At 54.7% G+C, this 68,750-nt stretch overlaps 2 protein-coding genes across 2 annotated transcripts; both read left to right on the top strand.

Annotated features, from left to right (window-relative positions):
• The first annotated feature begins 8,330 nt into the window (after window positions 1-8,330).
• LOC139314018 (uncharacterized) lies at window positions 8,331-40,811 on the top strand. Its single transcript, XM_070939528.1, has 20 exons — window positions 8,331-8,700; window positions 12,868-13,014; window positions 13,585-13,731; window positions 18,036-18,178; window positions 21,639-22,547; window positions 22,943-23,347; window positions 30,293-30,358; window positions 30,768-30,819; window positions 31,428-31,495; window positions 31,676-31,830; window positions 32,507-32,647; window positions 33,803-33,932; window positions 34,589-34,677; window positions 34,765-34,877; window positions 36,448-36,518; window positions 37,054-37,140; window positions 37,568-37,773; window positions 38,829-38,932; window positions 39,549-39,619; window positions 40,617-40,811. The coding sequence occupies exons 1-20, from the start codon at window positions 8,331-8,333 to the stop codon at window positions 40,809-40,811; spliced, it is 3,669 nt and encodes a 1,222-aa protein (XP_070795629.1).
• Window positions 40,812-43,528: 2,717 nt separating this feature from the next.
• On the top strand, window positions 43,529-54,384 carry CCDC124 (coiled-coil domain containing 124). The gene is made up of 5 exons (XM_070944797.1): window positions 43,529-43,567; window positions 47,029-47,205; window positions 51,738-51,927; window positions 52,142-52,253; window positions 52,768-54,384. The coding sequence occupies exons 2-5, from the start codon at window positions 47,047-47,049 to the stop codon at window positions 52,970-52,972; spliced, it is 666 nt and encodes a 221-aa protein (XP_070800898.1). The 5' UTR covers window positions 43,529-43,567; window positions 47,029-47,046; the 3' UTR covers window positions 52,973-54,384.
• The last annotated feature ends 14,366 nt before the right edge of the window (window positions 54,385-68,750 follow it).

Below are 68,750 nucleotides of genomic sequence, written 5' to 3'. Positions count from 1 at the left end.
TTCTGGAGCATCCCAGGAACTGCCAGAGGACTAGAAAAGAACTGATGTAGTTCCTGTCTTCAAAAAAGGAAAAAAACAGACCCAGAAAACTACAGTCCTCAGCCTGACCTCAATACTTGGGAAGATTCTGGAAAAGATGATGAAGCAACGAATCAGTTAACACCTAGAAGTAAACAAAGTCATAACCAGAAGCTAACAAGGGTTTGTCAAAACAGATCATGCCAGACAAATCTTATTGCATTATTTGACAAAGTGACAAAATTAGTGGACCAGCCAAATGCTGTGGACATAATTTACTTCGATTTCAGTAAGGCATTTGATTAAGTAGACCACATTCAACAACTTGCTAAGATAGAAAAATGTGGGTTAAACAGCATCACCACCGGATGGATTAGTAACTGGACAAGAAGCAGCAGATGGAAACTAATCAAGGGGAGAAGCAACCTGCAACGAAGGAGAAATTTCCTGACAGTGAGAACAATTAATCAGTGGAACAGAAGTTGCCTCCGGAAGTTGTAAATGCTCCAACACTGGAAGTTTTTAAGAAGAGGTTGGATAACCATTTGTCTGTAATGGTACAGGGCCATGATGGCGAACCTATGGCACACGTGCCGGAAGTGGCACGCAGAACCATGTTGCCCGGCACGTGTGGTGTTGCCCATTCTGCTTCCGGGTTTCCAGGGCATGCATGTGCACCAGCCAGCTAATCTGCTGGTTACTGGTGCACATGCGCGCACAATGAACAGTTAGCCTTAATGTCTTAGCGTGTGTGCGCATCGCCCATGCCATCATCACCCGCATGCTGCCCCAGGACATCCACCCCTTGCCAGCCAGGAGCGTTGTCGCCAGTTGCTCCCCTGCGCCCGGCTGCCTGCCTGCCTCGTCACCTCCACTGCCACTGTAAGGAAAGGCCCCAAAGCTGCGCTGCCTGGGATCCACGTGGGCTGCCACAGAGGAAGGCCAGGTATGGTTGGCTGGACACTGCCCGGAGCACGAGCCTGGCAGGAGGAGGAGCCGCCGCTGACTCTTAGCCGGCGCGAACGGCCTGCTGTCACAGCCTGCCACTGCCCTCTCTCCTGCACCAACTGCTCCTGCCACTGCCAGGGAAGTGGCTGTGCAAGAACTGCTGCCACCCACCAGGGGCGACGGGTGGTGTTGGCAAGGATGGGCGGACCGGGGCTTCCCTGTTTCCCCTCCAGAACGTGTTTCTGGCGTGGCTTCAGGCCTCCAGGAGGGAGGGATTGAAGCCCCAGCCTGCTGCTCCTGGCGCCATCCCCCCTCGCCCCGGCAACAGCGGTTCTCGCGCTTCCGCTTCCCCGGCAACAGCAGAAGCAGGACTTCCTGCGTTTTGATCACCTGAATGAAAACCTTGAATGCATTGTCCTCTGTTGAGTTGGGCAATTGAGGAGGCAGAAGCAAGGTAGTGACAACAGCTCTTTAATATGAGTGAGACTTCAGCAAAAGTTACAGGCAAACAGCCCTCCTTATATACCCAGCCAGCCAGGCAGTTGACCAATCACAAGTGACCTATTGTTTAAATCTCCCGCCAAAACTATATACATAACACCCTTCCCCTCCCAGAAGGCACTTAGTCTATACATTTGCATACAAAATCACGCAGGTGACCAGGGCGTGTCCGGGCCCTAGTTGACCTGTGCAGTTCAGTCTGAGGCATGGCGTTGAGCTGAGTGGAGGGACCTTTTGTTTCTCCCGGCTTCGCCAATGGAACCTCTTGGATTTAGTCGGGGGCATTGGAGTTTTCGGCTGGGAGTGGCGTCTCGCTGGGGCGGTGCTGGATCCCGGAGTCCGCAGCTAAGTCTTCCGACCTTCTCGGGCTTGAGTTAGCTGTTGTAGGAAAACTTTGGTAGTCAGGGCCTGGTATTTCTGAGTACATTTCTGGCTGTCCGGCCAACCTCTTCCTAAGTTGATCTATGTGCCTACACCAGATCCTTCCATCCCCCACATCCAGTGTGTATGATTTGGGCCCCTTTATGTCAGAGATCACTCCGGCCACCCACAGGGAACCCTCTGACTAATTCCTAGCGAACACCGGTATTCCTATCTGAAAACCACGTAACTTCTGGTCTGCCCCTCTAAACCCGTCCGGGGAATAGTTGGGGTGCAATCAGTCCAAGGTACATCTGAGCTTTCTACCCATGAGGAGTTTGGCTGGACTGTGCCCCATGGCCGTACACGGGGTTTCGTGTTGGATTGCTAAGAATTTGTCTACTTGGGCTTGCCAGTCTCCCACGTCCAGCTGTGCCAGTGCCTCTTTGGCCATTCTTACAAATCTCTCAGCCAATCCATTACTAGCCGGATGAAACCGGGCTGAGAGTGCGTGCCAGATACCTAATTCTGCCAAGTACCCCTCGAACTGGGTGGCGGTGAATTGGGGCCCATTATCTGACACTAGGGTGTCGGGCACTAGAGTGGCGAAGAGTTTACGGAGTGCCTTTATGACTGCTTCAGCAGTCATGGATGGCATGAGAATGATCTCGAGCCACTTTGAAAAGGCGTTGACGATCACCATAAAAGTTTGGCCATGGAAAGGCCCTGAAAAATCTATGTGAATCCTCGACCAGGGTCCCTGGGGACACTCCCATTCCCTGACCGGTGCTGTGGGGGGATCTGTCCTGGACTCTTGACAGGGGTTACACTTCCCCAACCACTTGGTGATGTTGTTATCCATTTGAGGCCACCATACATAGCTCCTAGCTAGACTCTTCATCCGTACGATTCCCAGATGCCCTTCATGTAACATTTTAAAAACTTTTTCCCTTAAGCATAAGGGTACAATGACGCGGTCACCCCATAGCAAACAACCCCCTTGCATAGACAGTTCATTTTTTTAGTAGCGAATGCTTTGCATTCCCCGCCCTCAGTCTTTGCTGGCCACCCCCTCGTGACCCAACTCATGACAGTTCTCAGCGCATGGTCTTTAGCCGAGGCTCTCGCTACTTCCCTTGAAGTAAGAGGCCCCGAGTCCAAAACATCAATAAGGAGAACTGGTGCCTCTGGGGTTGGGTCTTCTAAGATGTCCGGTAGTGGGCAGCGGCTGAGGGCATCAGCATGTCCCAAACTCAGTCCCGGTCGGTGGACAAGCTGGTAGGAGTAAGCTGCCAGGAATATGGTCCACCGTGTCATGCGTGGAGACAAGGCAGCGGGGGTGGGCTGATCCCCAGCCAGGAGGCCCAGAAGTGGACGATGGTCCGTGACCAGTTCGAAATGTCAACCGAATAGGTATTCGTGAAATTTCTTGACCCCTGACACTGCTGCGAGGGCTTCCCTGTCCAGCTGGCTGTAGTTCCGCTCCGCGCTGGACAGGGTTCACGAGTAGTAGGCGATGGGTGCCTCTAGCCCGTTCGGTAGTCTATGGCTCAAGACGGCTCCCACGCCAAAAGGGGACGCATCGCAGACTAGAACAAGCGGTAGCGTCGCATTATACTGAATTAGAAAACTGTCCGCAGATAGGAGTTTTTTCATTGCGTTGAGTGCGGCAGCTTCAGCCTTCCCCCAGACCTAAGGTGCATTTTTGACCAGTAACTGGTGTAGCGGCTCAGTGACCGTTGCCTTGTCTCTTAGGAATATGGCATAAAAGTTGAGGAGACCCAAGAAAGCCTGTAGCTCCGATTTGTTTTTTGGTGTGGGCGCATTCTGGATGGCCCTTATTTTGCTCTCGGTGGGGTGTATTCCCGATCCGTCCACCTGGTACCCCAAGAATTCCACAGAGGGGACTGCAATCATGCACTTAGTCCATTTTACACGCAGTCCAGCCTCCCTGAATTTGGCCAACACCCACCTTAGCCTGTCCCTTTGTTGTTTCTTGTCTGTTGCACATCATCAAAGTAGGGCACGACCCCTGGCAGTCCTTGCAACAGGCGCTCCATGGTACTTTGGAAAAGTCTGAGGGCTATGCTGACTCCGAATTGCAGTCTGGTGCATTTGAATGCACCTCTATGGGGGACTATAGTCTGTGCTTCTGCAGTAGCGCCATCTACCGGTAGCTGCTGGTATGCCTGCGCAAGATCGAGTTTTGCGAAGATCCTGCCAGGGCCCAACGAATGGAGCAAATGATGCACAACTGGGACAGGATATGCGCTCTGCTGAAGAGCCTTGTTTAATGTGCATTTGTAGTCTGGCAGATGCACACAGACCCATCTGATTTGACTGGGGTCACTATTGGGGTCTCCCACTTGGCATGATCTACTGGGACTAACACCCCTTGCTTGATTAACTTATCCAGTTCCAAGTCAATTTTGGGCTTGAGTGCAAACGCACTCGTCTAGCCTTCAGTCTGATCGGAGCTATGTTAGGGTCTAAGTTAAAAGAGATAGGGGTCCCCACGTACTTGCCCAGCCGGTCGTCGAAGATGTCCTGGAACTCCTTCATGAGGTCCTCCTTCAGGGTGCTGCCGCTGGCGCTGAATCCCATTCCTAGGGCCTTGAACCAGTCCAGCCCTAGGAGGCTCAGAAGTGTCTCGCTGACCACGGTGAGGGGTAGCTCCTTCCGGTACTCGCCATAGGTGACCTGGAATGTGCCGACTCCTGCCATAGGGATGTTTTTCCCCTGGTAGTCTTGCAGCTGGATTTGTTGGATCTGGAGCCGTCTCTTCTTGATGTTGGGAAAGGCGGCCTTCAGAGTAGCCCAGAACATTATGGACAGGGATGACCCGGTGTCGATCTCCATCTCTCAGGGTTGGCCTTCAATCTCAACCATTGTGTGGACCTTTTTCTCGATGGTGGCGCTGGCCTGTCCGATCAAGGTCTCGTGGCTGCAGGTCTCGTGGCTTTGAAATTTGCGCTGTTTCCTCTGGTCGCCATCTTTACTGGCCCATTTGTGCCGCGCTGGCTCTGATTGGTTGAAGTTGTTCTGGGGCTTGTGGTGGACTGGTAGGCTTGCCCTGCAGACTCTCGCTAGATGCCCTTTCTTCTTGCAATGCCTGCAGATGGCACCCCTGAACTTACAGATTTGCCTCTGGTGTGCTCCTCCGCAGCTCAAGCAGCTTCCTCGTCGCTCTGCCTACTCCCGTGTCTGTCTCTCTGTTTGGAAGACGTCCTCCTCTGACTCTTCCTCACTGCTGGTCTGGGTGGATTCTCGGTGCACTGGTGCCGACCTCGGGGTTTCCTTCGGGTTAGCTGGTCGTTGCAGCATCTCCGCAGCCTTGGTCGATGACTTATGCGCCCTGGCCTCATCGAGAGCGATGGGTAGAGTCAGATTTTGTCTCGTGAGCAACCTTCTCTGTAAGCGTATATCTCGCACTCCACAGATTAGTTGCTCTAGGAGAGCGTCATCAAGATCTCGGTATTCACAGTGCATCGCAGCCTTACTCAGGGCAGCCATGTACACGCTGATTGGCTCTCCTTCATGCTGTACTCGTTGCCGGAGCTCGTAGCGTTGCACAAACTTTGATGGGACAGGGGCGTAGTGTGCCTTGAGCGTGGCTTGTAGCACTTCCCATGAGACGGTCTGGACCGGTGTCGGCTCCAAGAGTGACTCTGCCATGTCAAAAACCTCTGGCCTGCAGTGGCTCAGGAACAGGGCCCTCTTTTGGTTTCCAGGGAGGCCCTGCATGTCGCTGGCTTCCAGGGCGCACTCGAACCAGATCATGTACAACCCCCACTTCTCTCTGGCGGGTCGAAAGGCTTTGGCAGTACGAATGCAGACATCGTAGTCCTGTTGTGTACGGCTCATCAGCCTGGCTGAATCTGCTGTAGGTAGCTCTTTTTTGGCTTGCTTCTCAATGCCTCAATCCCACCTTCGTCACCAATGTTGAGTTGGGCGATTGAGGAGGCAGAAGCAAGGTAGTGACAACAGCTCTTTAATATAGAGTGAGACTTCAGCAAAAGTTACAGGCAAACAGCCCTCCTTATATACCCGGCCAGCCGGGCAGTTGACCAATCACAAGTGACCTATCGTTGTTTAAATCTCCCGCCAAAACTATATACATAACATCCTCATTCTCTCTCCTTGCAAAATGCCTCGACAAACAATATTTTTAATGATATCCAGCCTCCAAAAGAGCACAAGGTGGCCAAGAAGGCTTCCCAACCTGTGTCACCTAAGATGGTGCTGGCCGAAAGAAAACTCTCACTTTACTTGCTGCTGCGGTTGCAACTACACTGCCAGCCTCGTCCCACCCCACATCCTCATCATCTGCCTACGCAGCAAAGTTGCAGCTGTCTTTTGCTTCTCTACCCCTCGGTCACCTAGTTGCCCACCTGCTCACGGCATGCCAGGCTGCAGCAGGTTTTTTTCCCCTTCGCCCCACGATGCATGGAGAATGGGGGCAGTGGGAGCAACACGCTTAGCCCTTTTCTGGAGGAGGTGGAAAGACCCCAGGCAGTGGCGGTGGCATTGTCGTCGTTATTGTGAGGCAGGGCTGTTTGGCCCAACTGATTCTTGCTGTGTCTGTATGCGGTGGGCTTTCTGGTGAGCTGGCGAGGCTGCACGGTTACCGCAGCAGCTTGTAAAGCTGGAGCTGAGCCTGTGGGCCGCCAGGTCTGGAGCCGGCAGCAGCTTCTTCCTGTCATTCAGTCCTTGCCTTGGGGTGACTTTTTCCACATTCAGCCCTGAAGTGTAGCGGACTCTTCACACTGAGCATGGGCTCAGGCAGTCTGCAGTCCTCTGGACCCAAGTCTTGGCATTGGAAGAAAAGCAAATTTCCGAAAGGAGCAGACTGATCGGTTGCGAGGGGGCAGTGGCGGCAAGGATGGGCGGGCCAGGGCTTCCCTGTCTCCCCACCTGAGCGGGCTTCTGGCATAGCCCCAGGCCTCCGGGGGAGGGAGGGAGGGAAGTCCCAGCCTGTTGCTCCTGCCGCAGCCGCTGCCTAGCCCCGGCAACAGCGGTTCTCATGCTGCCATTTCCCCAGCAGCACCAGGAGAAGCTGGCGGGGCAGAGAGGGCGGTGGAAGACTGTGGCAGCAGGCCATTCACACCAGCTAAGAGGCAGAGGCTGCTCCTGGACCAGCCAGGAAAAGGAGAAGACCCTGGCAGGGAGGCCCAGTAGGACCAGAGGCTGGCATGGCCGGACTTTGGCCGGAGCACGAGGTGGGCAGGCTGTTCATAATAGCAAAGGTTGGTGCAACCCACTCCCACCAGGGAGCATGACCGCTTCCTGGTCCTCCGGTCTCCTACGAAGAGACAGAGACAGAGGAGAAGGAGAAGCTGCTGGCGGGGAGGCGAGTGCCCTGGTAGGACCGGGGCCATTCATGCCAGCAAAGGTTGGTGCAACCCTCTCCTCCTGGGGCAGCTCGCTTCCCCACCAGCCGCTTCTCCTTCTCCTGGCTGCTCCAAGAGCAGCCTCTGTCTCATTGCAGGAGACTGGAGGATGGAGGACCGGAGGAGAGTGCAGCTCCTCACTCATGGAGATCCACCAGCGGGAGAATGGTTGCAGTAAGCGGTAAGAGGCGCACCGGCCAGGAAGTGGTCATGCTCCCCGGTGGGCAGGAGTGAAATCAGGGGTGAAATGCTCCCGGTTTGGACCGGATCACTTGATCCGGTAGCAATGGCAGCGGGTGGTTTGGAGAACCGATAGCAAAAATCCCTGCGCCGCCCCGGCCCCCCCCCATACCCAGCTGAGCTGCACAATCATCAGAGGCTTTTTTTTTTACTTTTAAAAGCATTTTTTTCTACAACTTCTTCTGCTGAAAAAATGCTTTTAAAAGTAAAAAAAAAGCCTCTCATGATCGTGCGGCTCAGCTGGGATCGTCAGAGGCTTTTCAAAGCAATTTTTTCTGCAACCTCTTCACCAAAAGAGGTTGTTAAAAAAAATGCTTTGAAAAGGCTCTGCCGATCAGGCAACACAGCTGGGATCGTCAGAGAGACTTTTAAAGCATTTTTTTCTGCAACCTCTTGGGGGAAGAGGTGGATAAAAAATGCTTTGAAGAGCTCTGACGATCCCAGCTGTGTTGTCTGATCGGCAGAGCCTTTTCAAAGCATTTTTTTGCATTTGCAGAAAAAATGTTTTGAAAAGTTAAAAAAAAAAAAAAGTTGGCCACACCCACCCAGTCAAATTACCCCCCCCCCCCAAGCCACGTCCACTGAACCGGTAGTAACAAATTTTACATTTCACCCCCGGGTGAAATGCTCCTGGTTCAGATCGGATCAGGCAATCCGGTAGCGGTTATGGCAGGTGGTTCGGAGAACTGGTAGCGATGGTGGAGCGAGGCTCCACCCACCCACCCAGGTGTCATTACTTCCTGGTTTTAACCAGGAAGTAATGTGTTTTTTACCCTCTGCACATGCGCAGAAGGCTTTGCATGCAGAGCATACACTTCCGAACCAGTAAAGGAGGTTTCACCCCTGCTGGTGGGAGCACCAACCTTTGCTGGCATGAACGGCCTGCCCGCCTCGCGCTCCAGCCAGTGTACAGCCATGCCAGCCGCCGGTCCTACTGGGGCAGGTCGCTTCCCCGCTAGCGGCTTCTCCTCCTGGCTGCTCCAGGAGCAGCCTCTGCCTCTTAGCTGGCATGAACGGCCTGCCGCCACAGCCTTCCATGCCCTCCCTGCCCTGCCAGCTGCTCCTGGTGCTGCCAGGGAAACGGCAGCACGAGAACCACTGTTGCCGGGGGCGAGGCAAGGTTGCTCCCTCTGCCCCCATTCTCCATGCACCGTGGGGCAAGGGCTGAGTGACAGGACGAAGCTGCTGCTGGATCTGGACCCGGCGGCCCACAGGCTCAGCTCCAGCTTCACAAGCCGCTGCGGTAACCGCGCAGCCTCTCCAGCTCACCAGAAAGCCCACCGCATACAGACACAGCAAGAATCAATTGGGCCAAACAGCCCTGCCTCGCAATAACGACGTTCCAGGCCCAAAACGGGGCAGAGGGGGGTGGGAAGTGCAGGTGCTGGGCACGCATGCGCAATGCGGGGCGCATGCATGAGGAGGAGTGGGGGGGTCATGTGAGCATGCACATGGCGGGGGTCGCGTTGCATTATGGGTGCTTGCACGCGCGCACGCTGTCACGCAAGCACACACACACTTCCGGCATGCAACAAGAAAAAGGTTTGCCGTCACTGGTATAAAGTCTCCTGCTTGAGCGAGGGGTTGGACTAGAAGACCTCCAAGGTCCCTTCCATGTCTTTTATTCTGTTATTCTGACTTATTATCCAAAACACCAAAAGGCAGGAGAAGAAGTAACGGATGGAGGAGCATTAAAGAGAGATCCAGCTTAAAAATAAGAAGGGATTTCCTGAGAGAGAGCAATTCCTCAGTGGCCTAGCTTGCCTCCAGGAATTGTGGGTTTCCACCAGAGGAGGTTTTCAAAAAATAGACTGGACGACCATTTGACCTTGGACAGGCGGTTGGACTAGAAGACCTCCGAGGTCCCTTCCAGCCCTAGGATTCTGTATTCTAAAATGGGTCATATTGGAGTTAAATAATATTATTTATTATGCAAGCTGCAGAGAACCGTTTGGTGTTGTAAAGGCCCTGGATTAGAAATCCAGAGGTGGGGAGTTCCAGTTCTGTCTTGGGCACGAAGCCAGCTGGCCCTTCTCAGAAGAAGGAAATGGCAAACCGCTTCTGAAAAGATTGTTGAGAAAACCTTGAAGGAATTCTCCAGAAAGACTCCAGGAATATGCAAATGAACCTCAGGTTGGGAAATAAAAGGTAAGAACCCAGCAGGGGGCTCTGAAACAATGACAGTCCTGCACCTCCCTTGGCTTTTTGATAGGAAAGACAAAGATCCTGGGATAGGAGTAATCCATTAAGGCAGGAAGACAGGATGCTGGGCAATGGCTTCAATCAAAGGTACACATCAAAAACCCATCAAACTGTAGGAGCTTCAAAGGAAAATCAAGTATAGGAAGGGATGAGTTTGCAAGCCAGGAATGCCCAAGCTGTGGCACCACTTTTCCCGCCTCCCTTAATTAAAGAAATTCCACTTTCCTGCAGCTGGCTTCCACGTCAATTCCTCCTCAGTGCCAGTGATGGCTTCCCAGCTGGGGAACGAACTCAGGAAATTTTGTTCCAAAAGAAGTCTACCCCACAGCAAAAGCCACAGAGAGCCTTCCCAGCTGGCAGATGGCTTCCCAGCTCTCTGGGGTTGCAAGGAAAGGCTGAGAAGGGGGCAAAACTATGGTCTGCAAATAGTTCTCCCATGTTCAGGAGCAGTCTACCTCTGAACTGCTTGGAGATAATTGGCGGGACAGGAGAGAGGGTGGCTTTCCTGGAGAGAGTCCCATGGCTTCAGGGAGGGTGGTATATTTAAATACGTCTGACTAGTATTTCTCAACCTGGCTTAACTTGAAGATGGGTGGACTTCAACTCCCAGAATTCCCCAGACAGCAACACTGGCTGGGGAATTCTGGGAATTGAAGTCCACTCATCTTTTTTAAAGTTAAGCCAGGTTGCAAAACTGGCTCAAGGAAAACCACCAGGTAGACAGCACTCTCTCCCATAGACAGGAGCCCACCTGCCCTCTCTCCCCTTCCTTGAGAGAGATTCTCAGGGACCCAGGCACCGCTTCTCTGCAGGAAAAGCCTTGGGGCTCCAGATCAGAACTCCACACTGAAGACTTCAGGAATCCTGTGTGTGTACGCGCACACACACACACACACAGAGCTTACAATCAGAGTTGGAGACCCAGAAATAGGGCAGAGACCAGGCCTGCCACTTCCTTGGAGTGCAATCCATCTGGTCCTGGTGATTTGAATCTGTCTAGAGCAGATAAGCGTTCTCTTACTATTTTCTTGATTACATTGACTTGTATTCCTAATCTGCATTTTATGGAATTATTTTTTTGATAGGTTGGACCAGTTGTTTTTTTCCTTTTGTGTGAAGACAGATGAAAGAAATGAGTTAAGCAGTTTCACCTTCTCTCTAACTGTCAACTGCCACCTAATGCTTGTTTGTGGTTTCGCTACCTTGTGATGACTGTCTGCACTGAACTCCGGGGAGGGTGGATGGGAGGGGGGAATGCTTGGGGGAAAGCGAAAGTCACCTCTGTATCTCCCTGAGACGCTGCTTCAAGGCTAGCCCGGCTGTGAGAAGAAGGCAGCTGCATACCAGCCTATGCTTGAAGGGACCATTCTGAAAACATCTTGCTTCAACCTGATTTGACACGGGTGGGGGTAACAGCTAACAGATAACAGATTAGTAGAGTTGGAAGGGACCTAGTAGGTCATTTAGTCCAACCCACTGCCCAAGCAGGAGACCCTACACCGTATCTGACAAATGGCAGTCTAATCTCTTCTTGAAAGCCTCCAGGGATGAAGCTCCCACAAGTTCTGAAGGCAACTTCTGTTCCATCAGTTGATTGGTCTCCCTGTCAGGAAATTTCTCCTTATTTCTAGGTTGAATCTCTCCTTGATCAGTTTTCCATCCATTCTTCCTTGTCTGGCCTTCAGGTGCTTTGGAAAACAGCTTGGCCCCCTTCCTCCTCTCTGTGGCAGCCCCTCAAGTCTTGGAAGACTGCTCTCCTGTCTCCCCTGGTCCTTCTCTTCACTAGACCAGCCAGGCCCAGTTCCTGCAACTGTTCATTTTATGTTTTAGTCTCCGGTCCCCTAATCATCCTGGTTGCTCTTCTCTGCACTTTTTCTATTGTCTCAACATTTTTTTTACAGTGTGGTGACCAAAACTGGATGCAGTACTCTAGGTGTGGCCTTACTAAGGCTTTGTAGAGTGGTATTAGTCCCTCCCTTGATCTTGATTGTATCCCTCTGTTAATGCAATTTAGGATTGCCTTGGCTTTTCTGGCTGCCGCCACACACGGCTGGCTCATATTTATGTCAAGGTTCCAAATAACACCCCCAACGAAGGCTAGAAGTTCCCCAAAATTCCATTTTATTAGAGATGTCATATTGACACCTCTGGGAAAACCCAAATCCAAAAACTTCCAGGTTTTCCCCACCCAAAAGAAAGTCCAAATCCCTTCCCTCTGCACCCACATGTCCATCACGTGGTCCAATCAATGCCCCGTCCCAACTGGAGATGCCTCCCAGTCACACCACGCCAGGTGCAGGGCAGAATGTCCTTGACTCCCAGAGAAAACAATATTATGGCTAGATATCTCTATAACTCCATGCAATCCCCCCTCCCAGTTTCCCACAGCTCTAAATGTGGCAGCCCTGAAGATCCAAAGAAAAAGATGGCTGACAATTTAGCTGGTTGTCCACTAAGACTCCAAGATCCCTCTGACAGTCACTGCTATTGAGCCTGGTTTCCCCCAGTCAGTAGGTGCACTTTCGGTATTTCTGGCCAAAGGGCAAGACTTCGGGTGTGTCTCGCCTAAGGGTGTCAGCGATGGGAGGAAATAAGGGTGGGGGGAAAGTAGAATTTAGGGATTTTGGCAGGCAAATCTCAGTTCTGGCTCTGCATCCCTGCAAGACACTTGATCTCTAATAAAACTATAACTTTCTCCAGCAACGGAGCCAAGGACAGCTTCTCTTTGGAGGTTTAAGTGCTGGCAGGTCTGACCCTTCTTCCCATTTCCTCCCATTAATGGGCCAAGAGTTTCCTTGGTTTTTCCCCTTGTTTTTTATATGTTTCTGCTGTCCCAAAGGTGCTTTTTTTTTTTTCTTTTCAAGAGGCAACTGGACTTTCTGGATTTTCTTTGAAGATGTTTCACTTCTCATCCAAGAAGCTTCTTCGGCTCTTGGATGAGAAAAGAAACATCTTTAAAAGAAAACCAGAAAGTCCAGTTGCCTCTTGGGAAAAAAAGCACCTTTGGGACAACCGGAGAATCTCCAGAGACCTTTGATTTCTGCGGTTATTTCTGACGTTTGTTGCAAGCCTTAGTTGGGTGTGTACCTGTGTGCCTACCCGGAAGGTGCCCCTGGTGAAACGCCCCCTGGCTGGGACCACCGGAGACTCTCCCTCTCCCTCTCCCTCTCCCTCTCCCTCTCCCTCTCTCTCTCTCCCCCCCCCCCAGGACTGCAACCCACTGCCCTGCAGCTCTGGCCTGGCCTGGTGGGCACGGGCTCACTCAGTGCCCGGGTGGCCTTCTTCAAGGAAGGCTTTGATGTAGGCAGGAAGGCTTTCTGCTCGGCTGGCCGGTGTGCAGCACACAAGGACCGCAGTGTGTTGTTTCTTTATCCTCAGGTGCTTCCCGCAGGGTTTTCACCCTTGGGTCACGGATTTCCACAGAGACGTCGACACTGTGTACGTGCAACACAAGCCTCCCCTCTTGCTTTTTTTGGGAACAAACCACAACCTTCCAGGATTTTCTTCCAATTGCCAGTTTGGTCCCAGAGGCTTCCAGGAGCGCCAGCCACGTCCTGCCATCCCCTGTGCCCTGGGAGGCAGGCATGGGACAGCCCCCCCCAATTCTGCCTGCTGCCTCTCCTGCTTCTTCCAGGGCAGCCCTTCCTGTTCAAAAACCCTCCCGAGACTTATTGCCCGGTGAAGGTGCTCCTAGTCGGTCCTTCCTCCCCCTCCTCTGAACCAAGATGCCTTAAGGAAACCAGTCTTGGGGCAGTCAGCCCCTCTCCCCAGAGGCCCTTCCCATGGCTAGCCCAGACCACAAAGTCCCCAGCTTTCCCCCAAGGTGCCCTCTCTCCAGCCAGCAGCTGACCCCTGGATCCTTCCCCTTTGCCCCCCTGCCTGGAGTTCTGCAGCCCCCTCCTCTGGCACTCCCGTTTCTTCCAAGGGGTGGCAGTCAGTGGCCTCACCCTCTCCACTCCTCCCTGGAACCTGACCATCACGGGCACCCTTGGCATCATGTCCCATCTGCAGGTGGCCAGTTTTATTCCTCTCAGCAGGGAGTCAGCCTTCAGACCTCCCTTCCACACCAGTGGTGGGTTTCAAAATTTTTTACTACCGGGTCTGTGGGTGTGGCTTGATGGGCGTGGTATGGCTTGGTGGGTGTGGCTTTGTGGGCATGGCAGGGAAAGGATGCTGTAAAATCTCCATTCCCCCCCCACTCCAGGAAAAGGTTACTGCAAAATCCCCATTCCCTCCTGATCAGCTAGGACTCAGGAGGCAGAGAATAGATGTGGGCGGGGGCGGTCAGATGTGGTATTTACCGGTTCTCCGAACTGCTCAAAATTCTGCTACTGGTTCTCCAGAACTGGTCAGAACCTGCTGAAACCCACCTCTGTTCCACGCCCTTTCCCTCTTGGGCACACCCAGGGTATTCCTGGGAAGTCCAAAAGTCCCCACCCCAGGAACGCTGCGCCCCACCAGCGGAAGGCCGTGAGTCACCTCCGTGGGAAGCCCCGAAAGGGATTGCAGAGGGACCGGCTCTGGTTCCTCTCGTCCTCTTTCTCCACAGCCCCTCCTTGCTGCTCCTTCTTTCCCCAAATCCTTCTGGACAGAATGGCACAACTGGATGCGAGACAATTCAACAGTTCAATTTAATTACTTAAAATATTTTAAACAAATATTGTAATGTTTGTCATCCACATTTCATGTTGTCCTTCCTCTGGCATCCTTCCTTTCATGATTCTGTTCCACTATTTCTTCAATATTAGTGCAACTCTCGTCCTGTGGCGCCCTTCTGCCTTCTCCCCTGAGGGGTCTCAAGGTGGACAGACCCTCTCTCTCTGTTTCCTCCAGCAGAGTCATCATGGAGCACCACCAACACAAGGGCCCCTCCCAGAAGGTGCAGCAAAACAATTGGCAGCTGCACCCACCACTGCTTGTAACGCAAACCAGATCCCAAGGGAGTACCAAGACCTTGCAGGGGTATTCAGCGAGGCCGAGTGTGACATTCTGCCCCCCCACCGCGAGACCGATTGTGCCATCGAGATTATCCCAGGAGCGAAACTACCCAAACCAAAAATGTATGCTATGACGCCCCGAGAAATGCAGGAAATGCGGGACTACATAGACAAAAACTTACAAAGGGGATTTATTGAGCCAGTGAAACCAAGGGTAGCGGCGCCGGTCATGTTTAAAGAGAAAAAGGACGGCTCCATGAGACTGGTGGTCGACTTTCGAAGTATCAATGCTGTTTGCGTACACAACTTGTACCCCCTCCCCCTCATGAAAGACATGTTAGCCCACCTAGCTAAAGGGAAGGTTTTCACCAAACTAGACCTTCGAGAAGCTTATTACCGAGTACGCATAAGGGCAGGAGATGAATGGAAAACAGCATTCAACTGCCCCCTGGGTAGTTTCCAGTTTAAAGTAATGCCTTTTGGATTGCAAAGAGCCCCGGCAGTGTTCATGCAGTTAATAAACGAAGTCTTACATGAACACCTTTACAAAGGGGTCCTCGTCTACCTGGACGATATTCTTATCTACACGGAGACCATAGACGAACATATACCCCTCGTCCGCCAAGTACTGGAAAAACTGCTACGGGCAAACCTATATGTCAAACTGCCAAAATGCGATTTCCACCAATCACGGCTAGACTACCTGGGCTACTGAGTATCAAATGAGGGAATAGAGATGGACCCAGCCAAGGTCCAATCAGTTCTACAATGGCAGCCCCCTCGCACCCGCAGACAACTGCAAAGTTTTCTAGGTTTTGCGAATTTCTACAGACAATTCATCCCCTCGTTTGCGAAGATTGCCAAACCTTTGACAGACCTCCTAAAGACAGGAAGCCCAGCGATGAAACCTCGCCCGGGACAACCCCTACAGTGGGACCTGACCTGCCAACAGGCATTTGAGACGCTAAAAGGACTGTTCGCGAAAGAACCTGTCTTAAAACACCCGGATCCAGAACAGCCTTTTGTCATCCAAGCAGACGCAAGTGATGTGGCAGTAGGAGCCGTGTTACTCCAAAAGAACAACCAAGGGGATCTACAACCCTGCGCCTACACCTCCCGCAAACTCACCGATACGGAGAGGCGATGGGCGGCGTGGGAGAAGGAAGCGTTTGCAGTAAGGTGGGCCTTGTTGACCTGGCGGCACCTTCTAGAGGGAGGCCAGAAACCATTTGAAGTCTGGACTGATCATAAAAACCTAGAGGCCCTAAAAACCCCACGAAAACTGTCGCCCAGGCAAGTGCGGTGGGCACAATACTTCAATCGTTTCAATTTCGAGCTTAAGCACATCCCAGGTGGGAGAAATTTCCTGGCTGATGCCCTCTCCCGGATGCCCCAATACAACAGTGAGCGGGAGCAGGTAGTGAATGCCATCATCCCCTCCACCCAAGCTGCGGCCCAAGTGATCACCAGACGGCAACGACGTGACCAGCAAGGCCAACTTGCAAGTGACTTAACTGCAAAATTAAAAAATGAAACGCTGACAGACCCCTGGTATCGGGACAATCAACATCTCTTGACAAAAAGAGATGAACTAGCATGGAGGGGGACAAAGCTCTATGTCCCACAGAGTTTACGCATCCTGATTCTCAAGAGGAGCCACGATGTTAAACCAGCAGGACACTTCGGGTTCCTAAAGACTCTGCACCTAGTACGGAGGCAGTTCTGGTGGCCACATATGAGAAAGGACGTAGACAGTTATGTAAAAAGCTGCACCATTTGTGCCACGATGAAGACAAGGCCAGGGTGCCCGCCTGGATTGTTGCAACCAGTAGCTGAGCCAACAAGACCATGGGAGGAGATTGCAATGGACTTTATAGTAGACCTACCGAGGAGCAGTGGAAATACAGTGATCTGGACTGTAATAGACTTATTCTCCAAACAGGCACACTTCATTCCTTGTAGTGGACTGCCTTCAGCCCGTCAGTTATCCAAACTGTTCCTGAAACACATTTACCGCCTACATGGAGTCCCCAGGAGAATCATTTCCGACAGAGGGGTCCAGTTCACAGCAAAGTTCTGGAGGGAGTTTCTACGGTCCATAGGTTCATCCCAAGGGCTCACCTCAGCATTTCACCCGAGCACCAATGGGGGGGCAGAAAGACTGAACGCTATGATAGAACAGTATTTAAGATGCTACGTCGACTACCAGCAGTCCAATTGGGCAGACCTCCTATCTTTTGCGGAGGTTGCATATAATAATGCTGTCCACAGCAGCACGGGGCTAACCCCGTTCAAAATAGTGAGTGGCATGGATTTTGTTCCCATGCCAGAATACCCGAGGGAGCCCCCTTCCTCAGTCAGTTTGACCGACTGGATGGCAATGTTGAGACAAACGTGGGAAAATGTTAAGAGGGCGCTGGCAAAGGCGGCTCAATCTTATAAGGACCAAGCAGACAAGCACCGAACTCCCCAAAGACCATTTCAGCTAGGAGAGAAAGTTTACCTCTCCACCAAGTACTTGAGACTTAGACTCCCGAGCAGGAAATTGGGCCCAAAATTTATAGGACCATTTCCTATAATAAAAATAATCAACCCCGTTACAGTGCAATTGCAGTTGCCACGGCTTTTGGGGAAAATTCACCCCGTTTTTCACAGTAGCCTTCTAAAACCTGTAGTGGGGTCTACTTTAAGGCCAACGCCACGTGAACCCCCTGGGCCCCTGGTTGTTGGGGGCCAAACGCACTACGAAGTGCAGCGGATTCTTGATTCAAGATGGCACAGGGGGCGCCTTCAGTACTTAATTAAATGGAAGGGTTACCCATTGTCAGAGGCTTCCTGGGTGAAGAGCGCAAACATCCAAGCTGATCGCCTTATAGCAAAATTCCATGCAGACCACCCGGGAAAGCCGGGAGGGGGGGTGCACAGCCAGGGAGGGGCTGATGAGACTAATCTTGTTGTGTTTTCCCTATGGGATAGGTGATGTTGCAGAAGTGAAGGGAGAGGGGCCGGATGTCAGCGTTCCAAATTAGGCTTTCTTCCAGCGCTGACATAACAAGTTGAAGCAGAAAGAGCGGAAGCTTGATTTATTGCTGAGATGAACTTTTACCTAGTTCTGTATATACAGATAGGGTTTCCTGGGAGACGAGGGTGGGGGCGGCATTCCTGTGAAAAGAACGTGCCGGGATGTAGAGATGGATCTGTATGATGGCCAATGGGACGTTGGGGCTGGAGAGCGGAAGAGGAGGGGGTTGGAAGGAGGGGCCAGTTTGGCTGCAAATTGAGTCAAAAATGTCGGAGTCTGCTATGCTTAAAAATAAAATGTTTCATTAGACAGCCTGCGCTTGAGAATGAAGTTTATTCAAGATAGCACCGAAACCTGACACAGAGAGCCTCCTGGCATGATTAGGCAGAGCGCCTGAACCAGACTCTGCCTTCAAAGGCCATCGGCCTCCCGATTGTCACCTGGGGAACCCATTGCCACGTGTGCAGGCCACGCTCTGTGGAAGTGGCATTGCCCTCATGGTTGTGGACTTCAAGAAGCAGGATGAGACCCTGCAAAAGGCCCCGCTTCCTCAGTTCCAGGTGGATTAAGAAGGCAACCAGCCCTCCCTCTCTTGAGGACCCTTGCCCCACACGGCTCCTCCCGCCTCACAGGAATCCTGACCCACTCCCCAATTAAAAGGAAGTGGTGGCAGGCTGGGCATTCCCCCAATGCACAAGCCTTCCTGACCTGGTGTGAAAGGGAGAGCGTCTCAGCCAGGGAGGTGAGGCTCCAAGGACAATGGAAAGTTGGAAGCACTGTGGCTGAAAGAGAAAGAGGACAGGCAGGGATGACTCAGGGAAAAGAGAGCCCTGGATCAGGAAATCCACAGGCTTCCCAGAAAGGAGTCAGCCTCCCCACTGCTCTCCCACAAAGACGAGGGTCCTGGGCAAAGAACTACGAAGAAGCTGAGGGGTCACCCCTCCTGCCTCCTGGGCCTCACAGCAGCCCCCAAGCAGGGAATAACAGAATTGGAAGGACCCAGTCCTAGTCCAACCCCCTACTCAAGTAGGAGACCTTCTACCGTCCCAGACAAATGGCTGCCCAGTCTCTTCTGCAGGGAGGGACATGATAGCAGTCTTCCAATATCTGAGCCGCTGCCACAAAGAAAAGGGGGACCGTCAACCTAGTCTGCAAAGCATCAGAAGGCAAGACAAGAAACAAGGAGAGAAGGAGAGAAGTAACCTAGAACTAAGGAGAAATTTCCTGACAGTGAGGACAATTAGCCAGTGGAACAGAAGTTGCCTCCAGAAGTTGTGGGGGCTCCCATCACTGGAGGTTTTTAAGAAGAGACTGCACAGCCACTCCTATGGAACGGCATCAGTTCTCCTGCTTGAGCAGAGGGCTGGGCTAGAAGACCTCCAAGGTCCCCCCCCCCAGCTCTGTCCTTCTGTCTTCTATTTTAAAGTCTAAGGGGGAGCCCAGGAGAGGAAGATCTCTTTGGCAGAGAGCGTCTCCTTCAGGCTCCCCAAATCCAGAGCCACTGTCTTTCCTCAGTTCTCTCTTTCCACCGGCCAGAGCCCCTTCCCCTGAGGGGCTTCGTCTGACCCCCCCCCCATTCCTGGCTTCCTAGCAGGGCTCTGCTCTAGGCCAGCTGCATCTGACCCCCCCCCCCCACTCTCCACCCCAGGATCTCAGCTCAGGCACAGAATTCTCTGCATGCTGGACTTGTGTTTCAGGGGGCTTTCCAGGAGGCCCCAAGACCCCTCCTCGGATTGGTCCACCACCAAGCCAAGAGGCCAGGAGACCAACGAATGAACAAAGCCGAGTTGAGTCTTAAGGAGAATTAATAACAAGTGTTTCCGTAGAAAGGAATTACCAGTCAAACATGGGCTCCTGGCCAGGCCCATATCGCATTTCCTTGTGGCGTATTTATCATCTTGACTCAGCACAGAGCAAGAGGGGAGACAGATCAGGTGAAGTGTTAATACCACTTTATAAGGCCTTGGTAAGGCCACACTTGGAATCCTGCATTCAGTTTTGGTCGCCACGATGTAAAAAAAGATGTGGAGACTCTAGAAAGAGTGCAGAGAAGAGCCACAAGGAGGATTAGGGAACTGAAGAACGGTTGCAGGAACTGGGTATGTCTAGTTTAATGAAAAGAAGGACCAAGGCTGACATGATAGCAGTGCTCCAATATCTCTGGGGCTGCCACAAAGAAGAGGGAGTCAAGCTATTCTCCAAAGCCCCTGAGGGCAGGACAAGAAGCAATGGGCGGAAAGTAATCAAGGAGAGAAGCAACCTGGAACTAAGGAGAAATTTCCTGACAGGGAGAACAATTAATCAGTGGAACAACTTGCCTCCAGAAGTTGTGACTTCTCCAACATTGGAAGTTTTTAAGAAGAGGTTGGAAAACCCTTTGTCTGAAGTGGTGTAGGGTTTCCTGCCTAGGCAGGGGGTTGGACTAGAAGACCTCCAAGGTCCCTTCCAACTCTGTTATTCTATTCTATTCTAAGTATATACTTGGTCCCCCTGACTGAGTGCAGGATCCAGTGAAGCCCTTTGCACCAAGAACCATCCAGCCTCTCTTGGAAGACCTCTGGGAGGGGGGGAGGGAGGGACGATCAAGCTCCTTCGCAGCAGGCCCATTCTTGGGGGGCGGAAGACAACTCTGATCTCAGCAGTTTGAGCAGTGGGGAGGGGTTCCTGCCTTCTTCAGCTTGCAACACTCTGGAGTAGCCCTGCTGTCATGGATGGGGAGCTAAGAGCACACCGGTTTCTGCAGTCCTCCCCCCCCCCAATGCAGGTTCCATGGGTGCTCCCCCTGAATCTGGGGGTGGGGTGGGGGCTGTTGTTCAGCAGTCAGAACAAAAAAAACCAGTGGGAAGTATTTATTCAAATTAGGACACTGGACACAACATACAGACAGATTTAACCATAGTTTCAAGTGGGAAAATGTGACCATCCAGGCCAAGTCCAAAAATGCCAGGGAATTTCTAGAAGCCTGCTGGCATTCTTGACAAATCAGCCATCAACAGACACATAGATGTCAACAACACCTGCAGACTATGCAAAAGAGACAATCGACCAGCCCAAAAGAGAGAAAGTCTCTATACCACCAATCGCACCCAGATCAGCAGAGATTAACTCCAAATAGACCAACAATCAAGCAAGCGATTCCCCAATGAAGAAAACTGGCAAAGAGCCATCAGCAAGCAACCCAATCAAAGAATCTCACCACACCAGAATATAAACTGACAGCAAATCCCACTCCTTACTAGCACTGATGACGTTACCTAGTTGGGTCATGAAATGTCTGCAAGAGAACAAGCAAGCTCAGAGAGCCCCAAGGACCCCCTCCGTTCAACCCTGAGCTAGAAATATTCTCCATTATTGGTAGGACACTAGTCCTCAAGATTTCATCTTTCCTTGCTTCCGTTCCAACACCAAGAACTCCAGAAGTCAGCAACCAAGAGGATTAGGGGGTGATTGGAGGCTAAAACATATGAAGAACGGTTGCAGGAACTGGGCATGGCTAGTCTAGTGAACAGAAGGACCAGGGGAGACACGATAGCCGTCTTCCAATATTTGAGGAGCTGCCACTTGACAGGAGGCTATTTTCCAAGGCACCCGAAGGCCAGACAAGGAACAATGGATGGAAACTGAACAAGGAGAAATTCAACCTAGAAATGGGGAGGAACTTTCTGACAGGGAGAACAATCAACCAATGGAACAGAAGTTGCCTTCGGAAGTTGTGGGAGCTTCATAAATATGAATCCATTGCCAAGTGTTTGAATTTTTATCACATGACCATGGACGATCTGCAATGGTCGTAAGTGTGAAAAACGGTCATAAGTCACTTTTCTCAGTGCCGTTGTAACTTTGAACAGTCACTAAACAGATGGTTGTAAGTAGAGGGCTACCTCTACTATAAAAAAATACATTTTCCTTTCTTCAAACACCCCCCTCACTTGCCTCACAGGGGCCCCCCCAATCAGCTGCTTCAGATTTCTGCCTCTCCACCCCAAGAGGTCTCAAGAGCTCTGCCTCTCCCTTGTTCAGGCAGCCCCCAAAGACCCCCGCAGAAAGTTTGGCCTCAGCGCCGCGCCCCACATTTCTCTTCGAGCCCGTCCTCGCCGCGAAGCTCCGGAGCTCCCCGTCCTTGATCCAGGCGGGCGGACCACAAAGCCCATCTGGCCGGTGGGAGCTGCGGGACCCGAATGGCTCTCGGGGCACCTGGGGCTGGGCGCGGAGCCAGCCCGGGCCGCAACCGCAGGAGCCCAGCGCTGCCCTCCGGCGGAGCTGCCCCTTGGGGGCTCAATGCCAACCCCCCCCCCCGGGTCAACTCGCCGCGGGACCAGAGTGAGAAAGAAAGGGCGGCATCGAATCATGGAAGAGAGGCTGCAAAAGGAGGCACAGAACGAAACGGGGAGGGCAAAAGTGAAAAGAACGCTCGTTTATTTGAAGGCATTCAACAGGACGGTTCAATTGCCCCGCAGCGAGCTGGCCGGGGTGAGTCGGGCGCAGCCAGTTGTCCGACGGCCGCCTTGGGAGGCCGGCCCCTCCCGCCCCTCCCCCGGCGCCTCCCTCCGGGCCGGCGGCCGAGCGCTTCTTAAGGCGCCGCCGAGCCCCGGACGGCCGCAGCCTCCGATCCGGCGCCCCGCTCTCCTCCGCTTGGGCAGCCGCGCGGCTCCGCGCGCAACTCTCGCCTTCTGCCCTCGGGAGGCTCCGGAGCCGGGAAGGGGAGAGGAGCGGAGCTTCCCCGGCTCGCCCCTCGCCCTGAAGGGCCGGCCGCGCTTCCTTAGTTCAGGTGATCGACTTGGAGAGCTTTTCTTTAATGGATTCAAGCAAAAGGGAGCCCGCGCCCTGGGCAGATCCACGGGGCACCTCCTGGGAAGCTTCCCCGGTTGCTTCAACTGTTTTATTCTCGTCCAGATCAGCCACTGGGGCTTCCTCGCTATTTGTCCGTCCGTCTATCTATCTATCTATCTATCTATCTATCTATCTATCTATCTATCTATCTATCTATCTATCATCTATCATTCATTTCTATCATCTTCAGTACAGTATCTATTCTCTCCCGCCCCTCCCCTTCCCCCCTCTCCCCCCTCTCTCTGAATGTCCCCTTCATTCTGCTAACTCGTCCATTGGTTTTTCTTGTCCTGGCCCAATTCTGGAATGCCTCCCCTCTCTCTGGGGGGCTACGGAGGCTCCCTCCTCCCTGCCCCCAAATCAGCTCCTTTTAGAAGTTTTTACCATTCGCGTTTCTCCCTCTGCCTTAAGAGAGGAGGAGAAGGACCGCTGGCTGCTCCGAGCTGGGCTGAATTCTGACATCCCTCCCTCCTTTTGCTGCTTTCTCCCTCCAGGCGAGGCTGCCTTCTCCAGGCAGGTCCAGAATGGATGCCGCCGCAGGTGAGCTGGCCGCCTTCCAGAAGGAGCCGCGGGCCTTCAGCCTCTGGGACTACGGCGTCTTTGGGCTGATGCTGCTGATCTCCACGGGCATCGGGCTCTTCTACGGCCTGTCCAGGGGCGGCCAGAAGACCCCCGAGGACTTCTTCACGGGCAGCCGGGCCATGTCGGCCCTGCCGGTGGGCCTGTCTCTCTCAGCCAGCTTCATGTCGGCCATCCAGGTGCTGGGCGTCCCGGCCGAGGCCTACCGCTACGGCATGAAGTTCCTCTGGATGTGCCTGGGCCAGCTGCTCAACTCGCTACTCACTGCCGGCCTCTTCCTGCCTGTCTTCTACCGCCTGGGGCTCACCAGCACCTACGAGGTATGCACCCCCTCCAGCCCCCCTCCCTTGGGGACCTCTTGCCCTGGGGAAAAGCTCTGCCTGGTTTCCTTCGAAGAGCAGCGAATGGTTGGCCGGGGGGGGGGGGGGGGAGGGAGAGGGCTTATGTTTCAAGTGAGTCCCATCTCTGAATATCTATTTATTTTCCACCTCTGTTGCCATCACACGGCTCTGCGGTGCTTACAATCTGATAAAACGATATCGCAAAAAAGATGAAAACAGTAAAATATTAAAATTAACAAATAAGTAGCTAAGATAATGTGTGTGTGTGGGGGGGTATACAATAGTGTGAAGGTGGGATCTTTGGATTTACTAACCCTCTCCAGAATGACAGCCCCATCCCCAGTTCGGACTCCTGGCCAGTTTCTCTTAGTCTTGTGGAGGGAGATCTTTCTGAAGTCAGCTGGATGCTGATCCCCATGTCCTCCCCCTTCCCTTTGGACTTAAGCCTCCCTTTCTTTGGGGTGACCCCTTCCTTCTGGGTCCTGGCACCCCAGACAACCCCTTTCTCTTCTCCTTCTCAGCCTGCTTCCCTTCCCCCTCCTCTCCTCCTGGGCAGAGGGACCCAGCCAGGCTGCCTCTGGATGGGGTCCCCTTCAGACCTTCCTTAGGGCCCCTCCCTCGGTCCCCAGGCTGTCCAAGTCCCTTCCAATGGAGCCTAAACTGAGAGAAGCTTCTAGCATCACCGATGTATTCAGCTGATGCTTAATCTTCTCGTCTTTCTAGAGAGCTCACAGTAAAGATGACAAGGTGCCAATTCACACACACACTCGCTCACCAAAGCCTCAGAGCCAGGAAATCCTCTGAATAAAGAGGGCAGCTCTGGCTGCCATCAAGGCCGGCTGGCATCTGACCCCAGAAGAAGGGGCTGGTGCTGCAGAGAATGCTGGGTTGCCCCTCCCCAGGGTCTCCACCCAGAGCATCCTGGGGGAGGGTGATTGGGGGAACTTTTGTGGAAGGGGGAAGGTCTTTTGGCCCTGGCTCACCTGGGAGGAAGAAAATCACCATCAGAACCTGGTTTGATTTGGGGCTGGTTTGTCAGGAAAGCAACCCACGGAGGGCCTCCTCAGGAACTGGGCCAGTCCGCTGGACTCCATAGAGAGCAGCTGCCGAGGGCACCAGGTTTCCTGGAGAAAGGGAGGATGGTGGGCTAGGAGGTGCTGGAGAGGGTGGAGGAATCAATGCCCTGGAATGGCCTCCCTGCCCGGCCAGGTGGCTCCCTCCCTCCCTCCCTGCTGGGGTTCAGGAAAATGCTGAACCGGGTTATTTCTCCCGGCTTCTTCCTTCTCCCCTTTCTTATGTTGTTGTTCCTGCTTGTTGGTTTTGCTGTTTTCCTCAGGGTTGTGTGTGTGATGTTATTGTTTATTGCCAATCACACAGTGGATTTTTTGTATTGTTTGTCAGACGGTTTAAGAAATAAATTAATAGCAAAGCACGAAATCCATCCAACCAACCCTTTTATCCCAGGAAAGCTCTGGCAAGTCAGAAGCCTCAGCAGAAAAGCTCTGGGACCAGGGAGGGGGCCTCGGAGAAGGGAAGGTCCTCTGCTGGGAGGGGGAATCTGCTCCAGAGGAGGGGGGGTTCCTGCCATCTTCAGCCACGGGGCTCTGAGAGTGACTGCCCAGAGTAACAGCAGCTCTCTCAGTTGGGCCTGTTAGCAGAGCAGAACAGAACCCCCAAGCCCCCCATAGATGCAGGGGGGGGCTTCCCCTACCAGGAGCTGTGCACGGTGCCACTGGATCAAATGCAGTCTTTGTGGGAAGGCAACGGGGTCCCCCCTTGGACCCCATCTCTCCTACAGCCTACAGCCAAGGTCCTAATTTCCCCTTCGTGGCCAGGGGACCTCCAGGCCGTGGGGTGGGAGGGGTGGAGGGGCAGGAGAAATGGGGGAGGGGGGAGGGGCAGCTGTTCTTCGCAGGTGTTTGCTGGGCTTGTGCTGATCTCTGCAGCAAAGGTGCCACTTTGAGGTTAACCGCTCTGACGAATTGTCCCATTGGGCCAGATCTCCTTCCAGACTTTCCCAGGAAGATCCCAAGGGCCCCCAGGGGGTTTTCTGAAGAAACAGCATCAGAGGAAATTGCACTGATCCCAAATGGGCAAATATGGGTGAAGCCAAAGTCACACATTCCTAAACGCAGCTTCTATTCATATTTCATACCCAAGTGTACACAAGTGTCATTCACAATCACAACTCTCAAAGCGGGGGAACAGAGGAAGGGCAGGGAGGTGGAGCTGGCTTATTTATCTTTATTTTCTTTCTTTCTTTCTTTCTTTCTTTCTTTCTATCCCGCCTTTATTATTTTGACCAAATAACTCAAGTCAGTAAATACATCCAACCCGCCTTCCTCCTCCTGTTTTCCTCACAGTAACAGCCCTGAGAGAGCAGGGCTGGCCCAAGGCCACCCGCCCGGCTTTCACCCCTACGGCAGGACTAGAACTCCCCGTCTCCTGGGGATTGGCCCAAGTCACCCAGCCAAGATGGGACTAGAACTCACAATTTTCTGACGATTGGCCCACCCAGCTGGCTTTTGTGCCTAAGGCAGGACTAGAACTCCCCGTCTCCTGGTGATTGGCCCAAAGTCACCCAGCCAGCTTTTGTGCCCAAGATGGGGCTAGAACTCCCTGTCTCCTGGTTTCTAGCCTGATGCCTTAACCAGTAGATCAAACTGGCTGGACTGTGTCCCGTTTTCAGCTGGGGCAGGAGGTGACCTCTGGGGTTCTCTGCCTCTGACAAGGGCATCCCTAGCTGAGCAGGCTTAACGCAGGGTGGCACCAAAAGCCCCGCCCACCTTGCAGGATCTCTGCACCAGGGAGCCTCTCCCCATGGGGGCCCTCGGAGGCATCTCCTTTGCTGGTGCTGCCAGCTGAATACCGGGTGATGGAGAGTCATGGCTGGCACATTGGGAGCTGCAGGAAGCTCCCCTCAGGGTGGGTGGCCCAGGATGGAGGGGAGGAAGGGCTGGGGTAGATCCAAGCTTTTTTTAAACTTTTGTTTATTTGTAAACTTTACTCGCTGCCATCTTACTTCATGGTAACCCTGGGCTGCCTACACTACTCTCTTCTCCCTCAAAGTTGCATCTTTTGTCTTTGTGCTGACAAAGCAAGAAGTGGAAATTGTTTTCGGAAACTTGAAAGATCAACACTAGAATAAATATTGAGCTGGGGAGCAGGAAATGCCTCCCCTCCCTAGAAGCCTGGTGGGATCCAGGGAGAACCGGGGCTCTTGGCAGGGCCGGCCTGCGTCAGGAGGGATTGTGTGTAGCGGCTGGGCTGGTAAACAGCCCCCCCTTCTTAAGTCCTGGGGGTCAGAGTTCATCCTTGGGGAGCTCGGAGGACCCTGGCCTGGGGAGGGGGCTCCTGCCCATCCCCCAATGACTGCCTGCCTTTCACCCACTGGGGCTTCCCCTCCGGGGCTGAGCCGCTGAGAGATAACCCTGGAAGAGCCGAGATGTTTTCCCAGCTTATCTTCCCTCGGGGAGCAAATGGACTCTTGGCATTGAAGGCAGCGTCAGGCCGGCTGCAGACAGACAGCTGCCCTGGCTGGAGCCTTTGTGGGCCTGCGACTGCAGGTCTGGAGCAAGGCAACACGACGCAAAGCACACAACCTGTTTTTCTTTGTCCGGGAAGCTGGGTGGCCTGGCAGCTTTCCTGTAGGAGGCCTGGGCATCTCCCGCCTGCTCAGCATTTGTGGCCCCTGGCATCGGCCCTTCAGCCAAGGCCCAGCTGGGCTGGAAGCCAGAGAGGGTGGGGAGAGGGCTTCTTCTGGCCCCGCTGCCCCTAACCATCCCTAACCCCACAACCCTTCATCGGCTGGTTTGCCTTTGCTGCTTCCTCTCTCAGCCCCAGGGTGCGGGGGCTGTTTGAGCCAAACACCAGAAAAAGGTTTGGTGCCTCCACTCCACCCCCCACCTCCAGGGTCATCCAGCCCCTTTGTGGCTCTGCTACTTCCCCCAGTGCTTGGGCAGCTCCCCAGAGGTTGGGAGACTCCCTCCTAATTCCAGCCCCAAGGATTTCAGACCAGGAGCTGCGGAGACCGCCAGGAGGGCCCAGCTGCCCAGGCGTCCTGGGGGGTGAGAGGTGGACAAAGGGCCGTGTTCTGCCCCAGCTACGGACCCCAAAGAACGCAGCACACACAAAGTCCGCACAAACCTTAGTTTACTAATTAAGGACTACTAATGAGTTTTCTTAGTAGTTGTTCGAACACAAGCACAGTTTAAATCAGTCTTTTCTGAACAAATAATAACTCAATTCTGAAGCATAATATTTCCGATAACCGCAATCTTACTGTGGTTGGCAGAATGCCCAGAAGCAATTTGCAGGAAAACTGACAAGAAAGGAGCAAGAGCCGATCAGACGTTTCTAGAATCAAGATGCAAAGGAATATGAACGAAGTTGTTTCCTGCAAATTGCCTCAGTCCTCATCCTTCCTTAAATAGGCTAGGGGAGTGGCCAATTAGCCCCAAGCCTTACTCTTGAGGAGACCTCCTCCTGAGGGGCCACTCCTGCCTTTTGGCAGCTCCTCTTCTTCTTCCTCTTCACTTATGGGAGTTTCTGGAGGTTCTGAAGGCCCTGGCTGAATCCCCGCCTCTGGCACCACATCTTCTCCAGCCTCCTCACTGTCTGACTCGAGTGCCAGCTGCACAGGCTGCTGGCGCATCACCACACCAGCCTCCTCGCAGTTGGAGTCAGCTACTAGCTGCACAGGCCGCTGACGGACCAGAACAGGCTGGATGGGGAGGGGGGGGAAACTGATCTGAAGAAGGCCTTGGAGTGCTCCCCAAGACAGCAACTGAGAAAGGGTTCTGTCTTGCACCCCCTGAGCAGCAAAGCCTCTCTCCCTCCGGCTGTGGCTAGCCTCCAACTCCCATGGTGCACAAACAGATGGAATGAGGGTGATGGGAGCGGAGACCCAGCTCGGGTACTGGGGGTGGGGGGAATATTTGCCATTCGGTTTAACAGGTTTTCCTCCTCCTGCCTGCATTTTTCCTCTTCCATTCAGAAGTGCTCCAGACATCTAAATGAAGGCAGGAAGGATTTTGGCTGCTATAGTCCCCCATTTCTTCAGGCTGCAGAGCGGGGTGGGGGGGGTGGGGGGCTTGAGCCAGGAAGACTTGGCCTTGTCTGGGGTCACTTCTTTCCCAAAAGTGGCTGGAGGCGGGGAAGACGCTTCTTCAAGGTGGTGGCAGGGATACAAAAGTCCCCCAGAGCTCTCCCATCTCCTCCCCAGGTGGGGCAAGGTGCCCAGAGGGCTCTCAGCTGGGTGCTGGGCCCTATCTCCAGCAACTTCTCTGCCCACTGGAGCAGCACTGAGGGGCTTTCCAGGGACAGAGGCTGGGGGGGAGCTGCAAGGGGGGGGAGAGAGAGCAACCCTGGAGACAGACCAGCCTGCCAGTCCCCCCCCCATCAGAGCCTCTGAGGATTTCTGCCCAAATGGTTGTTGCTTGCCAGCAGTCTCCCCCCCCCCCCAGCCCATGGGCTTCTCCCTGGCTGGGGTCTGGCTGCCCTTTGGAGGCATGGCAGAGAGAGTACCCCCAAAGCCACCTGGAGAGGGGGGCATCTCTAAAAGAGGAAAGCCCCCCCTCTAATTGCAGATTCGAGCAGGTCCAGGTTTCCTGGCTCCTCTCCTGGGCTTTAAACATGAGCCCCCCGGGCCCTTCGATGGGATGAGGCGGAACCGCAGGCCCCTTGCTGGGTGAGGTGGGGAGACCTGGTTGAGGAAACAGCTGAAGCAGTTTGTCTTCAGTGACTGAGGCTGGGGGTTGAGGCTGGGGGAGGGGGCTCGTCTGCAACCACCTTTGAGCCTCTGGGGTCAGCAGGGCAGGAGGTCTGCAGGTTCTGATGGAGGCTTATCAAGGAGGCAGAGATTATCTCTGGGTCAGGATGGGGAGGGTGATGGGGGGGGGCAACAGGTAGCCTGTAGGGGTGTGCAACCTCCCGGCTGCTTTGCTTTGGTACCTCACCTCCCCACCCCACCCCCACCCCCACTGCAGGGTCCCGCTTGTCCGGGAAACGGGCCGCATTGGAGGAGGGGGGCTCGGCCGTGTCCGGTGGCCCCAGCAGTTCCCCGGAGGGCACCGGGTGGGGGCGTCCCTGCGGCAGGTGGGCTTTTGGAAGTGCAAAGCCGTCGGGGAGCCCGCGCGGGAGGCAGCGCGGCGCTGGTTGGGACGGCGCCGGTGCTGGGAGCGAGCCCGCCGGGGAGGCCTTGGGAAGTGCAGGACGCGGCGTTGGGGGGGGGGGGGGGTCCAGCTGTGCAGTTGGGGCGGCCCGTCCTTCTCCGCAGCGCCGGAGCCACGCGCGCCCTGCCAGCTCTGCGCCCCAGGCGGAGCGGGGAGGCGTGGGACGAGGCGGGCTGTTCCGCCCTCAGCGACTCGGCTCGGGAGGGGAATTTCCCCCAAATACGGCGGGGGGGGCGAGCAGAAGGGTTCGGCCTCCGCTTTGCCGCCATCCGGGTCACGGTTGTCCCAAAGGGGCTTTTTCAAGAGGCAGCTGAACTGAAGAAGCTTCTTGGATGAGAAGCGAAACGTCTTCAAGGGAACACCAAGAAAGTCCAGTTGCCTCTTGAAAAAGCCCCTTTGGGTCAGTGGGGCGTCCCGTCACTGGCAAAGGGAGAAGGAGGCACGGGGATTCCAGCGCCCGTCTGTCCTGGGGTGGGGTGGGGGGGGGTCCGACTTTCCAGAAGGCCAGGCCCCTTTTTTGCATGGGCAGGTATTCTGGAGGTGGAGGCGAGGCTGGTGGAGGTCTTAACATTTATCCCAACTACTTGGGATCCAGAAACTCCTGGCTACATGGGCAGCCCAAATTCTTTGAGTAACGTTGTGTGTGCATGCACTCTCTCTCTCTCACACACACACACACCCCCTTCCTAGAAGGTTTGGCCTTTGTGGAGACTTCAGCTGCAGCTCTTCCTTCTCCCTCTTGCCTTGGCAGTACCTGGAGCTGCGGTTCTCCAAGAAGGTTCGGCTGTGTGGCACAGTCCAGTACATCATTGCCACGGTAAGTGCTGAGGATTGTGGCAGGCTTGCGGTGGGCATTCTCCTCTCCCACTCCCCAAAAAATCCCTCCCTGCCCTTGAGAGGGTGGTCCTACCTTAAAGATGCGAGGATCAGGTTGGCTGAAATTGGAAGAGAAGAAAGTGCCTCTCACCCACAAGGACCATCCGTGGCTCCCCTTGGGGCTCCCCCACCCCCCCAATAAAGTAAGATTTGGGACCTCGAGGTCCTTAGGAACAGAAGAACGGCAGGCCAAGAGCCTTGCCTAGCTTGGACTCACAACTCTGCTGCCCTTGTAGACAAGCCACAAAGTGTGTTTATGCATTTGTTGTGGGGGTGTGGGTGGACCACCTCCCCCCCATCCGTTCCTTCTGCAGCTTTGCAGGTTTTAAAAGCCTCTTCGCTCCCTGTAGGTGCTGTACACGGGAATCGTCATCTACGCCCCTGCCTTGATCCTCAACCAAGGTACGTCCCACCTGCCCTCTTGCTCCCCCCTTGGAACCGGGGTTGGGTTCCCATAGGGACCCCTCCCCCATCCCTCAGCTGAAGACCCAGGGACTGGCCTGGGCCAGGGACAGGCTCCCCACGTGCTGAGGGGTGTAGGACATGCGTGTGTGTGCTGGTGCAAGGCCCTGGTTCTCCTGCTTCCCCCTGTAATTAAGCAGCTGTGCGAAGGCCGTTCCTGAGTCCAGGGCGGGCATCAAGGGACCCTCAACTCCATTGGATCCGATCCGCTCTGGATTTCCAGACCAAACCCCGGGACTCAGCTGAAATGATTCGGAAAATGGCTTTGATCCAGGGAAAGGCCTCCGATCGATCGTCTTCAGTGACTTGATCCAGAGATTGAAATGGATCAGGTTTCCGTGTCAGATGCCTTGGCGGCGACCTCATGCTCAGCCCTCAGCAAGACGGCCGACAGTGCCAGCCGTGCCCCCTGCCCTTGTAGGGGAAGCTGTGCCCACCCACACCTCTCCTTTCTCTGCCCCTCTGCTCCAGACGAAGCCAGCGGGCTCCCTGGGAAAAAGGGAAAATCTCTGAATAAGGATTTTATTTCTCTTTCTCTTTTTTCTCAGTGACGGGTCTGGATATTTGGGCCTCACTTCTCTCCACTGGCACCATTTGCACTTTTTACACCACCATAGTGAGTCAAAGGGGGGTCTGCCTCTGGCCTTGCACACCCCCTCCCCCGATCCCCCCCAAGAGGCTTCGGGGTGTGTGTGTCTCTGGGCCGCTGCGCTCCCTCCCTCGCCTTCCCCTCTCCCCCAAAGCCCAGAGGGCTCTCCAGAGAAGCTGGTTGAGCTGGGGCCCCCCTCTTTTCCAGGGGGGCATGAAAGCGGTCATCTGGACGGACGTCTTCCAAGTCTTCGTCATGCTGTCCGGCTTTGTGGCCATCTTGGTCCAGGGGACGCTGCTGGTCGGGGGGCCGGGCCGGGTCCTCTCCATTGCCTACAACCACTCCAGGATCAACTTCGGAGAGTAGGTGGAGCTGCCGCACTTGGGAATTGGGGTGGATGTCTGCCTGCAGCCGGCTCCCCCGGCCCCCCTTTCTATTCCTCCGCCTGGGAGGGAGGGGGCTTGGGAGTGGGGGATGCCTCTGCCATAATGGCAGCTGGGCAAGTGGGGTCAGCTCGGTTGGACGTAGCACTGAAACAAGGGAAAAGTGGACCCCAAATGCTGAATGGGCCCATTTTCCCTGGAGTCACTTAGGTGAGGTGGAGAAATGAATGAAATGATGAATGAATAAATGAGTAAACGAGTCAGTGTGAATGAATGAATGAATGAATGAATGCAAGATTATTGTCTTGTTTCTGCCTGAATCTCCCAACGTTAAGGAGATCGGAGGGTTACATTTCAAGGTGGATCCATTAGATTTGCTTTTTCAACTGGGGTGGGGGTGGGGGAGGGAGGGAACCATTCCTATTTCCAAAACGGAAGTCAGACAAATAAGTTTGAGTTCCTTTTTAAGAAATGTCAGGCTGCAGCCCCTTCCCCCAGGAGCCCCCATTTCCCTTTGTATGTGTGTGTCTGTGTGTCCAGAACTTCATGAGGTCTAGCCACATGTCGCTTGGTAGATACCCCTGGAGATGCACCTTCCTCCTGACACCCTCTTTCTCTCTCTCTCTCTCTCTCTCTCTCTCTGGGCCCCCTCCAGCTTCAACCTGGACCCCCGCAGCCGGTACACGTTCTGGACCTTCCTCTTCGGAGGGACGCTGGTCTGGCTCTCTATGTACGGGGTCAACCAGGCCCAAGTCCAACGTTACGTGGCCTGCAAGACGGAGAAGGAGGCCAAACTGTGAGTTGCCCCAAGGAGCTTCCCTTTTGCCCCACGTCCCGGGAATCCCTTGGGTCAAAGGCCGGGGAAACTGGGGGGGGGTGGCTGAGGGGCCCAGGGGATCTTTTGAGGGTCTCCACCCACCTGCCGGCCCCGACTGGGTCTGCTCCGGAAGCAGTGTGGACCATGGCAAAGCCAAGCATGGTGCCCCTCCCCCCCGCCTTGCTTTGGCCCACTGGAATGGGGCCAGAGGCTGTGCCAGGGCCAGGGTGGCTTGGCTGGAGGCCATGTCTGCCCAGGGAGGGGTGTGACTGCGGCCCTCCTTATCGCCTCCCGCTGCCAATCTTTTCTTCTACTGCTGCGGGTATCAGCAGAGGGTGGCTGGCCCCACCCAGGGCCCCCCTCCCTCCTCCGCCTGAGTGTACAAACACAGGCAGGTGGCCGGGCCCTCCTTGCAAGGCCCCTCAGCCACCCCGTCAGTCACAGGGCTATCGGCCTCTGCCCACAAAGCCATGTTTTCCTTCCAGGCCAGGCTCTCTGGGCCGTGGGTCACCAGGCAGGAGGGAGGGCCTCTCTTCCCAGCTGCCCTCCCCGCCCCAGCCTGACTGGACCCTTTGGCCATGTTCTGGACAACTGCAGAATTTTATTTTTATTTATTTTATTCATTTATGCTGCCCGTCTTGTATCTGACGACCCTTGTAATTGTAGACCTCCTGGCTCTGAAGCAGCTGGCCAGAGGGGTGGGATCCAGGCAGGCTCTCGTGGGTCCTGTTTGGGCAGGTGGGCAGGCGCTGCTGCTGGGGAGGGGGCAGCCCAGAACCTGCCACACCTGGGCTGATGGGAGCAGCATCTGTAGGATTGAGGCAGGGGCACATCCTATGGCTGGGTCACGGTGGGCAGGGGGCGTGTGATGCCCCCCCCTGTCTTCTGGTTTCCTGGGACTGGGCGAGGACTGTGCCCAGCGGGCCCTTCCCATGCCAGGCAGACACTCTGGCCCCTGCTCTCCCCCCCCCCCGGTGTTACCGAAGGCGCTTGGAAAGCACTGTCAGGTTTCGATGCTATCTCCCTCCCTCCCTCCCTCCCTCCCTCCCTCCCTCTGGCCAACTCTGCCCACTGAACGAGGGCAGCGTCTCTCCCGCTTGGGCCTAATCTCTCTTCTTGCCCCCCTCCCCCCAGGGCCCTCCTGGTCAATCAAGTGGGGCTCTTCGTCATTGTCTCCTGCGCAGTGGGCTGTGGCATTGTGATGTTTGCGCTCTACAAGGACTGCGACCCCCTCTTGGCCGGATACATCTCGGCGCCTGACCAGGTACAGCCCCTTCACTTGGGTGGGGGGGGGGCAGCAGAGCATGGCAGAGAAGCGTGGTAGGGTTGTGTTGGGCAGGCTGAGGAAAGGCGAGGAGAGTTACGTGAGCCCCCAAAGGGCAGAGCAGGGCTGCCAAGCACGTGGGGGGCACCTGGGCAGGTTTCTTTCTTCTGGGGGCAAGGGGGAGGCCTTGAGGGAGGAGCTTGGGGGTCTCCAGAGCAAGCAGATGCCGGGGCCGCTCGTTTTCCTGTGTGTGGGGGGACTTGACTTCCTCCCCAAATGAAACAAAGGCAGACCCAGTTGGGACTTAGACACGAGACCACAAGTGATGCCAGCACTGAAGGCCAGGCAGGGAGGGCGACCTCTTCCCCTGGCTGCCAACCCCTGCATCCCCCGGCCATTCACAGACCCCACCAGATGCTCTTCCTCCTCCTCCTCCTGCTGCTCCTGTGCAGAGACCCCTTCCCGAGACCTCCTCCCTGTCTCCTTTGCCCCAGAATTGCACCCCGAAGCCAGGATGAATCCAGGGCAGGGCATGGCAGCCAGGAATTCAGCTGGTCTCTCATTCGGCTGGCACTTCCTCCCTTCTGTGCCCTGCGGCCGAGGGGGCCTTTGCCCTTCTCCCACTCACGGCTGCTTCTCCTCCTCCTCCATCCCAGTACATGCCCTACCTGGTCCTGGACATCTTCGAGAGCTGCCCGGGGGTGCCCGGCCTCTTCCTGGCCTGTGCTTACAGTGGCACTTTGAGGTCAGTCTCTGGTGTGGAGGGAAGAGGCTTTGCCAGGCCACAGGCTGCCCACCGCCACTGATGCCCTCTTGCCCTCCTCTCCCGCAGCACGGCCTCCACCAGCATCAACGCCATGGCAGCCGTCACCGTGGAGGACCTGATCAAGCCCAACATGCCCGCCCTGTCGCCACGGAAACTCGCCCTGGTCTCCAAGGGGCTCTGTGAGTGGCAGGCGGGGCCCCATGGAAAGGGGGAGCCCCACCCTTTCCTTTCTCTGGGAGGAAACCCAGGAGAGGGAGGGGTGCAAGCGTCAAGGCCCAGGGAATTGAAAGACACCCCCTCCAGATTCTGGGGAGGGGGCCGGGGAGCTCATCTGGAAGCACCCTAATTTGGGGATGGAGCCAAGCACAGAATAATAGAGTTGGAAGGGTCCTTAGAGGTCTTCTAGTCCAACCTCTTGCTCAAACAGGAGAACCTATACCATTCTATTCGAGTGGCTGTCCAGTGTCTTCTTCAAAGCTTCCAGTGTTGGAGCATCCATGACTTCTGGTGGCAAGCTGTTCCACTGGTGAATTGTCCTCACTGTTAGGAAATTTCTCCTTAATTCTAGGTTGCTTCTCTCCTTGATAAGCTTCCATCTATTGTTTCTTGTTCTGCCTTCTGGTGCTTTGGAGAATAACTCAATCCCCTCCTCTCTATGGCAGCCCCTCAGATACGGGAAGATGCTCTCATGTCTCCCCTAGTCCTTCTTTTCAGTAGACGAAAAGGCTCCCCTCGCACATACGTGCTAGTCGTTCCCGACTCTAGGGGGCGGTGCTCCTCTCCATTTCAAAGCCGAAGAGCCAGCGCTGTCCGAAGACGTCTCCGTGGTCATGTGGCTGGCCAAAGGCTCACGGAACGCTCTTACCTTCCCACCAAAGGTGGTCCCTATTTTTCTACTTGCATTTTTTACCTGCTTTCGAACTGCCAAGTTGGCAGAAGCTGGGACAAGCAACGGGAGCTCACCCCATTATGCCTCACTAGGGATTCAAACCGCTGAACTGCCAACCTTTCGATCAACAAGCTCAGCGTCTTAGCCACTGAGCCACCATGTCCCTTTTTCATTAGACTAGTCATACCCTATTCCTGCAACCATTCATCCTATGTTTTAGCCTCCAGTCCCCCAATAATCTTTGTTGCTCTTCTCTGCACTCTTTCCAGAGACTCAACATCTTTTTTGTATTGTGGGGACCCAAACGGGATGCAGACTTCCAAGTGGGCTCTCACCAAGGCCTTCTAGAGAGGCATTGGCACCTCGTGTCGTTTCTTGATTCTATCCCGTGCCAGGGAAGGAGAGCGGGTGGCACCTTTTGCCTGCAGACAAGAGGTTGTCAGAGGGGAGATAAGATAACAGCCTCCGTGTATGACGGCAGGACCAGGGCAGTGGGTCAAAAGCAGAGGTTCCCGGGCGTGGGAGCTGGCAGCCAGGGGAACCGCCTGCCACATGAAGTAGAGAGTTCTCCTTCCCTGGAGGTCTTTAAACAGAAGCAGGGGTGGGGTCAGAAATGCTCTCCTGGGTCCCGCATTAAACAGAGGGGTGACTAGATGACATCTAAGGTGCCTCCCTACTCTGAGATTTGAAAATCTCCAGTGTTTCTGGCTCTTGGGAAGCTCAGAGACCCACAAACGGCCTGGGAGTGGGCTTGTTCCGAAACAGGCCACCATACACACAACCCCCCCCCACGCACACTCAGTTTCCTTTGCTTTCAGTTAAAGTGTGTGTGTGTCTGTGTGTCTGCTGTTTCCTTCTAGCGTTAATTTACGGCACTGCCTGCATCACCGTGGCGGCTCTTTCGTCCTTGCTTGGAGGCGGTGTGCTGCAGGTACGCAACTCCAGAAAGTCAGTCTCCCCCCCCCTCGTGCCCATGATGGGCCTCTCACTGCCTCCCTCCTCCCCTCCCCATTTGCCCCATCCCATCCCCCAACGGTTCCCTCTTCAGCAGAGACCAACTGCCCACCCCCAGAAATGCCCCTTCTCTTCTGTGGGGGAGGGCAGGGGGTGTCAGAGGGAGGGGTTCCATTCTCTGAACAGTGCCCTGGATCTGGGGGCAAATTATGAACACGTGAATGCAAGGATGGGAGCATTGCTAAAGCTTCCTGCCCCTGGCTCTCAGGACCAGACCCCTCCCCATGATGGCTGTTCCTTTTGGAGACCCCTCCTAACTTTTGGCGAATAGACTGGACAAGTGGCTGGAGGTGCTGCAGCCCCTCTCTTTCCTCTCCCCCAAACCTCCTCCTCCCTATCACTGTCCCAATCCCTAGCCCCTGTGCCCTGGGGAGGTTGCCCAGCTCTCGCATGGACAGAGAGGTTGCTGCTAATTCAGCCCCCCCTCACCCCTCCCTTTGCTTCTCCGGCAGGGCTCCTTCACGGTCATGGGGGTCATCAGTGGGCCCCTCCTGGGAGCCTTCATCCTGGGTATGTTCTTTCCAACCTGCAACACCTTGGTGAGTCTCACGGGGGGGGGGGGCAGCTTCTGGCCAGCACCAATGGGGGGAGGGGCAAAGACAGGATCCAGACCTGAGGGGGGCAGTGCTCCGGAGAGTGGGGGGGCTTTCCATCTGCTCTTGCTAGTAGTCTTTCAGGTGTGGCTCTTGCGCTTGCAGGGGGGAGCCAAGGGAGGGTCCGTTTTGGCCCCTGGGGGCTGCGGGGGGAGGAGGAGCAAGGGGTGGGGGAGGCCAACCTGGCAACCTGCCTCACTTTTCCTGGGCTTGGATGAAGCAGCTTCTGTGAGCCTATTTCTGCCTTTGCTGCAGAAACAGTTGTGGGAATTCCTGGGTGTCCCCCTCCTGCCCCCCCTTCCCCCGGCCGGGTCTCCTCCTGAGTAAGCCAGGACTTGGCCGGGGTTGACCATGGCCGCCTCTTCTCTTCCAGGGTGTTTTCTCCGGCCTCGGCATTGGCTTCCTCCTCTCCTTTTGGGTCGCTGTGGGGGGCACCTTCTATCCACCCAGTGCTGGCACCATGGGCGTCCTGCCCTCCCACGCAGCTCTCTGCCCCCTCTACAACGTCTCCCAGGGGGCCAACAGCACCCTGCTCTACGGGCCGCTGCCCCCCTGGACCTCCTTGGAGCAGCCAGAGAGGTGAGCAGAAAGGCTGAGCTGGCTTCCTTCCGGGGGGGGGGGGAGGGGGCGCTTCAGACTCCGCCCCCTTGGGGCCCCCCCAGGATCTCCTTTTGGCTTCCTCCTCACACTCCCTTCCTCTTCCGAAGTCCGACTGGCGCACTCTGAGGGCCACCTCCTCCTCTGCCCCTCCCTTCCAGTTCCTCCACCGTGGGGATTGCAATCCCCAGTATCCCCAGCCTGGGGGGTTAGAGGATCCTGGCTTCCATGGGCTATTATAAGGAGTAAAAATAAGGAGTTTTCAGCACCAGAGCAAAGCAGAATAACAGAACATCAGAGTTGGGAGAGACCTTGGAGGTCTTCTAGTCCAACCCCCTAACTCAGGCAGGAGACCCTCTACCATTTCAGACAAGTGGCTGTCCGGTCTCTTTTTAAAAGCCTCCAGTGATGAAGCACCCACAATTTCTAGTGGCAAGCTGTTCCACTGGTTAATTGTCCTTGCTGTTAGGAAGTTTCTCCTTAATTCTAGGTTGCTTCTCTCCTTAATTAGTTTCCATCTGTTGCTTCTTGTCCTGCCCTCTGGTGTTTTGGAAAACAGGCTGACCCCCTCTTCTTTGTGGCAGCCCCTCAAATACTGGAAGACTGCTATCGTGTCCCCCCCCAAGCCTTCTTTTCCTTAAACGAGCCATTACCCAGTTCCTGCAACTGTTCTTTGTTACGTTTTAGCTTCCAAACCCCTAATCATCTTTGTTGCACTCTAGAAATCTAGAGTCTACATCTTTTTTTAAATAAATAACTAGATAGATGACTGATAGATAGATCTATTCTTGTAAGCCACCTTGAGTCACCATGTGCGAATAGGCGGCAATATAAATTTCCTAAAATAAATAAATAAAGAGAGATTGGGGGGGGAGAGACAGGCAGACAGGCGGGCAGAGTGCTGCATGCAGAGGGCCCAGGGGAAGGATATGCTTGCCGGGAAGAGCTCGGCTGGGCAGGTGGTGGCAGTGCGGAGGTTGACGGTTGGTGGCGTCCGGTCGCTCCCGAGGCAGCTGACCAAGTGGTGTCCCTTGCAGGCCAGCCATCGCAGACGACTTCTATGCCATCTCCTACCTCTACTATGGTGCCCTGGGGACCCTCAGCACGGTGGCTGCCGGGCTCTTGGCCAGCTGCCTGAAAGGTAAGCAGGCGGGCAGGGCGGTGGGCGAGGGCCCCTCTGGGACAGGCCACCCTTTCAGAGGCGGGCTTGGGTGCAACATCTCACCCGCCTTGAGGCTGGATAGAGCCCCCGGGGGGCCCTGCCTCTCTCTGGGGCACTGAGGCCTCCCCATTTCGTGGTCAAGGACCCTCCGGGGGGAGCAGAAGAGCCGGAGAGAGGCTGCTGCAGCCGTGTTTCCAGGCAGGGGATGGGATCTAGATGCTCTCTCAGGCCCCTTCCAGCCCTTAGGTTCTGTGATACAGAAGGGGGCATCCTTAGCCCGCAAGAGGTTCGTAGGTCCAGTTCCCCTCAGCTTGAGTGAAAAGGGGTCTCCGGAGGATATTTTTCCATGCTCAGCCGCACGAGGGGACCCAGGCCCTCTCTGCCACCCCTAGAAAGTCCCTGGGAGCAGCCCCTGCCTGCTGGGAGGACCCTGGGCCGGAGGGCCAGGAGGGACTTTCCCATGTCCTGGAAGCAGCCGGGCGGGCGGCCAGGCCTGGCTTGTGCTGACGATGGGCAAGTCTTTGGTGGGTCAGGGCTGAGCGTGGAGGCCGTGCTTGGCTGAATCGCTTCCTGACTTCTCTGGGGTTTATTTCAGGGTCTGCTGGCGAGGACAGCAAGCGGCCAGCAGTGCTGTGGTGGGATGTCATGAAGAGGCCATTGGACACGGTAGGGAGGAGGGCCAGAGTGCCCGGGGGCTCAGCAACGGGGGGGGGGGGCCTCTGGGAGTGGTTGGATCCATAATTCCTCCAAGAAGGTCCCTGAGAACGCAGAAGCAGCCTTCCTGTGGGGATTCTTTGGGGATCCCCAAATAAGATTCGATTTTGTGGCTTTGACAACGGCCCAGGCAGAGTTTGCTTCTCATGGAGGTGGGCAAGAACGGGGCTGCCCCATCATTTCAGGGATCGCCCTTCTGTATTTAGGGGGGGAGGGGGGGCTGGGAAATCAATGAAGGAGAATATCTATAGCTCAGGGTTGGATTAGGGGGTCCTTGGTGCTCTCTGAACTTGGTAGTTTTCTTGCAGACATTTCACGGCCCAACTAGGCAACATCATCAGTCTTAGGAGGGAGGGTTTGCTCTCAGTTGTTCTTAGTGTCTCTCCCTGACCCTGTTGGTGGGGAGGGGAGGGAGGTCTTGCCGGTTCTTTGGTTGGGCTGTTTACTGATGGGTTTTTTTGGCAGTCCCCGGACTGGGATATTGTATACTTCTTGATTTTTGCTCTGAAGTTAATCCTGGAGTTGTTCTATGCTCATCTGGGTCTTGATTATTGGTGGGGAAGCGTTTTGATCTTTTTGTTCCTTTTTTGGCTTGCTGAGTGTCTCTTTTGCACAGGATGTAGGTCTCGTTTATGTGTCCCATTGATGGCCAATTTATCAGGGTGCCGGGCTTCCGGAAATCCCCTGGTGTTTTTGGACTTGGCTTGGTCTACGATGGCCACAGTTTCCCAGTTGAAACTATGGCTGCGTCTGTCCATGTCTTGTGAAGTTGAAGAGTTTTCCCCCTGTCTTCTGGGGAAGGTCCAGTGTCTCAGCCCAGAGACAGAAGCTGCTTTCCTTTGCTCTCCCAAAGATGCTCTTGGCTTCTGGGCAAGCGGAACGACGGCCTGCCTACTCAGGTGGGGGAAGCCCCAGGGCTGACTCCTGCTCTTCTCCTGTCCCCACACAGACCCCCGAGGACGCTGCTGATCCCCAGAAGAAGGCACTGGACTCGGCCTCCCTGGCTCTTGGCTTCGAGGGGGAGGAGAAGAACCTGCTGGCCGAGGGGGAGGTGGCCCTGGCCAGGAGCTCTGCCGAGTCCATCTGTACCTGCCACGCTCTCGACCACGGCTGCTTCCACCTCCTCCGAGAGACCTGCGTCTAGGGTCGGAGGGTGGTGGGAGAGCAGGAGGACATTGAACTGGCTGCCTCTCCAAGGGATGAACGCAAAGACCCCTCCCCAAGCGGGCGGACACGTTCCTCACCTGGGGGCCGTTTCTCTCCCGAATCTGCCTTACGCCAGCAGCTCCTGAGGGCCCCTTTCCAAGTAGACGTGGGCGTGGGTGTGTCGTTGTGCAAAACACACACGCAGCAAAGAGGAGAGCCCCTCCTCAACCCAGACAATATTTTTCTCTGCTAGAAAATGGGAAGCCCCTCCGACACTGTCCAAGTCCATAGTTCACCCTTTTCTTAAAAGTAGCAAGTGGTGAAGAAATGCGGAGACCTCCTTTGTGGTCAATTTCTGGAAGTCCACGGGCTTTCCCAAGGAAGGCTGGGAACTGTAGTTTGGAGACATGTTGGGCTTCCAGAGAGAATTTTGCCCATGTGGTAGTTGGTCCTTGGAGGTTGTCCCAGATGCCTCCTGCCAATCTTCGACCCAGCTCAGCTTCAGGAAGGAAGAGAGAAGGTGCAGAAAAGGGTGAGCCCAAGCATGTCAGGGGCTGCTGTTCTTTCCCCAGGAGGACGCTGGAGACCCTCTTCAAATGCAAGCAGAGGTCAGGCCAAAAGGGACCCTCCCTCAGAAGCTGCAGAGATAAGAGGTGGGATGTCTCTCCCTGAAGTATTGTCCCAGCCACCAATGTGGGGGGCTTTAAAAGAAGGTGTCCCAATGGAGGGAGGGGATTATTCACAATGACCACAGGGTCTCCAGCCCACTTGATAGAGTTGAAAACTGCCCCCTGCCCACAGAAGAAGACACTAAGTGAGCCCTGCTGAATCAGGCCAACTTCTGTCTGACACTTGGCTCTCCCAGGAGCCTGGAAGAGGCCCCTGGGGGATCACAAGCAGCAGTCTGGGGGACCCACCCCCTTCCCTCCTCCTTCCCCTTCAAGGCTCTTTGGGGTCCTACTGCCCTGAGACTCATCAGCCCCTACTTTTTTTTCAGAGCCATGCAAATTAGTGGAAGCTTGGCTGCCTGGGTGGAGATCTCCAGCACATTGGAACGGGATGGCTGGGGGAGTTTTATGCAAGCTGAGAGAGACCCCCTTGGGTGGAAGCACAGGAGCAGCTAGATCCAAGGCAGGGTCTCACTTCAAAAGGGGGGTAGCCCCAGCGTGGGGTCTGTAGTGCTTTGGCCGCCTGCTTTGTGTCAGCTGCTTGGTGGCGGAAGGGTCTTCTCAGGACCCCTGACCACCTTCCAAGGGGATGCTTCAATCTTCCTGATTTATCTTGGATCCTGGTCTGGAATCTGGGAACTTTCCTGCTTTCCCATTCAGAGTTTTGGCTGTGTAACACCCACCCCCCAGCTGCCCCCAGCCCCAAACTGCAGCAGACGAATGTAGGCCAGTTAGAAACACCCCCCTCCCCCAAAAGCACAGGGGTGAAGTGGGGTGCTACAAGGAAACTCACCAAAAGTACTTTTAGTGGAAACCACCTACTTCGCGGAAGAGGAATTTATGATTTTTAAAATAATGTTTGGAAAATGGCTTGAAACGATGGCTATAAAGCCAGAACTTGGCAAGCCCCATCAGCCAGGTTTCCTCCTGCCAACTTCTCTCTCTCTCTCTCTCTCTCTCTCTCTCCCTCCCTCCCTCTCTCCACACACACACACGCAAAAAGCCTCCTCTTTACCAACCCTCAAGGCTCCTTCCTGGTCTTGAGTTTTGGTGGGAAGAGCCAGTAGGAAGTGCAATAAATTATAAGCATCTTTAAAAACTAAATTTGATCGTTCTGTGCTTTTTCTGCAGCCTCTGTGCCGTTGCACAGGGGTGTCCTCGGGCAGTTGTTTCTTGGAAATGGGCTCATTTGGTCCTTGGGGGTCTTGAATATTCGGTGCCCCTCCAGATCGGGTGGGGCAGTTCTGCATCCTGTTTCTCACAGCTCTTTGAGCCAGGCACAATATCCACAGATGAATTCTTGCGGGCATTGGAACCACTAAAAGCTGAGCCCTCCAGTTTGCTTGTCTCTTTCTGGAGATCTGATGGGGACAGATGAGCAGGAGAATGGGAGGTCTTGATTTTTCCACTCCAACCTGCAAAAGCAGGAAAACGGTAAATGTTGGCCCATTGGATCTCCTGGTGGTCTCCCATCCTGGTCAAGACCGGCCCCTTTATTAAGGCAGCTTGGATTCCGCACGTCTTGCGGGCGTCGAAGCCAAAGACGCCATCTTTGTACAGGTGGTTGCCCTTAACAACTGTTCGGTGGAGCTGTCCAGGGGGCAACCAAGCCGTTACCATGACAACGGGTCCTCGTAAATTATAGAGGATCGGCAGCCATACGTCATACATATCCACTTGGGTTCGCCCATGGATGGGGACAAGCCTTCGCAGCGAGAGATGCGCAAGCGCAGAGAAATCAGTAGAGGAACGCGCCGGCGGCCATCTTGGCTATGGGCAACCCCTTTGTTCCTGATCCATCTTTACAGGGGCAACGCTCAAAAGCCTTCCCAGGCGGGGGCGCGGCCGTCTTGTTTCCTCCCCCGTTCTTTCCGCGCGGAGAGTCAGGAAAGTGCGAAACAAACGGGACCGGTGGCCAGGTGCGGGAGAGGGGAACGCTAGCCTGAACTCAGATAGGAACCGCCCTCGACAAACATGGCGGCGGAGGGGCGGAATCCGGCCGCCGTTTCCGCCCTGAGGTGCGGGGCGCGCCGTGACGTCCAAAGGCTGCGACTCCCCCCGGCGGCGGCGGCGGCGGCAGTGGCAGGTAGGGGCTGCGGCGGGTCGAGCCTGTCCCCGGCCGAGAGGAGCTCGGCCTCCGCTCCGCCGGTGAAGCGGGGCCCGGGAACGAGGGCCTAGGCGCGGCCGGAGGGGCTTCCGGGGGCCCCGCCGACCCTCTTTCCTCCCGGATAAGGAGCCCCGATAAGGGTGGGGGCCTCTCGGGGCCTCTGCGGCTTTGAGGGCGGGGGGACTACAACTCCCAGCACTCCCAGCCAGCCTAGCCGGGGGATCCTGGGAGCTGTAGTTCCCCCGCTCTCAAAGCCGCAGAGGCGGAGAAAGACTCGCCTCGAAGGTTGGGAGGCGCAGGGGGAAAAGGGGGAAACCAAAAGGAGGATCCCTATTTGGGGCCTGAAGCCAGGAGCCGCTTTGAAGGGGTGGGGGGGGTGGAGATGTGTTTCGAACTCAGAACAGGCCATTCCCACTTGGGACGGGGTTGGCTTTGGGGAGGAGGAGGAGGATGGTGTGTGTATGGGGGGGGGATTAAATAGGGCTGGAGGTGACCCCACAAATGACCCCACCCCACCTTCTGCATCCTACAGGAAAGGTAATTTTGCACCCCCCCACCCGGCCTCTTCTGGACCCCCCCAGGGACTCCCCCCTCCCCCCGGCCTCTTTGAGGGGACTGGCCCACTCTCCTGTGGATCCTGCCTGCACAGGTAGTCCTCGCCTTACGACCACAGCGGAGCCCCAGATTCCCCTTGCTAAGGGAGACATTAGTTAAATTGAGTTTTGCCCCCATTTTACGACCTTTCTTGCCACAGTGGTCGAGTGAATCGCTGCAGTTAAGTTAGTAACACGGTTGTTAAGTGAATCTGGCTTCCCCATGGACTTTGCGGGTGAGAAGGTCTCAGAAGCTGATCGCGTGGCCCCCAGGACACGGCAACTGTCGTAAGTATCAGCCAGTTGCTAAGTGCCTGAATTTTGATCACATCACTGGGGGGCGGGGGGGGGGAAATGCTGGAACGGTCCTCAGTGTGAAAAACGGTCATAAATCCGTCACTTTTTTTTCAGTGCCGTTGTAACTTTAAATGGTCACTAAGCGAATGATTGTTAAGTCGAGGTCTACCTGTAAGGAGATGTTTCCGTGGGATTGAGGGAGGCGTAAGTAGCTGCAACATGGAGCTGTTATTTCTGGCCTCTGTTCCCCTGGAGAAGAGCGGCTGACCCCTGGATGGGCCTGAGTCCAGCTGCCCTGCCTCTCCTCGGCCTTTTCCTCCAGGCTGGATGTCCCAAGTTACTCGCTGGGCATTTGGGGGAAAGCCCACAGAAGCTTATAGGGCAGGGGTGTCAAACTCGATTTCATTGAGGGCCGAATCACGATTGTGTTTGACCTCAGGGGTGGGTGAGGCCAGGGTAGGCGTGGCCAACTCCACACCCACAGGTGTCAGGGGCCCCTCTAGTGGCCAAGTGCTAAGGCAGGACTTCCCTCAGACCCTCCCTCCCTCTCATTATAACCCTTCCACCCTTCCTCCCTCCCTCCCTCCCTCCCTCCCTCCCTTCCTTCCTTCCTTCCTTCCTCCCTTCCCCTCTTTCCTTATTTTTCCTTCCTTGCTCTCTTCCCACCTTCCCCTCTTTTTCTTTCCCTTCCTCCTTTCCTGTGCCTACTTGCATGCTCAAATGCAAAAGGGGAAACATTTCTCCTTTGGTTTTGTTTTTAGTTTGTTTTGCTAGCCCTTTGCCAGCGAAAATGGAGCTCAGGGGGGGGGGGGGGACACCACGCATGGCCTCCCAGGGGGCCGTTTTCAGCTGCAATGGCCTCCTGCAGCCCTCTGAGACCGAAAACGGAGCCCCACCCGAGTTCTGTTTTTGCTGGCAGAGGCACTGCAGGCCGGTCCTTTGCTGTTTCGAGGGCGGCCGCATGGGCCAGATCTAAGCACCCGGTGGGCCGGATGAGGCCGCCGGCTTTGAATTTGACGCCCCTCTTATAGAGGCATCTCTTTTGCCCATAGGATCATAACTGGGAAGAGACCCCCAGGCTTATCCGTACAAGTAGTCCTTGACTTACATTCTTATGTCCGTTTTCCACACTTACGACCATGGCGGCACCCTCATGACCACAGGATAAAAGCTCAGGTGCTTGGCAATCAGCGTTTGTATTTATGGGGGTTGCCGCATCCGCAGGTCATGGGGCCACTCCCTGCATTTTTCCCAGCCAGCTTCTGGCAAAGTCAGTGGGAGAAGCAGGACTCACTCAACAACCCCAGGGCTGCAGAAATTCGCTTAATAACCATGGACATCCCAAAGTGCATATACCGTGTTTCCCTGAAAATGAGACCCTGTCTTATATTATTTTAAACCCTGAAATAAGCGCTTGGCCTTCTTGCCATGCACTCAAAAGCCCCATTGGGCTTATTATCAGGGGGTGTCTTATTTTGGGGGAAACAGGGCAGCTAAATGTCTTCCAGGTCCTGGTTGTCCCAAAGGTGCTTTTTCAGGAGGCAACTGGTCTTTCTTTGTTTTTCCTTGAAGACGTTTTGCTTCTCGTCCAAGAAGCTTCTTCAGCTCTGACTGGATGGTGGGGGATGGAAGGATTTATATTCGGTTCCAAGAAGGTTCCACATCCATTTGCCTCCTGGGGGCTCAGATAAAGCCCCAAGCGGCCTCAAGGTTGCTGACAACCAGATGACAGCAAGGAGTATAAATCCATCCATCCTCCACCATCCAGTCAGAACTGAAGAAGCTTCTTGGAGGAGAAGCGAGACGTCTTCGAGGAAAAACAAAGGAAGTCCAGTTCCCCCTTGGAAAAGCACCTTTGGGTTAACGACTGTAGCAAAAAAAGATTGTACTGTTGGGCACCACTCACTCAGCAACAGAAATTCTGGTCGTAATAGTAAGTCAAGGACCAGCCGTATTGCATTTGTATTTATGTATATTTAGGCCACATAGTTTGAGTTAAAATACACCGAAATTGCTACTTATTTCTTTTCAAGTTGAATAAAGGAGGAAAAAACCCCAAGATTCCCACGCATGCTGGCTCAGGATGATGTCACTCCTCCCTCCCAAGACAGCCGGTCAGACCTGCCCCAGCAAAGAAAGACTCTCGGCTCCATTTGTAGGGAAAAGGCCACTTTTACTTAGAGCCAAGCGCTTCCAGTAAGCGAAGCCAGAAGGAAGAGAAAATCCCTGGTTAACTCCCCCCTCCCCCCATATCTCCCCCTTGTCCAGTCACATCCAGAGAGGAGGTTTTGGTAACTGTCCCTGCAGGGGTTGGCTAGATGGACAGGGGTTGCAGGCCACTCCCAGGTCCGTGGCTTTGGGACGTCTCCAGACTGGAAGTCAGGATTGCCTTCGGTCTCTCCTCCTCCTTTCGGTTCCCCCCCCCACAACGCTCCCTCCCCCCCCATAGCGAATGGCAGACTGGCCTCTGGCGGAGCATAGGTGTGAGCGAAGGATGGCAGCTCCCATGCAGCCCTTTTAACCGACTTCTGTTTCTGGCCGGCTGCGCAGGCGTGAGCACCCTGCGGGATGCCCAAGAAGTTCCAAGGGGAGAACACCAAGTCAGCCGCTGCCCGGGCAAGGAAGGCCGAGGCCAAGGCGGCGGCTGATGCCAAGCGGCAGAAAGAGCTGGAGGATGCCTTCTGGAAGGACGAGGACAAGCACGTCATGCGCAAGGAGCAGAGAAAGGTAGCCTGGTGGGCTTCCTCGCTCGGTCCGGAGGAGGGAGGGGGGGAGGGAGGGAAGGAAGGAAAGGGAGAGAGGGAGGGAGGGAGGAAGGAGAAAAGGGAGGGAGGAAGGCGAGGGGGTTCTGTGGAGGGGGAAGTCTGGCGGCCAAAGCCTCAGGTGGACCCAAGGCAGCCCAAGTGGCTCCTCCCGTGTCCTGCTAGAGGTGTGGGAATGGGAGGATCCTGGGATTTCCTGCTCTACAATCCTTGGAGCGTGTCTGGGTTGAACCCCAGCCCTGGAATGTGGAAATTCAGGAATCCTCCGGGGCAGAATTGATCCTTGAGTGACGGGCCGAGAGCCCTGGAGAAGAGACCTGGGCTTCAGGCAGCCTGTATCCAGGGCTCCCTTTGCTGGACTGCTTGGCAGGGCCCGTTTCCCGGTCTGCAGGTGGACAAAAAAGGGACGAAGCAGCAGGTGCTCTGCCCACTGAAGCAAGAGCCCTTTGCCAGTCCACCCTGGGCCGCACCAGCTGCTTCTCCCAATGCAGCCCCCCACGGCATGGATCGACAGCGTAAAGCTTGTGCTCAATCCCCCCCCCCCCCACACACACACACCTTCCAGGGGAGGTTGGCCCCAACCTTTATGGTCTTCCGGAAAGCCCTCAAAACGTGCCCCAAAGGTGCTTCTTCCAAAGGCAACTGGGCTTTCTTTGTTTTTCCTTGAAGACGTTTCGCTTCTCATCCAAGAAGCTTCTCCAGTTCTGACAGAAGCTGCTTCATTCAGAGCTGAAGAAGCTGCTTGGATGAGAAGCGAAACATCTTCAAGGAAAAACCAAGGAAGCCCAGTTGCCTTTGGAAGAAGCACCTTTGGGACAACCATGACCCGGATGACGGAGAATCTCCTCAGACGTCCCTCAGAAGGTCTTTCCATCAGGCCTGGGGATGGTGCCCTGGCAGTAGGAAGCCCAGACACTCTGGTTTTATTCTATTTATTTCTATCCCGCCTTTATTCTGTTGACAAATAACTCCAGGTGGCAAACGCATTCAACACACCTTATTCCTCCTGTTTTCCCACAACAGCACTGTGAGGTAGGCTGGGCTGAGAGAGAACAACTGGCCCAAGGCCACTCAGCTGGCTTTCATGCCTAAGGCAGGACTGGAACTCATCACCTCCTGCTTTCCATCTCTCCCTCTCCCTCTCTCACACACACACACACACAAACACACACTGCAGCTTGGCACTTCACAGTCGGGGAGGTTATGCTGGCATCTGTGCTGACAGGCCGAAGAGGGGCAGGGAGGGGAGGGGGCATGGCCGGCTGACTCAGCTGGAGCATGGGCAGGTGGAGGGATGAGTTGAGGAGAGGCTCTGCCCAGTTCAGAGCATGGCACAAGGAACAAAGGCAGGCACCCTCCCCACCCCCCACCCCCAGGAGCTCAGAGTCCCTTTGGGGACCGTCCCCCTCGCCTCCCCCCCCCCCAATTGCCAGCTTCCAAAGTAGACTACCTGTCCAGGCACTCTTGAAAAAGGAAACTCGAACTCAGAACCGTGTCTCTGAAAGAGTTGAGAAAGAAATGGTGTGTGTGTGTGTGTGAGAGAGAGAGAAAGAGAAAAGAGATTTGCAACCCTTGGAGAGAAGAGGAGACCTTGGGGGGAAATCTATGCTGCGCCCTGGAGCCCCGCCAGCCGCCTCCAGCCAGTGGGGCAGAACAACAAATGTAGCCCTGGATCTTTCAAGGCCTCGTAATGAGCCACGTCCAGGAGCCACAGACTGAGGGTTGCGTGCCCTTCGTTCGTGTCAGTCAGCAACCACAGAGGGATTTTTCTCCACGATGGCCGCTCCTTATCCTTATCCTTGCCCTTGAGGAGAAAAAAGGCCCCCTTTGGCCTCCAGGGCCTGGAGAAAGTCATCCGGGAGGCCTGGACTCAAAGAGCACCAGAAGCCTCAGGGCCACCCTTGGAACAGGGAACCCAATTCTGGTCGCCACAATAAAGAGACGATGTGGTTGTTGTTGTTGTTTTTTGAAAAAAGTTTTTTTATTTTTTTAAAACACAAACATAAAGCACTTCTTTTCCAAAACGAAGCATTGACCCAGTCACAAATTAATACAAATCACTAACAAATCTTAACTTCTAATTAACACAACTTAATATTTTACTCAGTTATTTCCCTAAATTCTATCAATTTAACTATGGCATTATCCCAAAAACCCGTTACTTAAATCTTAAATCCTAACCAAATATCATTCCATTTTTCTCTTCCTTTTTGCTTAGATGGATATATTTTAACAATATAAATCATTACAGTTATTATAAACATTTAAAAAATATTTAACTATTACTCCCAATATAATCATCTTCATTACTTTACTATTAATCCCAATACAATCATTTCATTTTTACTGTTCCCAACATAATCATTTTTTTTTTTTTTGGCTGTTAATTCCAACATAATCATTTTATTTTACTGTTGAACTCAGCATTATCATCTTTATTTCTGTTATTAAACCCAACTTATACATTTCATTTTTAATGTTAACCTCAGCATACTCCTCATTTTAGCTCTCCTACCCAGCATAATAATTTTTATTTTTGGCTGTTAATCTCAGCATAGTCATTTTATTTTTATTATTAAACTTAACATCTTTATCTCTCTCTATGTTGCTAAACGCAACATAATCATTTCATTTTTGCTGTTACTCCCAGCAAAATCCTCTTTATTTTTTTGTCCTGCCCAACATAATCATTTTTGTTTTTTGGCTGTTAATCACAGCATAATCATAGTTAACTTTGCTATTAATCTCAGCATCCTCCTATTTTTTGTTGTTTCTATCCATCTATACGTTGCTTATTTCAGTTAATCATATTTATCATTATCCTTTTTAATCACAATTTAACATTGAGACATGGTTCTTGCTTGAAACATAACTTTGTATATATTTAATAATCTCTTTTAACATGTTTGATTTCTCTTATATTCTAATTTCCATCAATATTTCAATTTTATATATCTATATCATATTCTTCTTCATATTCTTATACAGCCATAATTATCTTATAAAAACCTCCTTTTTATTATTACTACCACCTATACATTATTTCATTTTTAATCACATTGTTTTAATCTTTTTCCTTTTTCCAGCTGTGTCTACCTCATTTCTTCACTTTCTCACCTGCTAGCATATATTTCCTTCCATTTTTAAAGTCTTCATATTAAAGTCTTCATGTCATATTAAGTCTTTTTCTTGTTTTTAATCTGGATAAAATGCATCAAGTTCCCTTCTCTTGAGTCTGCGCTAGATCCTTCTTCTATTCCTGCGCCAGTTTCTTAAATTGTTATTATTCCAATTATAGGAGTTCCATTATAGTTTCCTTTTCTTTTTCACCAAAGTCAAACTGCCTGCAGACGGGGAAAAAAAACTCCTTCCACGACTGTTATCTGTAAAGTTCAAAATTTTCCATAACAAAGACGAATTACAATGTTCCTTTTTAGACCAGGTGTCCCTCTACAATCCACATTTTCCATTAGTCATGCAAGTATCCATTTTGTTACAATTATATAACAGTCTAATTTAATTACTCTTCTCCTTTGATTTTAAAAATATCAAATCTTTTTTTTAAAGATCCAGTTCCAATTTTAAAATATCCAGTCTTTCCACCATGTCTCGATATTTAGTTCCATTAGTTCTGTTCTAGAGTTAATTGTTTATCGGGTGTTTGTCTCTTTAAAGTTTCATTTTAAACTTTCCATAGCCCCTTTGTTGTTCAGCTGCTGTTTTAAAGCTAGGGGTCTTATAGATAATAATATTGCTCTAAGGGTTGTTGCAAGCCTGGGTTGGTTGTCACTCATCCGGCTTCAAAATGCTCCGTTTCAATCCACTTTCCTCCTGCATATCTCTTAGCCCGCTTGTCCCAGCTTCGTGGGAGCCGCCATGGCTGCCGCCCCCCGCCGCCGACTCACAGTGGGTTCCCTCTGACCTCCGAGGAACTTGCCTATTCCACTTGGTCGTCCGAGGCACCCCTCCTTTTTCCCCGTCCCTGCAGGACGGTTCTGGTCCGAAGACCCATCTGCGGCGGTTCGGCAGCCGGGATTTTCGCGGGATTCATCAGTCTGCTATTTCCCCGACTGTCTCACCGTGATGCCAAACCGGAAGTCCAATACAGAGACAATGTTGAGACTCTGGAAAGAGGGACAGAGGAGGAAGGGGAGCAGAGACCGAGGCCAGCCTCACCAGGCCAGGAAACTCCACAGGAAGTCTGAAGAAACTTGGATTGAGGTTCATTATCTGCAATGACCAGATCTTGCAGGCCTCTGCGGGGCCAGAGAAGCAGGCGCCTGCCCGCACCCTGTGGCCTCTGGGGGCCCTTGCAGCCAAGAGCGAGCCCCTCTGTCTTAAGTGGTCCTGCCCCCTCACCTCCAGAGCTCTTGGACTACGGATTCCAAGGGACCCGAGGGTATTTTTTTCTGACTGCCCTGAATGCCAGCTGTTCTTTTGGGGGGAGGGCTGTGATCTCACACGGGGCTCCCCCCATCTCTCTCTCCCCCCCCCCAGGAGGAGCGGGAGAAGCGCCGCCTGGAGCAGCTGGAGCGGAAGAAGGAGCTGCAGCGGCTGCTGGAGGAGGAGGATGCCAGGATGAAGGGCAAGGCCCCCAAGCCCCCCGGCCCCAGCAAGATCACCCGGGCCCAGATCGACGAGGCTCTCCGGAAGGAGCTGAAGGAGAGCACGGACGCTGCCGGCAGTGGTGAGGAGCCCCGTTGGGGATCCCCAAGCACCATGGTGGGGGAAGGGGCGGCTGGACTCTAGTGGGGCGTGGACAGGAGGGGGCTGGCCAGGAGACCTGCCGGAGGCCCTGAGGGCTGGGCATGGAGGTCTTTCTTGTGGAGGCAGCTTCCCCGCCACCAGAGGGGCCGGGTGGAGTTTAACCCTGCCGTTTCTCTCCCCCCCCCCCCCCGCAGAGAAGCCGAAGAGCCACCTGGAGGTGCCCTTGGAGGAGAACCTGAACCGGCGGGTGCTGGAAGAGGGCTCGGTGGAAGCCCGCACCATTGAGGAGGCCATCGCGGTGCTCAGGTGTGGCTGGGCGGCTCTCCTGGGGGCACAGGGGGCGAGCGCCTCCCTCACAGTCAGGGTGCAGCGGGTCTCTGGGAACCCCTCACCAGTGGAGAGCCTGGCCGGGCAGGGCGCCCTCCTCTTCCGCTAGCCAAGTTGGCATGTGGGGCACCTGGGAGCCTTAGAGGCTGCAGAGTGGGGAGGCTTTGCTCCCAGGGGGCTTTGCCCCAGTAGAAGGAGCAGGGGAGGGGCTGCAGCTCCCCTCTTTAAAAAGGGCCCAAGGCTGGGGGTCCGTACTCCTCCTGGGAGGCTGAAGAGAGCCTGTGGGACCCTCAGCAGCCCTGGGAGCCCCTCACAGTTTGGGAGGCTCCTCTCCTGGACGCGCTGCAAAGTGGCGTCTGGGCCAGGGAGGGGAGGGATCTTGGGGTTCCTCTGCCGGACGGGAGGAGCCCTGGGGATGGGGGCCTGTGCTGTGGGGGGGGGGCAGGTGGGGCTGGGCGCCCCTCGCTCACCCTTTTGCCACCCTTCCCTGCAGCGTGGCCGATGACCCAGACCGGCACCCGGAGCGCCGGATGAAGGCAGCCTTCTCAGCCTTCGAAGAGGAGACCCTGCCCCGCCTGAAGCAGGAGAACCCCAACATGCGCCTGTCCCAGCTGAAGCAGCTCCTGAAGAAGGAGTGGATGAAGTCCCCCGAGAACCCCATGAACCAGCGGCACGCGACCTACAACAGCCAGAAATGAGACCGAGGGGGGAGCTGCTCCCCCGCCCCCTCCAGGCCCTTCCTCCCCCCCACCCGGTCATTTCCCTCTGCTCTCCCCCCACTTGCTCTGGAGGGCTATTAGGGCCCCCTAGGAATGGGGCAGGGAGGGCCTCGAGAGACCGGAGCCCACTCACCCCCTGCACCCCAACCCCATTTCCTGGCTGCCTTCCTGAGCTGGTGGGGAGGGGAGGCCGAATTCATCCCAGAAGGGTCCCCCCATTCTTCCTTGTACCGCCTCCACCCCTGAAATGGGCAGCTCTGCTCCCGCCCCGCCCCACCCCGATATCTAGCCCAGCGCAGGGAGACTGGGTGAGTTGCAGCTCCGCCTCCCTGTTCTTCCCTTTCCTGAAGACCCCCAACTCAGGAGGCCCCCTTGACTGCTTCAGCAGCTCCCAGCCCCCCACTTGAGGTGCAGACTTGCCCCCCCCCTTTCTGCAAATGGGGTCAGGATTCTGGCCTGGGCCCCTCTTGCCTTCCCCACCCCCAGAGGGGTCGAAGCTGGTCTCTCCCAAGACCCCCAGTGCTTCAGTTCTCTTTGGGGACCCAGAGGGCCCGCCTTCTGCCCCTTTCTCCCCCAAAGGGCCCCTCACCCCGTGGCGGAGGGGAGGCAGAAGACCCCTGCCTCTTCTGCTGACTTGGGAACCCCCAAGTATCCCCCTCCCTGGGGTTTGGCCTGCCTTGGTCTCTGTGCCTGCCCCCCAATTACTCCAGAAATGGAGGCCCTCTGAGGCTGCCCAGGGATGAGCCGCCCCCCAGAAGGGCAAAACCTGCCCCAAAGAGAGTGGGGGGGATTCCCCAGGGGTCCCTGCTGCTGCCCTGCTGGGTCGGTGCCAGTTTTTGATCTCTAGTTGTGGGCCTGCAGTGCCCCCTCCCCCCTCCCTCCCTCTTCCTCAGTTGGGCTTTGCACTCCAGCCCTTCTCCCACCTCTGGCTGCTCCCCCCCAACTGTCAGAGTGCCATTTGCCTGACTTGAACCCTGAGCCAGCTGGAGCCTTTTGGGCCAGAGCTGGGCTGGGAGGAGCAGCTGGGGTGGGGAGCCACTGCCTCACTCCATGCCAGGCAGCCCCCAACCCTTGCTGGCCTTTGCTGTCCCACCATCCGAACAGGCCCTGCCCATGTGTACACACACACACATACACACACACACACACACACACTCTCCCCTCTCTCCATGAAGGGTCTGGCCAGTCTTGGCATCACCGGGCATGTCCTGTGCCAGCAGAGCAGTTCGTCTCCCTCTTGGGCCTTCAAAAGACCACCTGCAGGGAAGGGGGGGCTGTGCTGGCTGGCCCCTCCTACTTTGCCACTTCTTGCGTGTTCAGGGAAAGTTCTGGACTTTTAAACATGGACTGATACCTCAACCCCATGACAAAATAAAGAGAATTGTGCCCGCTCTGCCCTCCACTGCTCTCTCGCCTAGCCAGGCAGGACTCTCCAAGCTGGTCTTTGACTTCGTGGCTTGAAAGGCAGGCAGCTGATCTCCCCCCCCCCCCGCCTGTCCGCACAACATCAACCCCCCCAAAACAAACCCCCTGTGGTGCGAGAAGAGGGGCTGGGTGGGGGAGCAAAGCCCCAGAACAGCTGCCATCGATGCAGGATTAAAATGCTATTGGCTGGAGGTGGCACTGTAGAGGGTTGCCCCCACCCCCCCTTTGCCCAACAGCACATTTCTGCAGGGTGGGCTGGGTTTCTAGTGACCCCTCACCCCACAGCTCCCTGGGGGGGGTGTCCCTTCCTGTGGCTCCTGGTCTCCCCTGCTGGCTCCTGGGTGGGGTGGAGAGGTTGGGGGGCTGCACTCTGTCCCACCCCTTCCTGCCCCAGGACCTTGGCCCTTCCAACGCCCCCCTCCCCCCCTGGTCCCAGCCGCGGCTGCTGGGGCGATTCCCTCCTCCCTCTGCTGTTGGGGTGGGTTGTGGTGGCGATGGGCAGCCTTGCTCCAGCCCTCCCGGAGGAAGGCGGAGTGGTCCAGGGCAGCCTTGTTGTCATGGCAACGGGGCATCTCCCTCTGCAGGGCCGCGGGGGGAGGATGGGGGAATCCGGGCGGGGGAGGAGAGTCACGAGGCAGCGGGCGGGATTCCTCCGCAGAGCCGGGCTTCCCCGGGCGGTGGAGAAGGGGGAGCGGGGGCGCAGGAACCTCCCGCATCGCTGCTATTCTTGGCTGAAAAGGAAGCCCTTCCCCAACCGTCTCCCGACGCCCCCTCCCTCCTTTCCTTCACGAGGGCTGTGCGGGGGGGGGGGGGCGTGGAGGATCCCCCTGGGCAAACTCCTCCCAAGCGCGGGGGAGGGGCGATGCGGCGCTAGCAAGGATCGACCCTTCGGCCCAGAAGTAGCCCCGCCCGAAACCGGACTTTGGGGGGGGAGGTCCCCACCCACGATGCAAGCCCAACATCCCTTCTCGACGGGTCCCCCGGCAAGCGGGGCTTTGGGGCTCCGGGGGGCGGAAGGTGCTCATCACAGGCGACCCGGTTCGGCCTTCTGCGAATCCTGGCCGGGGGGGGAGGGATCCTTGCTTGGCCGGGGCAGATCCCTCACCGGGGGCCGACCACCCTCGAGAAAACGGAGGCAGCTGCGCCCGAAAAGGCTGAGGGCGGGAAGCCTCGGAGACGGTCGCGGCCTCCGGGGTTGCAATTCTCGCGCGCAGCGCCCCCCCCCCCCCGCGGCCGGCCTGGACATCCCAAGGAAGCCGCCTCCGGGGGGGGGCCTGCGGAGCCCCGGTGCGACGGGGAGGCGGCTGGGAGGTCCGGGGGTCTCCGGGCTCTTTTCCTCACACCCCCGGGGGGAGAGGAAGGAAGTTCGGCCACAGCAGGACTGGCGCTCGGCTTCTCTGCCCCTGACCCTCCGGCCCCGCCACCAGCTGCTGCTAGACGGCTGCGAGGGCTGCGAGACAGAGAAGCCAGCGCTGCGGCGGCTTCTTGACCCCAAACAGACCCCCCCCCCGCTTCTTCTCCCCACCAACCCCCGCGGGGGCCCTTCGGCAGATCCGCGCCGCCTTCCTTGGCTCCCTGCCACCCACTGTCGAGGAAGCCGGGAGGCAGCGGCCTCTGCCCGCCACTGAGCTTGGGCACCCCGGGAGAGCCCCAGCCGCGTCTCCCGCGCCTGAGCGGCCAGGAAGCCGGCGCTTCTCTCGGCCGCTGAGGCCTGCGGGATCCTCCTGGCGCGGCTCTCCAGGGGGCGGCGGGGAGCCCTTGGCCAGCCCAGCGGCGCCTCTGAGGGGGCCGCCCTTGAAGGGTATTGGGAAGCGGGAGGCGGCGGCGCACGGGCCGTTGCTGTGCGCGGGGCTCCCGGAGGATCCAAGCTGGAGTTGCTGCCTCAAAGCCCCCCCGCCCCGGGGCTGAGGAAACGGGCTGCCAGGCCGGAGGAGCCCCGCCGCTCGGCTGACCAGCATTTTCTCCCCATCAAAGTCGCGTTTTCGTTTTAGGGCCAACCGTTTCCGTTCCGGCCTCTCTTCCCTTGCACAAAGCGAGGCTGCAGGCGCCGCGCCTTCCCCGCTCCCTCCGGGGGCGGCCTGCGGGGGGGGGGAGGGGGGCAGGATTCTGCTCGCTCGTTTTGAGGCGGGGGGTGAAGAGCGCGGCCTGCCGGCCTCCGTTGAGCGGGGAGGGTCAGGCTGGGCTCGGGGGCTTCGCTCGGGCGGAACTCGGTTCTGACGGCGTCGGTTGCGCTTTGCAGTCCGCTCTGCGACGCCCCTCCCGAGCCCCGTCCGCTTTCGCCCCCTTGTTCTCCCGGAGCGGGCAAGGGGGGCCCTTGGGGGGGCTGAAGGCGAGTGGGAGCCCCAGCGGAGCCGCCTACTCCCTCTTGGCAAGAGCCCCGCTCTCCGTTGCCGCCCTCGCCTTCCGCGGCGGAGACGTCCTCGGGGCTGCAGCGGGCCGCGCGGGAGCTCCCGGGAAGGCGTCTCTTGCCCGGCCTTGCAGCTCGCTTGCAGCGCGGAGGCTCCTGGGCGGCCCCGACCTGCCCTCGCCTCCCTCCGCCAGCCCCTCCTCGACCCCCACCGCTCGCTGGCTCTCCCTCGTTCCGCGGGCGGGACTGCAGGTGCGGCGGCTCGGAAGACCCGCCCGCCCCGAAGGGGACCCGGCTGGCCGGTCTTGCCCTGGCGGGCTGGCTTCTGCGGGGCGAGGGGCTTCCCCGGCGCTGCCGCGGCTAGTCCCGAGGGCGGGGGGGGGGGTCTCGGGGAAAGCCCTCTCGGCTTCCTGGCTGGCGCCGCCCTGCCCAGCCAGGCGATCCCGAGGGGCTCCCCGGCAGGGGAGGCGGAGACCCCGCCCCGCCCCCTCCCCGAGCCGGCGGCGGCGGGGCTTCCTCTCCGGCAGGGCGGGATCCCGGCTGCTGGGGCGCGGCGGGGCTTTTGTTCCCGGCTGGCGGGCGGAGCGGGCTGAGTCGCGGCGCTGGAGCTTCGCGGCGGCCGGAGGACGGAGCAGGTATTTGCGCAGGGCGGCCGGCGGGGCGCGGGGGAGCCTCGGCGGCGGCAGAGAAGGGACGCTCGCGGACTGCGCCTCCTCCCGCCGCGCTCTCGGCCTTTGGCGGGTCCGGTCCGGCCCTGCCCTTGACCGCGGCGACGCCAGCTTTTGTCCCCGGGCGACTCCGGCGCTGCCGGCCGGGACGCCGGCTGGTGGTCGTGGTCGCGTCCGCCCCCCCCCCCCGCAAAAAAGCTGGCCCGAGCTGTGGCGGGAGGGGCCGGTGTGGGTGTCGCGTTTGTACTTCGGGGCTCTCAAGTTTGCCGAAGTTGGCCAGAGGCCCGGGGGTCACTGGGCAGGCAGGCTGGGGGGGCAGGGGGGCAGGCGCTTCGTGATGGGCTCCGTCCAGCAGCAGCCCTTCTGTTGTGGCTGGCTGAGCTGCACCCCCCCCCCTCCTTGCCAGGGCTGGTCTGGCTCTGACTCGTGCAATTTGACCGTTTGCAAGTCTTCGTGGATGGATCTAATCCTAACATCCCCTCACGGAAAAAGCATAGGAGCTCGTCGAATATAATATGCAGAAATCTAATATAGTATGTACGAAATATCATGTAAGATAACATGTAAGAAATGAACATCTCCAGGAGAAGCTAAGAAGTATTTTAAAAACAATTGCTGTTCTGGAGCGTGAGAAGGGTGGCATATAAATTTAATAAATAAATAAAAACGATCTCCCTGACAAATTCCCCATGCAGGCTGGAGAATTCTGGGAGTTGAGGTCCACAGATCTTAATGTTGCCCAGGTAGGACGCCCCTCCTCTTAAGGCTCCGGGTAATCTTGAGGTGGGAAAAACTCATTTATCCCTCAGGCACAATTTAAGGTCTCTCCTGCCCTGGGTGGCTTGGAAGACCACATACCCCCAATGGGCAGCTGTCCAGAGTTTGCCGGCTTTCCTAAAATTCTGAGAGTGGCCCCTTGTGTTAGGGTGGGCCTCTGTATCCCTGGCACCATGTTCCTGCCAGTTTTGGGTTTTCTAAAGGGCAGAAGGAGATGGAGGAATCGGAGGCCTTCACAGGGCATGCGAGGGTCCCTGGCCCTGAGGAGGGGCTGACTTTTTAGGATTTAATAAAGGAGAATATTTGTAGCTCAAGGTTGAACTGAGGGGTCCTTGGTGCCCTCTGAGCTGGGTTGTTTTCTTGCAGACGTTTCATCATTGCCCAAACTAGGTGACCTCATCAGTGCTAGTGACTACTAATACTAGCTGCTACTAGCACTTTTTCCTAGTTTGGGTAATGCAATGTCTGCAAGAAAACAACTGGGGAGCACCAGGGTCCCCTCGTTATTAGAACCTCCTGAGTAGAAGCAGAAACCATGCCAGACGGGGGAAGGCAGAGGGGGCCTTCTCCTGAAATCCTCCCTTTCGCCCCCTGGAATCTGGGCTGCGGCTGGCCTGAGAGAGCTCCTGGGACAAGGCTTGACCTGAGGCCCGTGGGTGCCTTTGTTTGGCCAGGGGGATCCCAGGCCCAGCTGGGGGAGAGAGGCCTTGGAGGGCCCTGGCCTTGCTCAGCACAAGGAGGTCTCCACAGCGCCCACTTAATCTGGCCGTCCCCCAAAGTCCTGAGGACTGGAAAGAGGTTGAGGAGAGAAGCCATCGTTTGCCAGTTGCCTCACACCCGACCCGACCGGGGCCTGGCTGGCTGGGCCAGATCCTCCCTCTGAATTGGGACGACCGGAATCCGACCTTATTCCGTGGGGAAATAAATGTTTGTGGAGATTCTCAGTCATCCAGGTCATCGTTGTCTCAAAAGTGCTTTCTCACAAGGCAGCCGGACTGTTTTTTCCTGGAACAAAACGTTTCGTTTCTCATCCAAGAAACATGAAACTTCACAAAACGTTCTCTTCTTCTTCCTCAAAACACTGTCCAGCTGCCTTTTGAAAAAGCTGTTTTGAATCCTCCAGTTTGAATGCGCCAGCTGTGAGCCAAGGCCACCTTTCCGGCTTTGCCTGGTACGCTGGCAGCCCCACCCGGTGGCCCCTGGTGGTTTTTTAACTGGGAAAGGGGGGTGGGCTTGCTCCAGCAGCAGAGGAGACCCCTCCCATTCTCTTTCCAGCCAGAGACCGCCCTTAGCGACCCACCCACCCTGAGGGCCGAGGCTGGTGCCTGCTCTTTTAATCCCTCTGCCACGGGCAGGTGGGCAGCCAAGGGGGGCTGTTTTCGGCCAGTGTTTGCGTTTCCAGAGGGACCGTGTCCAAGCAGGGCTACAATAGCCCCCTCCGCCTCCGCCTCCATTTCCACTCCAGCCTGTTTATTAATAGCTGCTCCTTTGTTTGGGGAATGAATGGCTGGCAGATGGAGGCTGTGACGGGAATCCCTACAGCCGCCGCTTCTGGAGGGCGAGGATAAGAAGGAGAGGAGGGGGAGGAGGAGGAGGAGGGCAGAAATGGCCATGCTGGGAAAGACCCGCCCGGGAGGGTTTCCTTGGGGGTCTCCCCTGGCAAAGATTCAAAACTCCTCTGGCTTTCTGACTTTGGACGATGGGCCAGACGGCCCCGTGGGGGAGTTTGGGCTGCGGCAGAGGGAGGGAATGGGTGCCCCTCTCGGCTCCTTTGTGCCCCAGCATCCTCGCATTTCTTGCTCGGGGGACCCAAATTCTCCCGACAGAGGATGAGGGCCACCGGCCTTTGGACAGGGGAGAAGATTTAAAGCGTATCCCTTATTGTGGACATCAGTACAGGCAGTCCTCAATTTACAAACATTTGTTGAGCAACCATTTGAAGTTACAACAGTGCTGAAAAAAGTGACTTATGACTGTTTTCCACACTTAACAACCATTGCGTTGCAGCCTCCCCATGGTCACCTGATCAAAATTTGGATGCTTGGCAACTGGCATGTACGTATGCCTGTTGCAACGTCCCAGGTCACATTTTATAACCTTCCTAGCTAGTTCTGGCAAGCAAAGTCAGTGGGAAAATCTGGATTCGCTTAAGGACTGTGGTTCACTTAACAATTGTGGCCTGAGACATCGTGAAACGGGGGCAAAACTCACTTAACATTGTCTTGCTTAGCAGCAGAAATGTTGGGTTCAATTGTGGTCGTAGGTGGAGGACTGCCTCTGTCTGCTTTTGGGTCCTTTCTTCTTCCTTTTGCCTTTCGTTGATTCAGTTAAAAAGCACAGAAAGTGAACGTGGACACAGGTGGGTTTACACAGCCACAAGCCCCTGACAGATTATTTTCAATTTAAGATGGCAAGTCAGATCCAAACTCAATGAATTTAATCTCAATGAATCTCAGGGAATCTGCTTTTTTTCATGGTAAATGCCAAGGAACTCAGCCGTCCTGGCAAGTTAGCACCTTATCCAAGGGCAGGTGGATTGATTGAATAACAGAATCACAGAATAACAGAGATGGAAGAGACCAATACAATTAAAATAACAGAATCATAGAGTTGGAAGGGACCTTGGAGGTCTTCTAGTCCAGCCCCTTGCTCAAGCAGGAGACCCTAGTATACCATTTCAGACAGCTGACTATCCAGTCTCTTCTTAAAAGCCTCCAGTGATGAAGCACCCACAACTTCTGGTGGCAAAGAGTTCCACTGGTTAATTTTTCTCACTGTCAGGAAATTTCTCCTTAGTTCCTTGAGTAGTTTCCATCCATTGTTTCTTAGTTTGCCTTCTATATTCTGGTGCTTTGGAGAATAGGTTGACCCCTTCTTCTTTGTGGTGGCCCCTCAAATACTGGAAGATTGCTATCATGTCATCACTAGTCCTTCTTTCTGTTAAATTAGCCCTACCCAATTCCTGCAACTGTTCCTCATATGTTTTAGTCTCCAGTCCCCTAATTGTCTTCATTGCTGTTCTCTGCATTCTTTTCAACATCTTTTTTATTTCGTGTCAACCAAAACTGGTGACCAAAATTTAATTATATGGCTGTCTGCCTGACTGAATGACAGAAGGCAGCTTATATTAAAGATTCATTAAAGACAGGTCAGAAGAATGTAAAATGTACAATGTCTGGCGATGATATGATATTAGAGGGAAACACGTGAGAATCAGACTTGGCTAGGGCCGATCAGTTATTGGTGAGATCATGAAAAACTCATTCGTTCCTTCATGTGCCAGCAGGAAGACCCCACACATGGGGGGGTGTCTCAGCCCATAGAGATGTGGCTGATACAGCTTTTCATATCTGCTTCCAGCAATGTTTCTTAACCAGGGCAAGTTTAAGATGTGGACTTCAATTCCCAGAATTCCCCAGCCAGCTTTGCCAGGCTGAGAGTACTCCATCCAGAGCAGATGCCCCAAATTTGTCTGTTTATTAAAGCTTGCACCGCACGGCGATCTGAATTCTCTTGGCTGCTTACAGAGAATGCAGCATAATAACCATTTCAAACATCCATGGCACCGTTTAAAACCCATCACTCCATCAAGTCTATCGGCTAAGAAAACTACCAACCAGTAAAATAAGTCAAAACTAAAAGAATTGCAATGGTTAAAAGGGATGAGAGTTAACTACGTTTAGTCTCTGTCTGGCTGTGCTTTCAAGAGCGGCTTCCTGAAAGGAAGACATTTCGCTTCTCATCCAAGAAGCTGCTTCTGAAGAACTGAAGAACCTTCTTGGGTGAGAAGCAAAACGTCCTCAAAAGAAAAACCAGAAAGTCCAGTTGCCTACCTTGAAAAAGCACCTTTGGGACAACCGTGTCCTGGATGGCTGAGAATCTCCATAGACCTTTCCCGACAGTGAGGACAATTAACCAGAGGAACGGCTTCCCTCCAGAAGTGGTGGGGGCTCCACCACTGGAGGCTTTGCAGGAGAGACTGGACGACCCCTTGTCTGGAATGGCATAAGGTCTTCTCTGCCTGAGGAGCGGGTTGGACTAGGAGACCTTCAAGGTCCCTTCCAACCTTGTTATCCTATGTTCTAGAATGCTCAACCACAAAGAGATTTATGGACAAAGCATCACCTTGACCTGTCCTGTGACTCTGAATTATCACCCCCCTGCTTACCTCTCTTTCTGACTCATCTAGACTGGGGGGGAGGGGGGCTATTTTTGTGACTTTCCAGCCAGGTGCACGTGGCCTTCCTGGCAGTGGCCTTGGCAGAGCTGTCTAACCCAAGGACTCCCTTATTCTCAGCTGTGAACCATTGACCGCCTGTCTTGTCAAAGGTCCTCTTTGCCCTCCCGGTTGTGCAATTCCTTGGCTCAGGGTTGTCGGTGCCCTTGTCAAGCAGGTGTGTGAAAAAGGGAGCTTGAAGGACTGGCAAAGGCTCTGAGAAGGGCAGCCAAGAACCTCCCTTGCCAGCCTCCCCTACATTGCATCCCAGGGCCCAGGGCAGTGGAACAAGATGACCGTCTTCAGATCTGGCAGGAGAGGCTCCGAGATGCCCCCTGCCTGCTTAATCTGCCTTTGGAAGAGCCGCGGAGGCCTCTCCTGGGCTCTTCATGGGGGGAGGCGAGTCAAACGGTTGAAACCTGATGGAACAAAGGGCTGGCCAAGCAGGAAATGTGTGTGTTCCCATGTGCGTGCATGTGCACACGTGCTCCTAAACGTCCCTCTCCTGCCTTGGATTGCTGCAGCCCCAGGCGTTCGTTCCCCTTCACACCCTGGTGGTGGGTCCCTTCTCTGAAGCACGCTTGGAAGACTGGCAGGATGAGGAACCATGAGGGGGAGGGGCTTCTGTGAGTGAAGGCGGAACATTTTCCCAGGCCTTGGGGAGGGGGATGCGGAAGGGTTTGGGTACAGGGAGTCCTTCACTTAGGGGACCTGAATAACGGAAGGGACCTTGGAGGCCACCTGTGCTCAAGCAGAAAGTCCTCTCCCATTCCAGACAAGGAGTTGTTCAGTCTCTTCTTTGGAAAAGGTCCATTGATGGAGAACCCACAACTTCTGGAGGGAAGGAAGCGATCTCACCGTTTTAATTGTCCTCAGTGTTAGGAAGTTTCTCCTTCATTCCAGGTTTTTTTTTTTTTTTAATTTGATTTATATGCCGCCCTTCTCCGAAGACTCAGGGTGGTTTACAATGTGCTCAGCAATAAGGTTGCATCTCTCCTTGATTCGTTCCCATCCATTGTTTCCTGTCTTGCCTTCTGGTGCTTTGGAGACCAGGTGGAGCCCCTCAAACGCTGAAAGACTGCTATCCTGTCATCCCAAGTCCTTCTTTTCGTTAGACTGGATTAGAGTATTAGATTAGAAGGTTTGTGCCTGAGGGTTGACCTGGAGGGGGGATCTTTGGTACCCTCAGAGCCTGGCTATTTTCCTGCAGGTGATGATCTTTGTAAGAAAACAAGCCAGCTCAGAGAAGGTCCCTAAGCAGAACTGAGCTGCCATCATCTTTGTTGCTGTCAGCCAGGCAGCTCTTCCAAGACTTGGATTCTCATTTGTAAGCCGCTCCCTCCCTGCACCCCCCCCTCCAACACAACCACTGTAAAGTAAAAGCCACCCGGGCCTTGATGCAACCCCCTCCCCTGAGATTCCTGCCCTGAGACAGTGAAGGGTCTTGTGAGCAGTCCTGGGACCAGGAGCCCAGCAGGCGCCCCATTCTGGGATTTTCTCCCTCGCTTCTCTGAGCTTTGCACATCAGTGGTGGTCCCAATGCAATGCAGGTAGTCCTTGGACTTCCAATGACTCATTTAATGACCATTCAAAATTATAATGGCAATGAAAAAGAGACTTGTGACTGTTTTTCACACTTACGACCGTAGTAGCACCCCCAAGGTCCCCTGAGCCACCCTTGGACCCTTGGCAACTGGCTCGTATTTATGACGGTTGCTGTGTCTTGGGGGCCACGCGATGACCCCCTCTGCCACCTGACAAGCTCATCAATGGGGAAGCCAGATTCACTTCACAGCTGCATTACTAAACAATTCCAGTGATTCATTTAACAACGGTGGCAAGAAAGGTCATCAAATGGAGCAAAGCTCACTTAACAACTGTCTCGCTTAACAATATAAATTTGGGGCACAACCGTGTCGTACATTGAAGTCTGCCTCTATACTAGATTTCCAGGAACTCCCATTTCCTGCCCACTGAAGGTTCTCCCCCCCCCCCCGTCCATTCTCTGGAAGGCTGTGGTGAGGTTTTAACAGCTGCACCACCCAAGTTTTTGTGGTGACGATCCTATTTATACCGCAACGAGTGTCTCACCCGCTTTTAAGCGCTTGGTCGGTGCCAAAGCAGCCACGCTGGTGAGACTCCAAAACCAATAACTGCAGACCACACGCCTTGAAAACCTATTTCCTTCTGCAAAGCCTCCTTGGCTGCAATTCTGCTCCCAGCAGAGTTAGCAACTTTGCAGGAGGAGAATTTGCTTTGCCTGTTAACAGAGTTGCGGGTAGCTTCAAAGTGACATTGCCAACTTTGTTTTGTTTTTGTTTTTTTCCCCATCTGTTGGAGCCACAAGAGATTTAATCCACTTTTGGAAGGCTTCTGTCGCCCATCCTGTTCCGGGCACTTGAGGGGGATCTGTCTGAAGAAACCTGGCTGTGGCATTTTCCTGTGGCCCTGTTTCTCCTTTGATCTGGTTGTGGGTCCTTGTGTTGCCTTCAGAGGCAGGTTCTGCAGCATTCATGCCTCTTTTCTTTTCTCCTTTGTACATTTCTGATTCTTTGCACAGCTGGCTGGGGAATTCTGGGAGTTGAAGTCCACACATCTTCACACAGCCAAGGTTGAGAAACACGGGTTTAAGTTATCTCTGTAATGCTGCTCATATTCACACTCTGGTTCATACATGCAGTAGAAGCCACTGTGTAATTGCATTGATAAGATTTTCCCATGCACATTGGATGGGGGCCTGTTTCTTTTCATTGTCCCGTTCTTTATATACATCATGTGCTGCCGTGCTCCTTTTAAACAAACAGTTTAAAATGCTTTACCCTAATAGTTTCTACTTAGGCAGGAAAAACCAAGGGTACAAGGACAGATAAGTCAAAACCTGGCACAAAAACAGGAGCTGTGAGAGGGACCTTGGAGTCCTAGTGGACGATCACTTAACCGTGAGCCAACTGTGGGCGGCAGTAGCCAAAAAAGTGAATACAATCCTTGGTTGCATGAACAAAGGCAGAGAATCAAAATCAATCACGGGAACCGCTTGATAAAATCCTCAATAAGGCCACAACTAGAATGCTGCATCTAGTTTTGGTCACCGCACTACAAACAAGAAGTTGAGACTTTGGAAAAAGTGCAGAGAAGAGCAACTAAAGTAATGAAAGACCTGGAGACCAAAACAGAGAAAGAACAATTGCAGGAACTGAGGATGGCTGCTCTAGAGGAAAGAAAGACTAGGGGGAACATGAGAGCAGGATTCCAGTATCTGGGGGGCTGCCAGAAAGCAAGACAAGAAACAATGGATGGGAACTAATCGAGAGGAGCAACCTGGAATTATGGATAAAGTCCGGAGAGATTCTCAGTCCTCCAGGTCACGGTTGTCCCAAAGGTGCTTTTTCAGGAGGCAACGGGACTTTCTGGTTTTTTCTTTTGAAGACATTTCGTGGGCAATAGCACCTTTGGGACAACCATGACCTGGAGGACTGAGAATCTCTCCAGACTTTTAGCCACACTATTTGGGATGAACACTCTGGAATGGATTTCCAGAGGAAAAATTGCAGACCACAGGAACCATTTGCACCACTCAGATGATCTCGAGGACACAGGTAAACCTCCAAGTGCTTCAAGGACCCTCTAAAACAGTGGTTCTCAACCTTCCTAATGCTGCGACCCTTTAATACAGTTCCTCATGTTGTGGTGACCCCCAACCATAAAATTATTCCTAAAACCATTGAAAAAATGTGTTTTCCGATGGTCTTAGGCGACCCCTGTGAAAGGGTCATTCGACCCCCAAAGGGGTCCCGACCCACAGGTTGAGAACCACTGCTCTAAAAGGATGCAAATGACCAGCTGTTTGCAAGGAATATAAATCCTTCCGTTCCCCACCATCCTGCCAGAGCTGAAGAAGCTTCTTGGATGAGAAGCAAAACGTCTTCAAAAGAAAAAACAAGAAAGTCCAGTTGCCTCCTGAAAAAAGGACCTTTGGGACAATTAAGGAGAAACTTCCTAACAGGGAGGACGATTCACCAGAGGAACAGAAGTTGCCTCCAGAGGTTGTGGGTGCTCCATCCCTGGAGGTTTTGAAGAAGAGACTGGGCAGCCACTGGTCTGACATGCTGTAGTGTAGAGTTTCCTGCTTGAGCAGAAGGCTGGACTAGAAGACCTCCAAGGGCCCTTCCAGCTCTAATCTGAATTGAATTGAATGAGCTTGCACAAACAGTTTGCTGGGGACTCTCTTCTGTATTTCCGGCAGATTCCCCCTTTACCCCTGCACTGAGCTGTCGCTGGTTGACCTCTGGCGCAAGGACAGCACAGGCCGTTTTCCAGTCTTGCGCTCTGCGTGCCACGGAACTGCTTCATTCCGATTGGCTCCCACTCCTAGTGGCAGCTCTGCATTACTTCTAGCGGGCAGAGGAAGCTGTGTCAAAGCCCTCCTTCAAGGCGAAATCTCCCTCTGTTTCTTCAGTTAGTCCTCGACTTACAACCGTTTGTTTAGTGGCGGCTCCAGGTTCCAATGATTTATGGCTGTTTTTCCACACTTACAACCATGGTCACCTGATCGAAATCCAGACACTTGGCAACCGGTTCACGTTTGTGACGGTCACAGCATCCGGGGTGTGGGGGGAGTGGGGTGTTCCCATGATCCCCTTTTGCAACCTCCTGACAAACAAAGTCAGAAAGGGTGTCGGGTGTCCTGCTTGGGCAGGGGGTTGGACTAGATGATCCCTTCGAAGTCTGTTAATCTGTTAAAAAGTCAGTGGGGGAGCCAGATTCCCCTAATAACAGTGTTACTAACTTACCAATGGCAGTGATTCACTTAACAACGGGGGCAAGGAAGGGCATAAAATGGGGCAAAGCTGTCTTGCTTAGCAAGAGAAATTGTGGGCTCAATTGTGGTCGTAAGTCGAGGACCACCTGTAGACCGGCCGATCCTTGTCTGCTACCAATGTTTTGGGTGCCAACTGTTCTTGCAAAGGTTTTGTGTAGTAAGGGGCTTCGTCAGCTGCCTGCTTTATCTCCCGTAATACTCAGTAAAACAGCCCCCCTTTTTTTCAGCAGCCATCTGTGTCTCCCCTTTGTTTGAAACTCTCTTTCTCTCCAAGATCTGAGGCCCCCAAGTCTCACTGAACTTCTGGCCCCCTTCAGTGCTTGGATGTTGCTCAAAGCCACCGAGCTGCTCTCTTCCTTCCCGTTCCTTTCTTTACTGCCTTTTCTCTCCTTTCTTCCAGAGCTGAGCTGAGGTTGCAGCCTCTTTCTTACCTGCTGCCCCCTTCCGCCTCCTCCACCCATCAAACCAAAGTCGGCTTTTCTCCTACAGGAAGTAACTGGGTGGGGGGGGGAGGAGAAGGGGGTTGCAAGAATGAGAGGCAGTGCAAGCCCTTCCCTTACAAGGCAGGGCAAGAAGCAACGGATGGAAACTGAGGAAGGAGAGAAGCAACCTAGAACTAAGGAGAGGTTTTTTTAATGGTGAGAACAATCAACCACTGGAACACCTTGCCACCAGAAGCTGTGGGGGCTCCACCACTGGAAGAGACTGGACAGCCATTTGTCTCAAATTGTACAGGGTCTCCTGCGGGGTGTTGGTGTTGGGCTAAGAATAACAGAGTTGGAAGGGACCATGGAGGTCTTCTAGTCCAGCCCCCTGCTCAGGCAGGAGATCCTATACCATTTCAGACAGGTGGCTGTCCAATCTCTTCTTAAAAGCCTCCGTTGTTGGAGCCCCCACAATTTCTGGAGGCAACTTCAGTTCCACTGGTTAATTGTTCTCACTGGGAAAAAATTTCTCCTTAGTTTTAGGTTCCTTCTCTCCTTGATGAGTTTCCACCCGTTGCTTCTTGTCCTGCCCTCATCAGGTGCTTTGGAGAATGGGTTGACTCCCTCTTCTTTGTGGCAGCCCCTGAGATATTGGAAGGCTGCTATCCTGTCTCCCCTGGTCCTTCTCTTCATCAGACTAGACTAGGCAGACAGTTCCAGGAACCGTTCTTCCTACGTTTTAGCCTCCAGTCTCCTAATCCATCTTTGTTGCTCTTCTCTGCACTTTTTCTAGAGTCTCCACATCTTTAGTGGCAACCAAAACTGGATGCAGAATTCCAAGTGTGGCCTTTCCAAGGCCTTATAAAGTGGCATTAACCCTTCACGTGCTCTTGATTCTATCCCTCTGTTTAGGCAGCCTAGGATTGCGTTGGCTTTTTTGGCCGCTGCAGCACACGGCTGGCTCCTATTTAAGTGCTTATCCACGATCCAAGATGCCTCTCACAATTGCTCCCATGGGGACAGGTACCACCTCTACTGTACCTGTGCATTTGGTTTCTCTTGCCTAAACGTGGAACCTTT

The sequence above is a fragment of the Pituophis catenifer genome, unplaced genomic scaffold (genome assembly GCF_029215685.1).
Source record: "Pituophis catenifer annectens isolate HBS135680 unplaced genomic scaffold, rPitCat1.0.hap2 SCAF_1, whole genome shotgun sequence".
NCBI classification, from domain to species: Eukaryota; Metazoa; Chordata; class Lepidosauria; order Squamata; family Colubridae; genus Pituophis; species Pituophis catenifer.
This window is presented reverse-complemented; position numbering and strand designations above follow the sequence as displayed.

What these genes read in the sequence shown, in the direction of transcription:
- CCDC124 (XM_070944797.1), top strand. Translation starts at nt 47,047, where the DNA reads ATGCCCAAGAAGTTCCAAGGGGAGAACACCAAGTCAGCCGCTGCCCGG. An exon ending in TGCGCAAGGAGCAGAGAAAG is followed by an intron (nt 47,206 to 51,737) that starts GTAGCCTGGTGG and finishes CCCCCCCCCCAG; the next exon opens with GAGGAGCGGGAGAAGCGCCG. An exon ending in CACGGACGCTGCCGGCAGTG is followed by an intron (nt 51,928 to 52,141) that starts GTGAGGAGCCCC and finishes CCCCCCCCGCAG; the next exon opens with AGAAGCCGAAGAGCCACCTG.
- LOC139314018 (XM_070939528.1), top strand. Translation starts at nt 8,331, where the DNA reads ATGAACGGCCTGCCCGCCTCGCGCTCCAGCCAGTGTACAGCCATGCCA. An exon ending in ACCTCCCTTCCACACCAGTG is followed by an intron (nt 13,732 to 18,035) that starts GTGGGTTTCAAA and finishes CTGCCTTCAAAG; the next exon opens with GCCATCGGCCTCCCGATTGT. An exon ending in TTGGAGGCGGTGTGCTGCAG is followed by an intron (nt 36,519 to 37,053) that starts GTACGCAACTCC and finishes CTTCTCCGGCAG; the next exon opens with GGCTCCTTCACGGTCATGGG.